General features: G+C 39.5%; 1 protein-coding gene across 3 annotated transcripts, besides 6 other annotated features; it reads left to right on the top strand.

Annotated features, from left to right (window-relative positions):
- Positions 1–1,185: part of an enhancer, noted in NCBI's record as "MED14-independent group 3 enhancer chr4:82414778-82415977 (GRCh37/hg19 assembly coordinates)", that runs on past the window's edge. NCBI's record gives its function as "activates an origin of replication core promoter dependent on BRD2, BRD4, P300/CBP and CDK7 cofactors, and independent of MED14, by STARR-seq in HCT116 cells {active_cell/tissue: HCT116}" and the evidence as "EXISTENCE:reporter gene assay evidence [ECO:0000049][PMID:35650434]".
- Positions 7,857–8,402: an enhancer, noted in NCBI's record as "OCT4-NANOG hESC enhancer chr4:82407561-82408106 (GRCh37/hg19 assembly coordinates)". NCBI's record gives its function as "activates a minimal SCP1, AML or CMV promoter by ChIP-STARR-seq in primed H9 embryonic stem cells {active_cell/tissue: H9 hESC(primed)}" and the evidence as "EXISTENCE:reporter gene assay evidence [ECO:0000049][PMID:30033119]".
- Positions 22,561–22,970: a silencer, noted in NCBI's record as "silent region_15524". NCBI's record gives its function as "represses an Ori minimal core promoter by ATAC-STARR-seq in GM12878 lymphoblastoid cells {active_cell/tissue: GM12878}" and the evidence as "EXISTENCE:reporter gene assay evidence [ECO:0000049][PMID:35858748]".
- RASGEF1B (RasGEF domain family member 1B) lies at positions 22,902–68,416 on the top strand. Of its 3 annotated transcripts, none has more exons than NM_001300735.2 (14): positions 22,902–23,039; positions 35,295–35,477; positions 37,188–37,310; positions 38,021–38,158; positions 46,528–46,740; positions 47,231–47,305; positions 48,971–49,066; positions 49,181–49,283; positions 52,433–52,512; positions 53,880–53,975; positions 60,075–60,170; positions 60,846–60,969; positions 62,438–62,510; positions 67,017–68,416. In NM_001300735.2, exons 2-14 carry the CDS (start codon positions 35,301–35,303, stop codon positions 67,039–67,041), a joined length of 1,419 nt encoding a protein of 472 aa, NP_001287664.1. In that variant the 5' UTR covers positions 22,902–23,039; positions 35,295–35,300; the 3' UTR covers positions 67,042–68,416. The 3 variants fall into 3 exon arrangements, with proteins under 3 accessions (NP_001287664.1, NP_689758.1, NP_001287665.1); NM_152545.3 differs by having other exon boundaries at positions 46,525–46,740; NM_001300736.2 differs by lacking the exon at positions 37,188–37,310.
- Positions 66,980–67,274: a silencer, noted in NCBI's record as "tiled region #8336; K562 Repressive non-DNase unmatched - State 7:EnhWF". NCBI's record gives its function as "represses a minimal TATA promoter and a strong SV40 promoter by Sharpr-MPRA in K562 cells {active_cell/tissue: K562}" and the evidence as "EXISTENCE:reporter gene assay evidence [ECO:0000049][PMID:27701403]".
- Positions 66,980–67,634: a biological region, named in NCBI's record as "Sharpr-MPRA regulatory region 8336".
- Positions 67,050–67,634: an enhancer, noted in NCBI's record as "OCT4-NANOG hESC enhancer chr4:82348329-82348913 (GRCh37/hg19 assembly coordinates)". NCBI's record gives its function as "activates a minimal SCP1, AML or CMV promoter by ChIP-STARR-seq in primed H9 embryonic stem cells {active_cell/tissue: H9 hESC(primed)}" and the evidence as "EXISTENCE:reporter gene assay evidence [ECO:0000049][PMID:30033119]".
- Positions 68,417–71,599: the final 3,183 nt, after the last annotated feature.

Below are 71,599 nucleotides of genomic sequence, written 5' to 3'. Positions count from 1 at the left end.
GAGAATGGCATGAACCTGGGAGGCGGAGCTTGCAGTGAGCTGAGATCGGGCCACTGCACTCCAGCCTGGGCGACAGAGCGAGACTCCGTCTCAAATAATAATAATAATAATAATAATAATAATAATAATAATAATAATTCCTTATTTTCTTAGATGAAATTTTCTCCATCATTGTGTGAGATAGCGTTTCCCTCTCTTGGATTCCATGGAGAGCTTGATGGGAGAAAAAGATTAATTTTACTTTGACACCATTACTTCAGTATCATGTAAGCACATGCCTTGGTTTGGATATCTTTCAACAGTGGTCTGTTTGGCTTTAAATAGTGCATGTTTAAGTGTAATCTAAAACTTTGTAATTCTGTAAAGCAACAAAAATCAATATTGAAAATTATCATGAGAAGGTTTTTTTTCTGAGTTTTTTCCCTGAGTCTATTTTTAGGACTAAGTATATGAGAAGTATGCAGAGTTTCAGTTTCATTTTTAGCGAAACTGGTAAGTAATAGAATTGATTCTGAAACTCCACAGCAAGAATAAGGGATATAAGACTGTCTGGGATACTTTCTACTTAAAAACATGCATTTCCCATGGCTTTTGATAGGGATTTTCCAAAATTTTTAGATTTTTGAATATGTGCTATATTTATGCTGTTCAAACACAATAAAATATGACAAACTGTCTTGTGAAAAGTTTCCTTCCTGTTTCTCCCACCCACTGTCTTACACCCACCAAGTTCCCATCCCCTCCCCTAAATAGCTAACTACTTACCAGTTCCTTATTTATCTGACCCCAATTTTTCATGTATAAAATATTACAGTACAAATATATATTCCTTCTTGTTTCCTTTTATAAACAAAGAAACAAACAAACAAACGAACAAAAACAGGGTCTTGTTCTGCCTCCCAGAGTAAGACCTGTGCTCAAGTGATTCTCCTACCTTAGCCTCCTGAGTAGCTGGGACTACAGGCATGCACCACCACATCCAGTTAATTTTTTAAAACATTTTTTTCTTACTATGTTGCCCAGGCTGCTCTCTAACTCCTGGTCTCAAGTGATCCTCCTGCTTCAGCCTCCCACAATGTTGGGATTACAGATGTGAGTCATCATACCTGGTCTCCCTCTTTTATATATATTGTAGGATACTCTACATAATGATTCTATATATTTTTTCACTAAACAATATATTAGCATTCCATATCAATACGTAGTGTCCCTGTGGTTTCCTATTATACTGCAAAGTGTTTGATTCTGTTATTACATTTTATTTATTAAATAAATACAATTTATTCATCGAATTCACTAATGATGGATAGTTGCTTCTAATCTTTTCTCATAATGGAATGAGTAATGTTCTTTATGTGATATTTCACATAATGAGTGGAAGGTATCTATACAATAATTTTCCTTAGTTGGTATTATTTGATCAAAACATATATGCATTCGTATTCCTCCACTATGGTAGATTTTCTTATGAGTTAAAGGAAATCTTATGAGTTAAAGGAAAAGATCTCAGAATTAGTTTTAATTTACAATTTTGCTATTGTGAGTGAGAGTGACCCTTTTTTATCAGTATAAAAGCCTTTTCAGGTACAAACTGTATGTTTATGTCTTTTTCTGATTTTCTATTGGATTATTAGTGATTTTCACTTAGTAACAGTACAGTAAATAAGTGTATATTCATCATTTCCTAAATTTGCTCTGGTTATCTTTTTTTTTTTCAAGAAGATACTCATTCTTGACTCCTTTTTATTTGAAGCTACAGGTGTAGAATTGTGGCAATCACGTATGAGTCATACACCTTTTTTCATTCTGTTCTTAGGATTTGGCCAAAGTCAAATTCAAACAAATAGAAGTATAACTATACCCTAAATCCTTCTCTTTCTATAGCATTCCTCCACATGGTTAAAATTTGCTCAGTATCTTTAAAACAACAACAGTTACAACCAAGACAAACTCCTGATCTTTCTTTCACCTTAAGTAATTTTGGAATCTTTCTACCAGTCATTAAAATAAGAACTGGAAGAACTGGTAATGTGAAAAGAAAAACAGAGAGTGAATTGTCTGCAGCATAACTAATGTAACACTATAGCTGAATGATTGTTTGCTCATTTTTCCTTTCTCAGAAGTTTGAAAATGATTCTTTTCCCATTGATATGTAGTTTTCAGAAATTTGCAAAGCAGTGGCCTATTGTGATTTCTCTAAAGATGCTATAAAATTAACCTGTTGGCTTCATAGTACGCCATGTAGTATGAAAGGAAGAAGTATGAAAGGAAGAAGATGAGGTTGACTGTAAGCTGAATGTTAATTAACTAATAATTAATTAATTCAGCATGTAATATTGAGTAGTAATTATGAGCCAAGCCATCTGCTCAACTCTGAGAATATGTAGTAGTAAATAAGGAAGGTGTACCCCTTGCTTTTCAGAGCTTATATTCTAAACCAGTTCCTTTTTACCCCAGTTAACACATGAAAATCACCTGGGGAGCTTTACAAAAATACCAATCCCTTTGTCCAAGTCAAGAATTTCTAGGGGTATAACTCAGGAACAAATATTTTTTTAAAACTCCCCAGTGATTTCTAAGTGAAGACAGAGTTGAAACCACTAGTCTAGCCAGACCTCAGAGATAGCTAGGAAACCACACAATATTTTGAAGAGGAAGTGGTCATGGAAATTTTGATGTGAAGTAATATGAACTACGTAGCATTGACTTGGAAACATTCTTGCCACAATGTTTCACTTAAAAGCAATAGGGGCATAAGACCTGCATTCCAAGGTATAGATAACAGAGAGGATAGAAGAACAAGTTAAATGACACTTTGAGGAAAAATATCAAACAAGTTCAGAAATTGGTACTAAGCCAAATGTCCTGGCTTCTTCAAAAAAGACAATGTCAAGAAAAGCAAGAAAAGGTTGGAAATGAGGTAAGAACTGATAAAAATTAAAAGAGAATAAAGAAACACCAACCAAATATAACACATGAACCTTGAGTATATCCTGGTTCAAAATGTCCTTGGGAACAATTTAGGAAATTTAAATATGTACTAGAAATTAGATCATATTAGGGATATTAGGGGATATTGTTGCTTTTTTTTAGGTGACAATTATATCATTATCTATGCACAAGAATGTCCTTATTTATATATATTTTCTCGAGATGGAGTCTTGCTCTGTCAACCAGGCTGGAGTGCAGTGGTGTGATCTCGGCTCACTGCAACCTCCACCTCCTGGGTTCAAGCGATTCTCCTGCCTCAGCCTTCTGAGTAGCTGGGATTGCAGGTGCCCGCCACCACGCCCAGCTAACTTTTGTATTTTTAGTAGAGACGGGGTTTCACCATGTTGACCAGGCTGGTCTCAAACTCCTGACCTCTTGATCCACCCGCCTCAGCCTCCGAAAGTGCTGGGATTACAGGCGTGAGCCACCGTGCCCAGCCAAGAATGTCCTTATTTTTAAAAGATTCACATTAAAGTATTTTTATGGGTGTCTGCAACTTTCAAATGGTCCTTCAACAACACAAAATGAAATCACACATATAGATAAGCAAATATAGTCACACTTTTTAAAGGTGTTTGGAAGAGGCCGAGGTATTAAAGATGAAAGAGGCTACTGAATAGTGATGATAATTATATTTAATTAGCTACAATTTCTTGAGTAAGTTCTATGTTCCAGATAAGGTGCTAATGACATTATATGCATGATTTAATTTTATTTTTAAAATAAGCTTGATTATTTTAATCTTATGAATAAGAAAACTGAAGCTTGGAATGATTGAACCACTTGTTCAAGTTCACACTGAGCTACATTTGAACCAAGCTCTTCCTGTTTCCGTTGTGGGTGATCTTGATCATTACGCAGCTTTGCTTCCACCTTAAACTGCAATATAAGCACTGAGGTAATGGAAAGCCCATTTGCTTTGGATTTACTTCAGTTACAGCACTTATTACAATGCAAATTCACCTAATTATTTATGTGTCTGCTCCATAGACTGTGTCCTCCTTGTCATACAAAGAACATAATCTTTGGTATCAGGCCCAGCTGGGTCCAAATCTTGGCTTTGTAATTTATTAGATATTTGTTCTTAAGCAATTTATAAACACTTTTTCTGAGCTTCAGGTTTCTCTTCTGTGAAGATAGAGATACTACTAGATGCTGCATAGGGATTGTTATGCAGATGACATAAATATATGTGGAAAGTACTTAGCACAATCCCTGGCATATACATATATACATACATATAGTGCTCAATAATGTTAGTCATTCCCTACCCACCCCACCTTCCCTGAAATTTAATTTGTATGGCTATAAATAATTCCTGCTTATACAGGAAAAACCCCTGATGTTCAAAGTGATTGCCAATGCTGGATCCCCCAGTCACTTGAAGCAACCATTAAGTATCAACTTGGCATCAGGGACTATGGCTTTGAATCCCTAAAAGCTACAACAGAACTTAACTAGTATTCAAAACTATGTGTTTATTAGTGTTAGGCCATCAGTATCATGGTCATTATGATTTATTTATTAAGGCTGTGCTAGGTATTAAATTTTTCCTCTAGGAACTTAAAATTAGGATATTTTCAAAGGGTTTCTAAAACTTAGGCAGAAATAGTTATTAGTAATCTATTTTGGGACTATGCAAGTTCATTCCAGGTAAGTGGAATAGTACGAAGAAAGTCATAGACATGGGAAAACTTAGGATCTTTTTCCCCCAAAGACACGCAGTCCACTCAATTGAATTACTGTGTATATAGAAGTGTAAATAAGAGAGGCCAGACACTGTGGCTCACACCTGCAATCCCAGCACTTTGGGAGGCCAAGGCAGGTAGATCACCTGAGGTCAGGAGTTCGAGACCAGCCTGACCAACATGGTGAAACCCCATGTTGAAACCCCATGGTGAAACTTTACTAAATACAAAGCAATTAGCTAGGCACGGTGGTGCATGCCTGTAATCCCAGCTACTTGGGAGGCTGAGGCAGGAGAATCACTTGAACACAAGAGGTGGATGTTACAGTGAGCTGAGATTGCACCATTGCACTCCAGCCTGGGCAACAGGAGTGAAACACCATCTCAAAAAAAAAAAAAAAAAAAAAAAAAGCCGTAAATAAGAGATAAGATTGGAAAGTTTGGTTAAGAATCTTGATTTCTTAAATATAGCAAACCCATGTCAGTTTGGGAGCCAATGAGCAATTCATGCTCTTGATATAGCACATATCAGTGGTAGTCTAGTAGAGCAGTATATTATATGTGAGTCTGTGTGTGTGGTGGGATGTGGTAATCAAGTAGGCGGTCATTTCTCTAATCTCCAAATCCAATGGGACCAGAAATGGCAAAAGAAAGTAGGAGACTTTGGGGGGTACAAAATAAGAGGATATAGCCACTAGCTAGATATAGGCAAGAAGCTTGAGAGAGGAGGTCAAGCTGACTCTGAAGTTTCATGCCTGTGTGGCCAGGAGAATAAAAATATCATGATCAAAAATGAGAAAATCATAAGGGGGACCTGGCTTGGGGGAGGTGAGAAATTTCCTAAGTAAATTATGAGTTTGTTAGACCTCACCTCTGTGCCTTTTTAAAATGAGTCACTCTAAAACCCACCTTTAGAGGTAGGTCATCATAAGGCTGAAGGCTTAAAACAGTGAGATTTATCTCTTCTTAGGTAGCAGAGCAGGGCACCTAACATCTTTAGGAGCCAATAAATGGGCACAGAACAAAGGAAAGGGCTTTCAAAGTTTATATTTGGGCCAGTAAGCACAGATTAGCCCAGAATACCCCTAGCCTGAAGCTTATGGGTGATCCATGGCCCCTGGGGTCTATAACTCAATTTTCTTTATGGATAGGCTAGTTGAAAAACAGGGGAATAAGGTCAGGTGTGGTGACTCATAGCTGTAGTCCCAGCACTTTGGTAGGCTGAGGCAGGCAGATCCCTTGAGCACAGGAGCTTGAGACCAGCCTGGGTAACATGGCCAAATCCTGTCTATACCAAAAAATACAAAAATTAGCTGGGTGTGGTGGCACATGCCTATAGTCCCAGATACTCAGGAGGCTGAGGTGGGAGGATTTCCTGAGCCCAGGGAGGTCAGACTTGTAGTGAGCCATGATGGAGTCACTGCACTATAGCCTGGGGAACAGAGTGAAACCGTGTCTCAAAAAGGAAAGAAAGAAAGAGAGAGAGAGAGAGAAGAAGCAAGGAAGGAAGGAAGGAAAAGGAAAGGAAGAGAGAAAGGAAAAAAGAAAGGGAATAATTCTGGAAAGTGAGTTTTGGGGAGGTAGGTAGTAGATTTAAAAATGCAATATATTTTGTCTCATTTATTTATTCAATTGATATTGAGCATCTACTAGATATCAAGTATTGTGGGCATTAGGGTTTAGACAAAATTTTTGTTAGTGTGTACTTTTTATTCTAATTATCCTATTATAATTTATATTCTATTTCCTTGTGGTTTTGATTTGCATTTCTCTAATGATCAGTGATGAGGAGCTTTTTTTCTTGTTTGTTGGCCGCATAAATGTCTTCTTTTGAGAAGTGTCTGTTCATATCCTTCACCCACTTTTTGATGGGTTTTTCTGTTTTTTTCTTGTATATTTGTTTTAAGTTCTTTGTAGATTCTGGATATTAGCCCTTTGTCAGATGGATAGATTGTAAAAATTTTCTCCCATTCTATAGGTTACCTGTTCATTCTGATGATAATTTCTTTTGCTGTGCAGAAGCTCTTTAGTTTAATTAGATCCCATTCATCAATTTTGGCTTTTGTTGCCATTGCTTTTGGTGTTTTAGTCATGAAGACTTTGCCCATGCCTACGTCCTGAATTGTATTGCCTAGGTTTTCTTCTAGGGTTTTTATGGTTTTAGGTCTTATGTTTAAGTCTTTAATCTATCTTGAGTTAATTTTTGTATAAGGTATAAGGAAGGGGTCCAGTTTCAGTCTTCTGCACATGGCTAGCCAGTTTTCCCAACACCATTTAGAGAAATGCAAATCAAAACCACAGTGAGATACCATCTCACTCCAGTTAGAAGGGTGATCATTAAAAAGTCAGGAAACAACAGATGCTGGAGAGGATGTGGAGAAATAGGAATGCTTTTACACTGTTGGTGGGAGTGTAAATTAGTTCAACCATTGTGGAAGACAGTGTGGAAATTCCTCAAAGATCTAGAACCAGAAATACCATTTGGCCCAGCAATCCCATTACTGGGTATATACCCAAAGGATTATAAATCACTCTACTATAAAGACACATGCACATGTATGTTTATTGCAGCACTATTCACAATAGTAAAGACTTGGAACCAACCCAAATCCCCATCAATGATAGACTGGATAAAGAAATTGTGGCACATATACACCATGGAATACTATGCAGCCATAAAGAAGGATGAGTTCATGTCCTTTGCAGGGGCATGGATGAAGCTAGAAACCATTGTTCTCAGCAAACTAACACAAGAACAGAAAACCAAACACCGCATGTTCTCACTCTTAAGTGGGAGTTGAACAATGAGAACACATGGACCCAGGGAGGGGAACATCACACACCGGGGCCTGTCATGGGGTGGGGGGCTAGGGGAGGGATAGCATTAGGAGAAGTATCTAATGTAGATGATGGGTTGATAGGTGCAGCAAACCACCATGGCACCTGCCGGATAAATTATTACTCCAGAAGTAGAACTTCCATCATTGAAGGTGAATCTCAAGTCTGCTTAAATCAGACCCAGAGTGGAGGTATTATTATGCCATAGTCCATTTAATTGCAGCCACTGTATTTAGTACAAGCCGAAGCCTTAGGGAAAAGTCAAAGCAGATTCCCAGGGGATCTTTTGGGCATCATAAAGATTAGCATAATGCAGATATTGAGCTTCAGAGAAAAGATATGACCATAATCCCTAATATCAGTGTGGTTAGGTCAAGTCTATCACTTCTGGGCCTCTGCAAGCCTCTTGGCTGTTAAGGTATCCAGATGGAACCAGCCTAATCCCCTCATTTTACAGTTGAGAACACCAAGAATCTGAAATGTTAGCTTCTCCCACAGCAAAGCCAGTATGGCAGGTTCCTGTATTTGTTCCTACACTGTCTAGAGTCTCTTTGAAATATCCGCCAAAGGCTCTTTCTCCCCAGGTGAGACAATGAGTCCCTTCCACTGTTTGCTCTCAACAGGTTGTCCTGTTTTGCATTTCCTCCCTCCTTCTGTGTGCTCTGGAATGAGTTCTGCTAGCCTTTGTGCAAATGACTCATTTCAATATGCTGGTTGTTTCTTCCTAAAAGAATTGTTTAACAGGTTCAAACATTGCCTCCTTGAAGCATGGGTTGTTACTCTTAAATTTGAAGTGAAAAATTTCTACCACAATGTAGTTTGCAGATCTTAAAAGAGCAAGGATGGAAGGAAGGAAGGAAAAAGGAATTAAGAAAGGATCCCAAAACTCCTGTATTCACATATGAAGCCTACTAGGTATCTTGTCAAGTGAGATGTGCCTCAGGTTTATCATTGTGATAAACTTGGAAGGGTTTGTTCTGGCAGGATATATGCTTTTTTTTCTCACCTATGGAAAGACACAGAACAAAATTCATGTTCATTTTGTTATTGTTGTTGTGTGTTCTGAATCAAAGGATGGCAATATATCTGTCATTAGCCTTAATGCAAGAGCAAGAACAGGACTAACCAAAACTGTATCTGTTTAGTGATGTTTTCAAAAGTATGTCTTAGTTCAACTATTTTGGAGAAAAATAAAACTTCTTAGTATTTTTGAATTTAGGAATTTGGGTTTGTGATTGCCTTTTATAAACAGCTGGTGTTTGACTTTTTAACTTAAGAAGGCAGGGCATTCAAGAGTTTGAGTTCTTAAAAAAAAACAACAAACAGACTAAAGACACGTATTTATCTATGGAATTTTATCCAGACTAAGATATTTTATTTTGCCCTTGGCTATGACTTTCTTGCTGTGAGAGATGTTAAATTCATACATTAGTCTTTCTTAGACTTCTTTCCTTACATACTTAGGAGATAATCTCTTTTAAATTATTGAGCAATAGTCTAGGTCAGAAAATGCCTCATCTCTTCAACACTTTCCAAACTCCACTTCAAGCAACAGTCATATTCTTCCACCCCGTCTCCTCTCCCAAATACATCTCCAAACACACTCCTTGACTGTCATGACAGACCTGAAGTAAATGAATCATCCCCCTAATAAGAAGACATATCCTTACATTCAACCTCCATTTCACTTTAGTTCTTGACCGCTCTTCAGAGACAGCTATTTGGAGACAATTATGTGGATACTTGTAGATTCTAAAATTATCACTGGTTAATTCCAGGCCCTGGAAACATTAATCACGTGCTAATGGTGTTAGCCTGTGGGAGAATTGACTTTAAAGCAGGTTTCAGTCACGAATCAAAGCTCATTTGTGTGTTAACTATGTGTCACAATGTACATCACTGTTTCAGAGGAGACACACACAATCACATCAAAAAACAAAAGGGGGCTAATTTGATAGGCTATGTGAGATGCATAACATTCTTTAACATACACATACACATAGAGTATATTTAACATACACATAGAGTATAATTTTGTACAGTGAAGCCAAATAAAATTCTCTGGACTATTGATTGACAGTTATACTTCATAAATGTGATTAATCAATGAGAGGAAAAAGGCAAAGCATAACATTATCAGTATATATTGCCTTAAAATGTAAGCTTTAAATATAGAAGTTTAAGGTTATGTAGTATAGGTACATGAAAATATCCAATTTTAATTATAAAATTCTTTAATTTTTTTGAAGAAACTTACAAAATAAAAAAGTATAAACACCCATCTACCTATGACGCACAAATGATAATAATGAGCATTTTGTCATATCAGCTTTATGTTGTTCTTTAGGAAAGAATTCAAACACTACACGTAAAATTGAAGTCCAATTCCCATTCCCAGAGATAGCCATCCTCTGTCTCTAGTGAAATACAATTAAATTACATAACGTTTCCTTTTATTTTTGTGTAGAAAATAGATTCAGCACTATGCTTTTCCATAACAATATCTAAATATTTTTTGCACAGAGATTCTGGCTTTACTACTGAAATCATCTGTGTGTCAAAATGAATGTTTAGACATTTTACAAATTTAAACTTCACAGAATCATTTAGAAATCACACAAAGACTTCAGGGAAATGCTCTAATAGTCTTGTGAAAATTATTTTATTATACAAAATAGAAAATATCTTAGGTACATGCTTTCATGGTGACAATAGTAAATGCTAATTAGAGAAGCTTTTTTGATTGACATAATTTCTTGAATTTACTTTTTGAAGTATAATTAATAGTTACTTTAATGTGGTTACTTTAATGATAAAGCCACTAAAGAGCTTACTATTTTACTACCTTGAACATTAAATCATAAATAGCATTAGCATCATTTAGAAAATTCTCATAAAATGTAATATCTAGAGACTTTATTTTATCAAGATATATTTAATAGAGAATAGTTGTCATCAATATTTGAAAACAAATTAAGCTTCTATAATGTCAAAGTAGCTCTATAGCTCTACCCCTGCAGGGATTATTAGGAAGTAAAATCATGTAGGATTTGAAGTCCTGGGATTATCTGTGCTCTTTGACTAGTATAACTTTGCTATTATCTTGTTGGCCTAGGAGAGATCATTTAATCTCTCTGGGACTCAGTTTCCTTGTTCAAAAATGCCTTGGTTGGTGGCACAGGGATAGGGAAAGATTAAAAGAGATGATCGTTAATACTTGCCCCAACTCTAAAATTTTATTATTGTATTACTCATTTTCTCCCTGTCCCTTCCTAGTCAATGTGCTAGATGATTAGTCTAAACCAAGGGGATCGTCTAGCAAAATAACCAGAGTTAACATTAAAGGCTACAAGAATCTGACTTAGTAAAACCTGTTCTTAATTCGTTATAAGACCAACTCATTAAGAAGAAACCAAAAACTGCTAGAGAGAGAAATTACACATAGAAAAATATAAGTATATTTACTATAAAGATTGTTTGGATGAATAATATTCATCTAAATAGATTCGTGTTAAACATATTTGAATTTCTACTCAAAACAGTAAAATGTCTAATCAAAATAATGCATGTTTAAGATTATTAAATGTTTCTTTGTCGGTACAGGGAAGGTAAGTTACTATGTGTTATATAATCAATGAAGAGGATGACTGTCTCATGACCTTGTGATCAGGCCAAGTTATATTACTTCTCATTATCAATATTCTTTCTGAGGGTGTTGCAAATAATTACTTTGTAAGAGTAAATAAGTATTGGCAAATGAGTAAAATAATGCTTATTTAAGAAAAAACAGTAAAGTTGCCTTTCAACAGTTCTTGTTTATAAATGAAGATATACTAATTTTTTACATCTTTTTAGGAGACTTGAAAACCTACCATCTGTTTTGGGATTTCCCATGTGGTTGTCACATTCTTTCCTACAACTTTAGGGTCTGGGAAGTAAAAAGTGACAGTGATGAAGAATCACTTGGATATGTTCACTAGACCTCCTGAAGTTATCTTTTTCAGCCAGTTCTCTTCTGTTTAGGAGTATCTTCTTAGCAAGTTTAAATGGATGGCTATCTATAATATTTTTAGTGATACCAGAAGAGAAAAGTATATGTCTTCTATAATGACCACTGTCAGAATTGAATGACCCTCACAGACCCCATGTTCTCCCTAAATGAGATAATGGATGTGAAAGAACACTGTAAACTATAACAAATGTTGGAAATTATTATTGAAATGACCATTCAAAGGCTGACCCCGTCATTTGTTTCATCACACAAATTCCTTCTAAGTGTCAGAATTCATTTTATAGTTATATTGGGATTGATGGCACTAGACAGGGACTCAGGATCTTGAATATGGAAGTCTTTGTGTCCTGCTGCGGTCATTCTTCCCATCAGATTTCAGGGCTATTGTATGTACAGAGGTTGATGCTAAACATATACACACACTTTTAAAAATTACTCTGAAGTTCCAGTATGGTCCCCTATTAATTTTATTATTATATTACTCATTCTCTCCCTTGTCCCTTCCTACTCCATGTGCTAGACATAGATTGGCAATTAGTCAAAACCAAAAAGATCTTCTAGTAAAATAATCAGACTTAACATTAAAGGCTACCAGAATCTGACTTAGATAAACCTGTTCTTAATTCTTAATAAGACCAACTTATTCAGAAAAAAAACAAAAAGTCTGACCCATGAACAGCCTTCCTTTCACTCAGGCTAGCGGCAGGAAGAGGGCATGAAACCAAAGCATGCCAAGCAGCTTCCTTCTCCTTTTGCTCTAGGCCCCAGACGATGAGGAAAGGGAAGTCAAGGAAAAGCATACTTAAATAGCAAGGGGAAAATAAGGGATTTCTCTAAAGTGTGGAGCTGGGTTGGTCTAATTATGGCCTAAGACCCCATAATCTTTTGTCATCATACAAGAGAGGCCGTGTACATCAGACTTATGAAAAATGGTTTGTGGGTTTTAGCTTTGAAAGTGAGAAGGCCTAGGCTGGGGTCCAGATTGACTGTTGATAGGTGGTGTGATCAATCCCGTTTTTTCCTTCCATTTACAATCTGAGGTTAAGATTACATATCCTTGAACTGTTCATCTCCATAATCCAGAGTGACACTGAGAAAATAAATGAAAGATAAAATGTGGAAGTGTTTTGGGGAGTTACATGGCCATTTCACAAGGCTCTTTAAGATATACACAGCGGGAATTTAATGCTGAAAAAGGATACCATTCTGCTACAGACATGTTTAATGTTTTTCTCACATTGAAGCCATAATCCATTCCCTTATACAATTCCCTTTTTAATCCTATCTAGTGTTCTGGTGCCTCATTCTTCTTTAAAATGATAAATTTTAAATATCTGAAGACAAACATGCTTGTGAGATTTTCATGGAAGGTTCAAGTGTTTTAAGGAAATTATAAACCACAAATACTAGTATTAAACTCGTGTCTCTGAAGAAAACTAAACTTGTGTCTTTGAGACAAATAACATCGCTTTGCAAAAAAAACTGGCTTCTAGTTTAATTTAAATACACATATCTATTAGTTTTAAACATTATTTCATAAGTCCCACAGTAATTGAATGAATTTTATGAATCGGGAAGGCAAGAGGATTAAACAGAGATATACAGATTTAATTCATGGCTTCTCCAGCTGAGTGTCCTTGGCCAGTGGCTTACTCTCCCGAGCCTCATTTCTTCCTCTCAGAAATGGAAATAATAGTACTTATCTCTCAGAGTTTTGGTGAGGATTGATAATACTGCGAATAAAAAATAGCTCCCTGCTAACAGGGAACTATTAACAGAGTTACACAGATGTGGTGAAACACTCAACAATGGATAAACAGAGTGAGCAACACCAACAAATATCAACATGGATAGATGATCAGAAGTCTAAGTTGCGGGGAAAACGAGAAACAGAATGAGACAGATTGCACAATAACATTTGTGTAAATACACTCATGTGTACTCACATAAGACAATACCATCATTGTTCATGAAAGGTGGATTGAAAAGTTCACACTAAATACTGTGTGATAAAATCTGGAATTTTAGATGGGGAATGAAAGGAACTAAAACAAAAGAAAGAGGGCTGGACATGGATTGGTCATGATGATTGCTGTAATTTTATGCATCTGAGCTACAAGAGGACTGGAAAAGAAAAAAATAATGCTTAGCACAGAGCCTGCCATATAGCAGAAATTCTAAATACAGGTGGCTGTTTTTTAATACTGGAGTGAGATACTACTTAGCAGATTTGCATCAATTTGATTGGCATTACTGAGCTTACTGACATTTACAGATAGGAGTTGAGCCAATGGAGTAAAAAGATCAGAAAGAAACTGAGGAATAGAGAAAGGAAATTTTTTTCATGATAGAAAATAATTCAGACATGATAATAACAGCAATTCGTTGTTGAGTACTTATTATGTGCTAAGCATTCATTTATTCAACCAACATATATTTACTAAGTGCTTCTTATATGTCAGACATTGTTCTAGACGTTGGAAATACAGCAGGAAAACAACGACTACAATGACTACAACAACATTCCCTGCTGTTATGGAACTTATATTCTAGTGAGAGGGGAGATGCAATAATAAGTAAAATATATAGTATGTTAAATGGCAATACGTCCTATGGAAGAAACAACAAGAAAGCAGGGAAGGGTTATACGGAGTGAGGGGTGACTGCAATTTTAAATAGGGAGTCAGGGAAGGCTTCTCTGAGGGACATTATTTCAAACTCATTTCATGTATGATCTCTTTTAGTCTTCTCAACACCCTATGAAAACGTTACTTTGATTAACCATGATGCTATTTTTCAGATGAGTAAGCTGGTCCAGAGTCCATCAGTACCTTTTCTAAGGCTTTATAGGTGGCTCTGTGAGAGAGATAGGATTAGGGGTCAGGATGCCTAGCTCCAGATCTGTCTCTTTATTTAACACTCGGCATACAGAAAGCTAGAAGGAACCCAGAGAGATCTGCCAAAATAGGGGGTGGGAATGCTGTTTGGAAAGCATTGCATTAATATTATCATGGTATCCATTGTACATCTTAAGAATCTAAAATAAACTTCTTTGTTGCGGGATACTTTAGAAAGTAAAACTGGGCAAAATCTTCTGGTCTGATGTCCACAGCCAGAGGTTACAAAGGATATGTCAGATATTCTCATTAAGAAATCCTGATTTTCTCCAACTCCTAATGTCTTTTTTATTATTATACTTTAAGTTCGGGGGTACATGTGCAGAACGTGCAGGTTTTTTACATAGGTATAAACGTGCCATGGTGGTTTGCTGCACACATTAACTTGTCATCTAAATTAGGTATTTCTCCTAATGGTATCCCTCCCCTAGCCACCCACCCCACAACAGGCCCCAGTGTGTGATGTTCCCCTCTTCATGTCCATGTGTTCTCATTGTTCAACTCCCACTTATGAGTGAGAAAATGTGGTTTTGGTTTTCTGTTCTTGCGTTAGTTAGCTGAGAACAATGGCTTCCAGCTTCATCCATGTCCTTGAAAGGACATGAATTCATCCTTTATTATGGCTGCATAGTATTCCATGGTGTATATGTGCCACATTTTCTTTATCCAGTCTAACATTGATGGGCATTTGGGTTGGTTCCAAGTCTTTGCTATTGTGAAGGATGCCGCAGTACACATACACATATATGTTTCTTTATAGTAGAATGATTTATAATCCTTTGGGTATATACCCAGTAATGGGATTGCTGGGTCAAATGGTATTTCTAGTTCTAGATCCCTGAGGAATTGCCACACTATCTTCAACAATAGTTGAACTAATTTACACTCCCACCAACAGTGTAAAAGCATTCCTATTTCTCCACATCCTCTCCAGCATCTGTTGTTTCCTAACTTTTTAATAATTGCCATTCTAACTGGCATGAGATGGTATCTCATTGTGGCTTTGATTTGCATTTCTCTAATGACCAGTGATGATGAGCATTGTTTCATATGTCTGTTGGCTGCATAAATGTCTTTTTTTGAGACGTGTCTGTTCATATTCTTTGCCCACTTTTTGATGGGGTTGTTTTTTTTCTGGTAAATTTGTTTAAGTTCTTTGTAGATTCTGGATATTATCCCTTTGTCAGATGGATAGATTGCAAAAATTTCCTCCCATTCTGTATGTTGCCTGTTTACTCTGATGATAGTTTCTTTTGCTGTGCAGAAGCTCTTTAGTTTAATTAGATCCCATTTGTCAATTTTGGCTTTTGTTGCCATTCCTTTTGGTGTTGTAGGCATGAAGTCTTTGCCCATGCCTATGTCCTGAACAGTATTGCCCAGGTTTTCTTTTAGGATTTTTATGGTCCTAGGTCTTATGTTTAAGTCTTTGATCCATCTTCAGTTGATTTTTGTGTAAGGTGTAAGGAAGGGGTCCAGTTTCAGTTTTCTGCATATGACTAGCCAGTTTTCCCAACACCATTTATTAAATAGGAAATCTTTTCCCCATTGCTTGTTTGTGTCACATTTGTCAAAGATCAGATGGTTGTAGATGTGTAGGGTTATTTCTGAGGTCTCTGTTCTGTTCCATTGCTCTATATATCTGTTTTGGTACCAGTATCATGCTGTTTTGGTTACTGTAGCCTTGTAGTATAGTTTGAAGTCAGGTAGCATGATGCCTCCAGCTTTGTTCTTCTTGCCCAGGATTGTCTTGGTTATGCGGGCTCTTTTTTGGTTCCATATGAAGATTAAAGTAGGTTTTTCCAATTCTATGAAGAAAGTCAATGGTAGCTTGATGGGGATAGCATTGAATCTATAAATTGATTTGGGCAGTATGGCCATTTTCACAATATTGATTCTTCCTATCCATAAGCACGGAATATTTTTCCATTTGTTTGTGTCCTCTCTGATTTCCTTGAGCAGTGATTTGTAGTTGTCCTTGAAGAGGTCCTTCACATCCCTTGTAAGCTGTATTCCTAGGCATTTTAATCTCCTAGTAGCAATTGTGAATGTGAATTCACTCATGATTTGGCTCTTTGTTTATCTGTCATTAGTGTATAGGAATGCTTGTGATTTTTGCACATTGATTTTGTATCCTGAGACTTTGCTGAAGTTGCTTATCAGCTTACAGAGATTTTGGGCTGAGATGATGGGGTTTTCTAAATATACAATCATACAATCATGTCATCTGTGAACAGAGACAATTTGACTCCTCTCTTCCTATTTGAATACCCTTTATTTATTCCTCTTGCCTGATTGCCCTGGCCAGAACTTCCAATACTATGTTGAATAGGAGTGGTGAGAGAGGGCATCCTTGTCTTGTGCCGATTTTCCAAGGGAATGCTTCCAGCTTTTGCCCATTCAGTATGATACTGGCTGTGGGTTTTTCATAAACAGTTCTTATTATTTTGAGATAAGTTCCATCAACACCTAGTTTATTGAGAGTTTTTAGCATGAAGGGGTGTTGAAGGTGTTGAAGGCCTTTTCTGCATCTATTGAGATAATCATTTGGTTTTTGTCATTGGTTCTATTCATGTGATGGATTATGTTTATTAATTTGCGTATGCTGAACCAGCCTTGCATCCCAGGGATTAAGCCAACTTGATCGTGGTGGATAAGCTTTTTGATGTGCTGCTGGATTTGGTTTGCCAGTATTTTACTGAGAATTTTCACATCGATGTTCATCAGGGATATTGGCCTAAAATTTTCCTTTTTTGTTGTGTCCTCCCAGGTTTTGGTATCAGGATAATGCTGGCCTCATAAAATGAGTTGGAGAGTATTCCTTCTTTTTCTATTGTTTGGAATAGCTTAAGAAGGAATGGTACCAGCTCATCTTTGTACCTCTGGTAGAATTTGGCTGTGAATCCATCTGGTCCTGGACTTTTTTTGGTTGGTAGGCTATTAATTACTGCCTCAATTTCAGAACTTGTTATTGGTCTATTCAGAGATTCGACTTCTTCCTGGTTTGGACTTGGGAGGGTGTATGTATCCAGGAATTTACCCATTTCTTCTAGATTTTCTAGTGTATTTGCGTAGAGGTATTTATATTATTCTCTGATGGTGGTTTGTATTTCTGTGGGATTGGTGGTGATATCCCCTATATCATTTTTTATTGTGTCTATTTGATTCTTCTCTGTTTTCTTCTTAATTAATCTGGCTAGCGGTTTATCTATTTTGTTGATCTTTTCAAAAAACCAGCTCCTGATTCATTGATTTTTTGAAGGGTTTTTTATGTCTCTATCTCCTTCAGTTTTGTTCTGATCTTAATTATTCCTTGTCTTCTGCTAGCTTTTGAATTTGTTTGCTGTTGCGTCTCTAGTTCTTTTAATTTTGATGTTAAGGTGTCAATTTTAGATCTTTCCTGCTTTCTCTTGTGGGCATTTACTGCTATAAATTTCCCTCTACACACTGCTTTAAGTGGGTCCCAGAGATTCCGGTACATTGTGTCTTCGTTCTCATTGGTTTTCTAATAACTTATTTATTTCTGCCTTCATTTCATTATTTACCCAGTAGTCATTCAGGAGCAGGTTGTTCAGTTTCCATGTAGTTGTGCAGTTTTGAGTGAGTTTCTTAATCCTGAGTTCTAATTTGATTGCACTGTGGTCTGAGAGACTGTTATGATTTCCGTTCTTTTGGATTTGCTGAGGAGTGTTTTACTTCCAATCATGTGGTCAATACTAGAATAAGTGCGATGAGGTGCTGAGAAGAATGTATATTCTGTTGATTCGGGGTGGAGAGTTCTATAAATTCTATTAGGTCCACTTGGTCCAAGCTGAGTTCAAGTCCTGAATATCCTTGTTAATTTTCTGTCTGGTTGATCTTTCTAATATTGACAGTGGGGTGTTAAAGTCTCCCACTATTATTGTGTGGGAGTCTAAGTCTCTTTGTAGGTCTCTAAGAACTTGCTTTATGAATCTGGGTGCTCCTGTATTGGGTGCATATATATTTAGAATAGTCAGTTCTTCTCCCTGCATTGATCCGTTTACCAATACGTTATGCCCTTCTTTGTCTCTTTTGATCTTTGTTGGTATAAAGTCTGTTTTATCAGAGATTAGGATTGCAACTCCTGCTTTTTCTTTTTGTTTTCCATTTGCTTGATAGATCTTCCTCCATCCCTTTATTTTGAGCCTGTGTGTGTCTCTGCACGTGAGATGGGTCTCCTGAATACAGTACCCTGTTGGGTCTTGACTCCTTTTCCAATTTGCCAGTCTGTGTCTTTTAATCAGGGCATGTAGCCTGTTTACATTTAAGGTTAATATTGTTATGTGTGAATTTGATCCTGTCATTATGATGCTGGCTGGTTGTTTTGCCCTTTAGTTGTTGCAGTTTCTTCACAGTATTGGTGTTCTTTACAATTTGGTATGTTTTTGCAGTGGCTGGTACTGGTTGTTCCTTTCCATGTTTAGTGCTTCCTTCAGGAGCTCTTGTAAGGCAGGCCTGGAGTGACAAAATCTCTCAGCATTTGCTTGTCTATAGAGGATTTTATTTCTCCTTCGCTTATGAAGCTTAGTTTGGCTGGATGTGAAATTCTGGGTTGAAAATTATTTTCTTTAAGAATGTTGAGGCTGGGCACGGTGGCTCACGCCTGTAATCCCAGCACTCTGGGAGGCTGAGGTGGGTGGATCACTGGAGGTCAGGAGTTCGAGACCAGCCTGGCCAACATAGTGAAACCCCATCTTTACTAAAAATACAAAAAAAAATTAGCTGGGTGTGGTGGCACAGGCCTATAATCCCAGCTACCTGGGAGGCTGAGGCAGGAGAATTGCTTGAACCTGGGAGGTGGAGGCTGCAGTGAGCTGAGATCATGCCACTGCACTCCAGCCTGGGTGACAAAGCGAGACTCCATCTAAAAAAAAAAAATGTTGAATATTGGTCCCCACTCTCTTCTGGCTTGTAGGGTTTCTGCAGAGAGATCTGCTGTTAGTCTGATGGGCTTCCCTTTGTGGGTAACCCGACCTTTCTCTCTGGTTGCCCTTAACATTTTTTCCTTTATTTCAACCTTGGTGAATCTGATAAGTATGTGTCTTGGGGTTGCTCTTCTCGAGGAGTATCTTTGTGGTGTCTCTGTATTTCCTGAATTTGAATGTTGGCCTGCCTTGCTAGGTTGAGGAAGTTCTCCTGGATAATATCCTGCAGAGTGTTTTCCAACTTGATTCCATTCTCCTAGTCACTTTCAGGTACACCAATCAAACGTAGATTTGGTCTTTTCACATAGTCCCATATTTCTTGGAGGCTTTGTGTGTTCTTTTTATTCTTTTTTCTCTAATCTTGTCTTCTCTCTTTATTTCATTAAGTTGATCTCCAGTCTCTGATATCCTTTCTTCTACTTGATGGATTTGGCTATTGATACTTGTGTATGCTTCACAAAGTTCTCATCCTGTGTTTTTCAGCTCTGTCACATCATTTATGTTTTTCTCTACACTGGTTATTCTAGTTAGCAATTCATCTAACCTTTTCTCCAGGTTCTTGGCTTTCTTGCACTGGGTCAGACCATGCTCCTTTAGCACAGAGGAGTTTATTATCCACTTTCTGAAGCCTACTTCTGTCAATTCGTCAAATTCATTCTCCATTCAGTTTTGTTCCCTTGCTGGTGAGGAGCTGTGATCCTTTGGATGAGAAGAGGTGTTCTGGATTTGGAATTTTCAGCCTTTTTTGCACTGGTTTTTCCTCATCTTTGTGGATTTATCTACCTTTGGTCCTTGACGTCGGTGATGTTCGGATGGGGTTTTTCAGTGGACGTGCTATTCCTGGTTTTTAGTTTTCCTTCTGACACGCCCCTCTGCTGCTGGTTTGCTGGAGTTTGCTGGAGGTCCACTCCCGACCCTGTTTACCTGGATATCACAGTGGAGGCTGCAGAACAGCAAAGACTGATCTTTCCTCTGGAAGCTTTGTCCCAGAGGGGCACCTGCCAGATGCCAGCCAGAGCTCTCCTGTAGGAGGTGTCTGTCAGCCCCTACTGGGAGGTGTCCCCCAGTCAGGATACACGAGGGTCAGGGACCCTCTTGAGGAGGCAGTCTGACCCTTAGCAGAGCTTGAACGCTGTGCTGGGAGATCTGCTGTTCTCTTCAGAGCTGTCAGGCAGACGTTTAAGACTACTGAAGCTGCGCCCACAACCGCCCCTTTCCCCAGGTGCTCTGTTCCAGGGAGGCGGGCGTTTTATCTATAAGTCCCTGACTGGGGCTGCTGCCTTTTTTCAGAGATGCCCTGCCCAGAGAAGGGAAATTTGGCAGTCTGGCCACAGCAGGCTTGCTGAGCTGCAGTAGGCTCTGCCCGGTTCCAACTTCCCAGAGGCTTTGTTTACACTGTGAGTGTAAAACTGCCTACTCAAGCCTCAACAATGGTGGATGCCCCTCCTCCCACCAAGCTCGAGTGTCCTGGGTTGATCTCAGACTGCTGCTGTGCTGGCAGTGAGAATTTCAAGCCAGTGGATCTTAGTTTGCTGGGCTCCATTGGGGTGGGACCGGCTGAGCCAGACCACTTGGCTCCCTGGCTTCAGCAACCCTTTCTAGGAGAGTGAACGGTTCTGTCTCGCTGGTGTTCCAGGCGCCACTGGGGTATGGAAAAAAAAAGAACTCCTGTAGCTAGTTCGGTGTCTGCCCAAATGGCCACCCAGTTTTGTGCTTGAAACCCAGGGCCCTGGTGGGGTAGGCACTGGAAGGAATCTCCTGGTTTGTGGGTTGCGAAAACTGGCACAAGCACAGTATCTGTGCTGGAGTTCCTCAGGCTCAGTCCCTCATGGTTTCCCTTGGGTAGAGGAGAAAATTCCCCAACCCCTTGCACTTCTCGGGTGAGGCGATGCCCCACCGTGCTTCAGCTCACTCCCCGTGGGCTGCACCCACTGTCCAACCAGTCCCAGTGAGATGAACTGGGTACCTCAGTTGGAAATGCAGAAGTCACATGCTTTCTGTGTGAATCTCGCTACGAGCTGCAGACTGGAGCTGTTCCTATTCAGCCATCTTGCCAGCAATCCCCTGCAACTCTTAATTTCTGGCTACAGGATCAGTAATGTCAAGGGTGTAAGTGACTGGCCCAATGTCATATGGCTCGTTTGTTACAGAATCGGGATGCAAAAACTGAGCTTGAAAAATCAACCAACCAGTACAACCACAACAGCAGGGCAGGGCCACCCAGCCTCTGTGTTTCACTCTGCATGGCTGGCCCACCAAGTTCCCTTGGCCTTATGGCTTCTCATTTAAACTGCAGAGAAGCTATGGTTAAGTCAAAGGCTCAAGTAGGTTAGAGTGAATTACTGAATCAGAGGAGTCCTATTTACACAAAGGAGGGAAGGAGTATCATAAAGAGGAAGAAAAGTAAAAGGAGGCATAAATGAAGAAAATGAAAGAGGAATCCGCTAAGAATAGACAAAGTGAGCGTCAAAATGACTCCACCCCAGGAAGGAGAGGGGGAGGGACCCATGGAGCAGGAGGGAAAAGGATTCCTCCCCCTCAGTAATCTTAATTATAACAGTATAGGACAGGTATGAATAGTGTTGTTTTATATATGAGAAAACTGAAGCTCAGAAAAGCTGTATCACTTACTCAAGGAAATACAGTTGGTAAGAGTCTCCTAATTCTGTAAATTTTTTCTTTTCATAGGTCTCTTTCTTCCCTTGTTTCCATCATTATTTCCCTCTGGCCTCCTTTTATGTGTACAAAGTGAAGTACGGAGGTTTTTACCTTTTTTCTGAAATAGTTATCAAATATCCCATGATGGAGTGAGTACGTGGTTACCATGACAACACAGCCCTCACTGAGGACTAGCCTCCCTGCTTTGCCTCCGGAATCATGTTTCACGGAACAGGTTCCTCTCCGTGCAACTTCTAGCAGCTGTAATTCTACATTTTGTTTGGGTGATTATTTGCTGAATGTCTGTCCTCCACTAGACTATGTAAGTTTCACAATGGCAGAGACCAGCCTACTTTGCCAAGTGTGCCCCCAGCGTTTTGCACAGTGCTTAGCACCAGGATCTATGTGTTATTTGCTAAGCAAATGTTCTGTGGTTCCTCTCCGCTCTCTTCTGAAAGTTACATGGACAGTAACCTTTAGCTCACAATTATGTTAATAAATACTGTGTAACGAGTCGGGCCGGTATTTACAGATAGTATACACGTGAATGAACACACACACACTCACGACTGCACAACAGCCCGGGGCAGGTGCACTCAAGAGGAAACGCGCACAGTCGGAGCCAGCCTGACCAACGCTGTTAAACACCGCTGCGCTGGGCTCCGCGGGCCTCTGCCGCGTGGGAGGGCACCCAGGCTGACGCGCTGCGGGAGTCTGGGGCCCACTGGGACTTGCCTGCCGGGCCGGGTGGCGGCGGCGTGGGCGGTGAGCTGCGCGGTGATTGGCCCGCGCCTGCCGGGGCGGGGCGGGGCTGGCAGCGGGAGGCAGGCGCCTGAGCCAAGGGGGGCGTGCGCGGCGGCGGCTGCCGTAGTTTCAGTATAAACAAGGAACCCGACTGGTTAGACAGATTTTGTTTTTCTTCTTCCCGCGCGCTTTAGCTCCCTGTCCTTTGGTCGCATTTGTGGGCGCGCGGCACGCAGCCGGGAGGCCGAGGACTCGGAGTTCACCTGCAGGTAGGTTGTTCCCTGGCTGGGTTGTTCTCCCGGCTGGGGGACCACAGCCCGGAGCGGGAACTCCGGACCCTACTGCGCGCTGCGCTCTCCCTGGAGATCCCTGGGCCGCGCGGGGAGCGAGCGGGGCTCAGAGACTTCACCGGCTGCCGGGTGCGCTCCGAGGCGGCGGGAGATCCCGAGGCGAGTGAGCGCGAACGCGGGCGCCAAGAGCCGAGTTACAGCCCGGGACCGGGGGAGGGCCCCTGCCCGGCCGCTGCGGGTACCTGGGACTGCCGCGGCCCCAACAGGTGCGAGGCCGAGCCGCTGGGACCCGGGCAGGGCCAGGCTTGGGTTGGGTTGGGTTGTGCCTTCCCTCTTTCTCCCTGATCCTGCAGCCAGGCCTTCTGTCTCGAGATAGGTGGTTTTTGAGGATTTGTCTTGAGTTGTAATCGCGTCCATCATTTTTTTCATCCCTTCTTTCCTTCGTGTGCATACCTAGGTTGATTCTTCCACTTCTTGACCAGTTTTGTGTGCGTGTGTGTGTAGGGGGAGCTGTTTATTTTTGTTGTCAGTGCCATGTAATCTAAAGTCTGACTCGTAGGAAGGGACAAGGGAACAGAAGTCACATACTCGCCACCGACAAGGTGATGTGCTGTCATCCTTCGGTGTTCACCTGGCAAACTTGGGAGACACTGAGTCGCCTTGCTTTTGCCAGAGCTCAGTTGAGTCGCCTCGGGTCACCTGCCTGGGGAATCTCAGATGAGCTAGAGGTATCTAGGAGCCTCGCGGGCAGTCAGCTTAAGGGAGGTTCTTTCTAAGGGAGCTGTGAAAACAACTTAAGTGCTGCACCAGGGAAAAGGGCGAGACGGGGGCTGGGGTGCGCGCGCCTTTGTGTGTGTGTATGGACGTACCATTTCAATACTGCTTGCTGTCTTGCCCCAACCAAATCGGCGCAGTTCAGGCAAAAGCAACGTAGCTTAATCCTCTGACACTGCCGAGGGTGGCACAAGTGTGGCAGATAACACAAGGAGATTGTCTAGACGGCGATTTTCTCTTCGGAATGTAGATGTGTCCATCCTCCCTGATGAATTCGGTGGATATGGTGTATATAGATGAATATGCACACAAATTTGTGTATGTGTTTGGGCCGAACGCGTCTCCAAGGAGTCCTTCGTCAGCACCATGTGACGACGGTCAGGAACTGCTGGTGTGTGTAGATCTATATTTAGCTCAGATGGTCTAATGGCCGAAGGGAGGGTCTCTGAACTGGGTGCATAAAGGGGAAGAGTCTAGGGATCAGGGTGGTGCACTCTTGAATGATGTCTGGCACAGTCACACTCAGATGGGGTGAATAATTGCCCTTTCCTCGTGAAAACAGTAGCTAGAGCTTGGCATGTGATGGCTATGCCTTAATTTAAAACATAGTTGGACCATGGCGATAAGCCTCTGCTAAGAAACAAGGAGGTTTACAGTTAAGCAGCGTATATACCTGGTTGGCCGTTTGGGTGAAAATAACTGGTCCCATGAGATTTAGAACAAATATAGAGTTGCTTTCTTTAATAAAAAGAAATAAAAATTATTTGCTGTTGAGGTTTTCATAACAGAAAAAAAGAAGGCAGCTTGTTAAACCCTATCATTAAAGGTAATTTTATTTTTTTAAGTGAGGGGCAGTGGTGGAGCTAGAGAGGAGGACCTTAGGGCACTTTTGACAGATATCAGGGTTTACAAACAGCGTTATATTATGCCTCTCAAGCAGATTTTCTGGTGAAGATGAGATCAGCCACTGATTAACAAGTTTCTTGTTGGCATTCTTCCACTGCATGTCGGGTCAATCCTTTGTTTTCTTGGAGGTGGGCAACATTTCTAACTACTAAGCATATTGGCCTTGTACTTTCCAGTTGTCTAACGAAGTGTTACATTCTTAGAATTTATTTCTCCTATGGTGCATTTTCAGTCTTGCTTCATTTTATGTGCTCCACTGGATATTTTATCTGATACTAACACATCTAATACCTGGGAATCATACTGTCTTTTGGAGAAGAGAATCACCAGAAAGCATTCCCATGTATTGTCTCCCGCTAACCCCCTACAGCTTAGCATCTAATAGATTATTTATATGTGTGTGTGTGTGTGTGTATATATACACATATATGTACATATATACATATGTATTTATATGTATAACTAAATCAAAGTATTATAATAACACATAGTTCTTATATAACATTTTATTCTTAGAACCTAAAATTAACTACTAGTTAATAGAGTACAATAGACTATATAAAAACAATTCAATACACCTTTCTAAGGAAAAAGACATGGTAAGAAAATTGAAGGGGAGGAGCTGGGATCCCTAGTATGACTCAGGAGTGTTGGGATCAGCTTTGTCAATATCCGCAGAGTACCTGGAAGAATTGGACTTGGGAGGAACATTGGGATAGCCCCAGGAGAGCACCTCCTTGGAAAGGAGATGGGTGAATGGAATGTCTTTTTCTTTGCTTGGGAGAAGAATCTAGAATCCTTGAAGCAGGGATTGGGAAACTTGATTCTGATGCCACACATAATAAATGAAAAAGCTGTGAAAACATTTTGTGACTTCTTAAAGAGGCCAATTGCACTGTTAAAAATGCTGTTTAAGATTTATGGGATTTTTATTAGTAGTAGTTGAATTCAGGTATTGCCAGCCCACCCCCCTCACTTTTTCAGACCTATAGTTGTCCTTTTTGATTCTCCAGTTAAAACTACAAAAAAGATCCATGCAACCTTTGCTTATCCTAAAGTGACAGATGTTATAGCCTAGTGCTGTGGCATATTTCTGCCTTGGAAATAAGGAGACTTGGGTTCTGGTTGATCTGGAGCCCTAATCAGTGATTTATTTTTTCTCTATGCCTGCAGTGTCTATAAAACGACTGTGGGGAGTTGAACAGAATGATTTATGAGTTTCTTTAGGTCTGTCATAACTGCTTTATTTTGTTGTACTATCGCTTCATGCATTTACACCCTGTCTTAGAGGTGGACTAATGAAGGGACAAGTGATTTGCAGTTAGGTGTTCACCTACTTTCTGGGTACATGGAAATGAAGAGAGGAGAGTGAAATTTCTTTTTTATTTATGAATTCATGTAGAAATTTAATATTAAACTGCTTTTTGCTTTGTTTTTCTTTAGGTATGAATATTAAAAATGATTATCAAAAAGATTGGTGTCAGATTATTTTTTGGCCTATTAAATCAATATTACTATCCACTAAATTTTTAAATTTGTCTTCAACAATCATTTTTTCTTAGGTTTATATTTATTATTTCATTTCAGGATATGCCTATGTCTGGAAATCATTCAGTTGATTCAAACTTTATTAGGAAACCCTGCTTAGAAAATTAGTTTAACCCAGAGAAAGTACAAATTAGCCTGGACTACCAATATCTTTCTATTGATCTAAAAGAGAAAAATGGGAAGGGATGAATATAGTTTTTCAAAAACTCACAGCTGGAAAATTATCCCAGTAACCATGTTATATACTAAAATATAAATAGAAAACTCTACTTTTTAATAAACATCCTCATTAGGTATCAGATCATTTTCCTGAGATGAATTAGGTGTAGAAAAATAAAACCTTTCATTAAAGAATGTTCTCCACATGCTATTATCTAATTTGGGTTGAGATCTACCTTGTATAAATGATGATTCAGCTACTCATATCTGTGCTGTTCAGTATGGTAGCCACTAGTCATATGGGAATATTTAAACTTAAGTTTATTTAAATTAAACAAAATTTAAAATTTAGTTTTTCAGTTGCAATAAGCCACATTTTAAGTGCTAAGTAAGTCACTTGTGGCTAGTGGCTGCTGTATTGGATTGTGCAAAAGAAAAACATTTTCAGTATCCCAGAAAGTTCTTTTTGACAGCACTCAATTAGGTAATGATGATTTTGATTATCCAGAAGATCATTTTTATTCTTCCAGGAAAATGAAATATTTAATTCTCATTATAGATGAGCACCTACAATGTAAGGCATTATGACCAAATGGCATTATTAGCCAGTACGTCTTCACCTGTACAGTATGAGCTGTATAGTTCAATAATATGCCAAGATCACAAATACCAGTTTCTCAATATATTTTCCCCATAACTCTAGTTATCCTTTTGCTTTTCTAAACCAGCACTGTTACTGCTACAAAGTGCCAACTCTTTGAAAGACAAGGAACGAGGAGCCATCTACTGTCCGGTTTAGGAACTGCATGGAAGATGTAGCTAAAAAGTTAATGCATAAAGAATGTATGCATTACATTCTTTACATTCAATATGTCCTGGGTTCAGTTCCCACACAGTAAAGATTTATTTCATAGAAGAGTTTTAATTGACTCTCCAGGTTATGTGCCGAAATGTCATTTGTGGTTTAATAAACTGCTAACAACACATCCCCAAGACAAAAGATGACAAATCTTAGCTTTGTTTTTCTTCCAAGGAAACCAAAGATAGTAAACTATTTGAGTCAGAATCCCCTTCCTCCAACAATTAGGAATTAGTATGAAATATTTAAGCAGCATCTAAGACAAATCAAGCAGAATGGAAATTAACTTTTTGTATGGATGCTGATAAATCAGGAAATAATATCACTGTTTCATTGCGAGAGAAATAGGATCTTCCTTCCTCAAAAATACTGATTTTTTTTTCCTCCCTTAACTGTGAAATCTACTAAGCATGTGGGACTCACTTTCAAAGAAGGTACTTATCTTGGAGTCTTGGAGTTTCTGTCTGTTCACATACCAAAGAAGTGAGTTGACTCTGAGTTGTCTTCTCTGTGTTGTTTGCCCTCTCAATACAATACCTTTTTTTTCTTTTTTTTTTTTTTTTTTAAGGAGGTAAGCAGAGGTGTAGCATTTCTGCAGTTTCCAGAGATGCTGTTAGAAATCTCTGATTTAGGACGTCTTCTGACTGAGGACAGAAATGGGAAGATAATCTGGAAATTTTCTTTCTTTCTTTCTTTCTTTCTTTCTTTCTTTCTTTCTTTCTTTCTTTCTTTTTTTTTTTTTTTGACATGGAGGCTTGCTCTGTCGCCCAGGCTGGAGTGCAGTGGCGCGTTCTCAGCTCACTGCAACCTCTGTCTTCCAGGTTCAAACAATTCTCCTGCCTCAGCCTCCCCAGTAGCTGGGACTACAGGCACCCGCCACCACGCCCAGCTAATTTTTTGTGTTTTTAGTAGAGACAGGGTTTTACCGTGTTAGCCAGGATGGTCTCGATCTGCTGACTTTGTGATCTGCCCACCTCAGCCTCCCAAAGAGCTGGGATTACAGGCGTGAGCCACCGCGCCTGGCAATCTTGACGTTTTCAAATTTAAAATAAGTCATGTTTTAAATAGTGTCAGAAACTTGACTTTTGCCTTTCACCCTGGCTCAAATCCATAGTTAGATACACCCTATGAAGGTGCAGTCAATCTTTGTATTCTAGCAGGGCGAAAGGAGACAGGCTGCAAGTACTTGAGATAACAGCTGGAGTAAAGCTGAAATACGTGAACTCTTAATTCAGATCTATGCAGCTTCAAGGGAGAAAAGGAAGAAACAAGTTGTTGAAGATGAATCTCACCAAAGGGCAAAGTTTCTCTGGCATCTAGATGGGAATTCGGGAACCAGTAATTCCGGGATATTAAATTAAACCTCTCCCCACTAAACAAATATGCTTTCAAAGTTCAGCTGTGATACGGAGGCCTTCATCTACTTAAGTGTTTTTCTTTTCTTTAATTGGGACACATGCCCAACATTTGAACAGAAGCTAAAATATTATGGTCAACATCAAGGCATTGGATTTATTAAATATTTCACCAAAGCACTGTATGTATGATGAAATAGGGATTGAAAAAAATAAACCTTTTTTTTCTCTGACTCTTACATTTTCTGTCTCTTTCCAAGTGTAGAGGAAATGCTGACTTGACATTCTAGTAGAGATTTACAAAGCACCTATTGCAGACATTGAGGGATAGCTTTTGATTCAGTTCCCATACCCATCTTTTCCTCAACCTCTTTTCCAATTTGAATTGTCACCTGAAACCACCTTATCCTGGTGCACCTGCTTCATCATAAATAACATTGTGCAAAAGCAGTCGCTAATTCAAACACAGTCTGCTGTTTAGAAAAAGGCAGCTTTTCATCTGGCACTTTAGTGGATTTGAAACCATTAGGCATGCCTTTCAAATCCATTCATATCGTAAATCACCCAGAGCTTGCTTCCTTGCTGCTGGATCAATGTCAGGCTGAACTTTTTCAGGGTCCTTGGAAGAACGTGATCTATCTTTGTGACCAAATTAGCTGCCTCTGTAAGATGTCTTGTCTGTCAACTAACTTTTCAACTTCCCAAATTAATTTTAAGAAAGAACATTCATCTTGTGTACCTGGGTTGGGTATATCTTAACTTCCTGTTGGAAGATTTTCCAGCATAACCTGTAATCTATATGCTAATTATGGTGGCTCTACACTTTCTTTTCGCCTGTTTCATTGTTTTAAAACCAGAGTCTGTTTTCCATTATCTCCCTGCATCTTCTAATATCCTAAAGTGCTGCCTCAATTTTTGCAGAAAAGAAAAGAGAAAGCCCATTTCAATAGCTGTACCCAAACCAAAATAATTATGATTATTTTATTCTCTTAACTCAGTTTGATAGGTACTACCTGAAAATACAAGAATTCCTTGATTTCTTTCTTTCTTTTTTTTTTTTTTTGAGATGGAGTTTTGCCTTTTTTGCCCAGGCTGGAATGCAATGGCACGATCTTAGCTCACAACAACCTCCGCTTCCCAGGGTCAAGCGATTCTCCCGCCTCAGCCTCCCAAGTAGCTGGGATTACAGCCATGTGCCACCATGCCCGGCTAATTTTGTATTTTTAGTAGAGACAGGGTTTCTTCATGTTGGTCAGGCTGGTCTCAAACTCCTGACCTCAAGTAATCCGCCCGCCTCAGCCTCCCGAAGTGCTGGGATTACAGGTGTGAGCCACCGCTCCTGGCCTAAGAGTTTCTTGATGTCTAAGGAGCCAGTCTTGAAAGTGTTAGACCAAGGTTACTGTCAGAGCCACCATGTTCTTCTTCCTTGGCGTAGAGAAATAATATCTAGGTTCTGTGCAGGTCAGCACATGGACTTCTTAATCTGGGGTCTGTAAACTCCCTGAAAGTATATGAAAACTGGTGTGTAAATTTCTCTGGGGGTGGTGATGGGGAGAGGTTTGTGATCTCCCTAAAGAGTTAAGAGCCACTGACTGAATTGAATATACTCTGAGTTGTAAAGAACTGGCTTACAAATGCAACTTCGTAAGGTGAGAATAGCTTTTGAGATTAACCTGCTCTCTGCTTTATGTATTATTGGTAGGATTTGAATAAAGTCAGCAGCTTTTTCTTGTGTCTCATACAAATCTCTTTTTTTCTGAAGGAATTAGCTACTTTGAAGTTGGACTTTATGGTAAATTAATGCCAGTATTTAACTTGCTGTTCCATCCATATATTCTAATTTTGGAGAAGAGTCAGTTTTTCCTAAACAAAATTTTTTGTTAGCTGGTCCCCATTGATAGGTATATTGAGTTAGGCAAAATTTTTACTAACGACAGATGGCAGGCAGTGGAGAGGCTGGTTCTGAGGCTGTGTTGCAAAGTGTAAAGAGGAGTAAGTTGAGAGTTTATAGGATCTCAGAGACAGAAAATATTAGTTGTGGAAGATGAAAGGAGAAGATTTGCTGCCAATAAGGAAGGCATGAGAACTGCCTGACTGAATGAAATAAATGGAAGTTATGGGTTACGAGCAACCTTACCCTGAGCCTTTCTTCCCCTGGAGAAATTGTTAGGAAGTGATTCCTGGAGTTAATAGTGCCCAGGGATAAATACTTGCCTGGATTCTCATGCCCAGCACTTTGAATATTGGATTTATTTTCTTAACAAGAACTAAACCAATATTTAATCTTTTGGGCCTCACTTTTCAATTCCAGAACTGAAGCAGTTAGAATAAAAGACCCAGACATCAAGTCTGAGTAATACCGAACAAACAGTAGCTCTTGGTGTGGTTAACAAGAGGGAAGATACTTTAGAGAAAACAGACTACTATGTTTGTCTTCTTAGGTATTACAATTCTGTTCCATAAACTGTACTTTCTGTACCATTCTGCTGATTTTTCCTTGTGATTATAAAACGCTTCTATTACACAGGCAGTTGATCCTTCCGAAAACAGCTAGACTGGCCACTGGTTAGACATTGTCCAGCAATGAGTGATGAATACTGTGAGCCATGATTTTTCTCTTGGTCATTTCTTTCATTAAATTTTTTTTGCCGGAAATCTATAAAGTACACACAAGCAAATATTACTATATTTCATTGAGTCTAAGAGGCTATCCCTCGTTAGATGCTCTGTCATTGCATATATCACTTTAAAAGACTGTTAAGTAAACATGTTTTCTTACCATTCAACTGTTTACATGCATCCCAGTTTTGAGGATATTATAATTTTTTTTAAAGTCCATATTGGAATCTCTGGAATCTCTATGTCTTGATGAGACCATGCTTTGATGGCAAAGGTCAGTAGCTTAAATACTGCTGTTGACAGTTGAACTTTTTAATAAGAGTAATTAATGGTACTAATACTTCTTTGGAGCAAGGATTTATGTAGAACATGTAAAATGTATGAATTATTCTAATAGCCTACAATTTGAGACAGACTGACAGGATTTTTGTTTAATGCTTAAACTTTAGAAGTTCAAAGAAGACCATTTGCAGCATATCATAATGTAGTGTAATAAATTTTGAACCTGGAGTCTGAAGACCTAACTCTGAAACCCTACCCCACCTGTCCCTTACTCCATGTCTAACCCCAAGCGAGTTATTACAGTTTTTCTGAACCTCAGCTTCTTATATAGTCAAAAAAAAGATGGGGATGCCTGCCAGATGAGGTGGTTGTAGAATCCAGGAAGGCATTTGTAGTCAGTAAACAATTACACAAATGGAGCCAATGAAATTCTCAGAGCCCTCTGCATCACGGATGTCATAAGAGAGACCTGGAATGGGGATTCAGAGAGGTAAAGGTCTGTGAAATGTGAAGACATTTTCCAGCACACAATATCCCATAGTGAGAAGAATTATGACTAATGAAGGGAGAAGGGATTAAGGAATTGAAAAGATTCTGTCTGGAGTATATGGGGAGGTAGAAAAATAAGACTATTGTGCATAATAAATAATGGGCTGAAGTGACTTGAATCTCAGTAGTTGGTTATTGCTATGTGCAAGTTCAACAATCAAGGTGGTTTCATGGGAAAATGAAATCAGCTAATTAGCAGCATAACTTTGGGCTTGTTAGAAGGCAGAAAATAGCCTGTGACATAACTCTGTTCTTACAGTTGATTTTTAAGTACAATAAGCCATAAACCTTATTCATTTACCTCAATTTGGTTTCTGTCACTATTTGCATTATATTCTTTTAGTGCCTTGTTGGAGGGAGTTTTCTAAGTATTGATATTTTGCACCTCTTCAGAGAAATACTGCAAGTGGTATAGTTCCAAAAAACAATACACAAGCCTTTTGCCATTGCTCTAATCATAATGCTCTAAGAAGAACCTTGCACTAAAGAAGATAAGTAGTTTTGTTACTATTTTGGAAGGGATAAGCAAAATTGGAAATAACAGATGGAAAACATATCTGGTGGTGCTGAGGGTTTGAAGATTTCACAGCCATTAAGTGCCAGAATTAGGACTTCATTAAATCTGAATCTTTGTCCAGATCTGAGCTCTTGTCTACTCTGCAGGAATAAATAATTAAGAAGTGCAAATACTTGGTAGCTTTTGGTGCTGATTCCTTGAAAACAAAATCTGAGTGACCCATGACCGTTTTGTGGGTTGGTGCTTACTGCTAATTAGCCTCTGGCCGGAGAGTACTTGGTGCAGGGGAGTTCCATCCAGCAAGAGTGCAGCGATGTGCCTCATTGCTGGGTCATCTTAGCCTGGTCACCTTACCCCCTTGGGTCTCAGAAGAGGAGATTGGACTAGATTGTGATGGCACATGGGCTGTGGCTCCTTCCATGACTGTCTGACAGTCATTGCTAATCACTTACAACCTACATTCTCCCACTGAGCTACAGCTTCCATATTTTCCTTGCTCATCCTCAGGCCTTTAGACCACCACTTTAATTGATTGCAGTTGGAAAGTGAAAGGAAAGTGAAATGAAATGTTTTCCAGATACTGGGCCAGGTGATTTCTGTGGTTCCTTTGAATATTTATCATTTTCTGATTTTTTGGAATTCCCAAATCCTGGCCAACCATCTCCCAAAAGCACTTTGTTAGAATGGTTGCGCTAGCAATGAGTAAGTGCTCCAATGAAGGAAAATGTGTGGTTCCTGAAAGAAAAAAATCCCAATTCCAAGGGCATGACACTCCTCATGCTGCATGTGAAGGACACTGTGGTTATAAACATCTAAAACTTTTTAAAGCCAGAGGCAACCAAATCCAGACAAAGGGTTCTCTCTCAGTTATCTGAAGGAACTTTTAGGTGCCTCTCATCTCACGTCCCTGCCTCCTCGTTTGAGGGCACTATGAGTTTCTCAGGGCAAGGACAGACTGGCTCTTATTCTTGCCGCCAAGGATGGCCAGTTTGCAACGATTATATTGCACAGGAGTAGTACTCATAGAAACCTGGCAATTTGAGGAGGAAAGAAACATACCTTGTCTATTGCCTTATAAAATGTTAACATTGAATAATTTATTTATTTAACTGCAGTTCCTACATGTGAGGTCTTGCCAACTAAGGGTGTGTGCAGACCATCTGTGTTAATGTTATATCCCATAGTGCCTGACCCTTTGGCTGCTATGACTATGTGCTACCTAAAGGAGAGACATGGGGCCAGTGACCCTAGTAGTGACAAATCTCTGTGAATAGAGTGGTTCTCAGTCATCACCTTCTTCCCATTTGTGGCTTTTTCATGGATCCCGTTAAATTGTCCCTCAACACTGGTTTGTGGAGGGGACAAAGTACTCAGAAATGAAGTTGGTTTTTATCTCCCATTTATTTTTCTTGATGCTTCTTTTATCTAATTCTGTTTTCACCTGCCAGGTTGGCTTTTATGATGGATGTTTTCTCTTAATGCCCCACCCCTGGCCGCCCCCTGCTGAGGCACATGCACAGGATGTGATGCTCTGTGTACCCATCAGCTGTAGCTGGAACAGATGCTCAAGGAGTGATGGATGTGACTTAGACAGGGCTCCACACCCCTCCCACATTGAGATGCAAATATCTTTTGGCATCTTAAAAAGAAAGATTAGTCCAGGTTATGTCCTTCTGCTGCCTCCACACACCCTGTCCCTGTCAGTCCGTAGCTTGGAGTATGGCTCCCCTTCATTGTTTGCCTTCTGAAGCCCCCAGTCTCTGCAGCTCTTCAATGCCTCCATTGTGCAGACGTGGTGCCAGAGACTGGGAGTCTGTTCTCAGGGCCGGGTGCCGTCCCTAGGAATTCAAGTAATAACTTAATAGCCTCTGGCCTCTGCAGAGCACCCTCTGACAAGGCCTTTGTGAACTGCAAAGTACACAGATGGAGAGGAGCAACTTATCTCAGGACTGTCACAGTGCTCCTTGCTCCCAAATCAGGTGTCTTCTCAGCCTGCATGTTTATTGAGAACTGAGGCTTTACAGATACCACCCCACAGCCCCAGGAGAATTTAACACAAAGGGGAGAAAATCAACAGCATCTGATCTTTCAGTGAAAACTGAAGAGTCTACATGAAATCTTGTGTGTACACATATACATATATAAACATGCACAGAGTATACTTCAACTCTAGGCCTACTTTGCAATTTAGTGTTTTCAGCTTCAATTTTGGTTGTCTTCCAGTACTTCAGATAGCTCTTCAGTGTTAGGTAACTTTTCCCAACCAAATTTTAAGGTGTACACATTTCCACCTTAGGAAAATTGTTGACTCCATGCGATAAAGCAATAGAAGTTCAGTTCCCTTGCCCCTTTCACAATCTGATGTGAAGGAGTGACATCTAAATATGACAGCCAGAGACTTGAGTTTAAGTCCAGGTTGGGCCCCTCAGTCTAAGCATTGTATGATATTTGATTGAATGAGAGTGGTACTCAAAAGCATGCATACGTGTCGTACTCAGAGAGCAATTTGGTTCCTGATGGGCTCTGATTCTGTGTCAGAACCTGAACTACTATTTTAATTGCCTATTCTCTCGTTACTATTAAATCTTAGTGCCTATTAAAGCTTACCTTTATTTTCATACTGCATATTGCTGACATTATTTTTTCTTCTTTTTTATTCCTTTTAGGAAAGTATGCCTCAGACTCCTCCCTTTTCAGCAATGTTTGACAGCAGTGGTTACAATCGAAACCTCTATCAGTCTGCAGAGGACAGCTGTGGAGGGTTGTATTACCATGACAACAACCTCCTCTCTGGATCCCTGGAAGCACTCATCCAGCACTTAGTACCTAATGTGGATTACTATCCAGATGTAGGTATTCATGTTTCTCTGAAACACATCCTTGGCAATGAGTAGAAATTGCAGTACAGTAGGCAGGGACCATAGATAATACAGAATTATATCTAGGTTGCTAAGAATTTTTCTAACAAGAAATTGCATATTGATTATCAAGTGCATTGAAATCAAATCGAGCCTGGATAAGGATCAGATTTTGGTATACTATGTGTATCAATTTCTTTTCAGGTTAGTTACAACATTGTAGATGGTCTGATACCATCTAAATGAAGTATCTGTAGAGTTGATTCATGCATATAGCTTAGTCCTTAAATAGAAATGTCAGAGAACATTGGATGCTCCCAGAATATGTAATGCCTTTTTTGTTTCCAAGACCATCACTATGCTAAGAAAAGTGAATGTAACCAAGGAAAGTATATGGAAGAGAAAACAAGATTTATGCTCAAGATGTAATTCTTTATAGATTTGACATCAGATGACATGGTTGCTTTGTTTTACCTTGGTAACCTACATTTATATAGCTAGCACTTTCTAATCTAGGGAATTTGTTGTATATTTTCTCAGTCTTTACAGTAATTCCAAGAGGGAAGAGAGGAGAAAACGATTCAGAGTGTTGAGTATTTGCTGATGGTCCCACTCCCAGCATCAGCAGTCAAACACAGGTTTTCTTTCTGGGACAAGTGACTTTTTCCCCCTTCCCTGTGCTGCAGCTACCTCTATGGAATTGAGCTTAGTAGTAGGAGATTTGCCGAGCAGCTGGTTATTGATAAAGATCTCATGAAAATATCTAGAGACTACATTCATTTGTCTTTATAAATTTAATGATAACCTTGGTGTGCAAAGGATAGTTGGTGCTTGCCGCAGTAATTCACCATAGTGTTTCTTACTGAGTTATCTCTCTGTGTATTGTTACATGGCATTTTCAGATATGTTGCCACACAGGGAAAACTTGTAGTCAAAAGTAAAAGGAATCCCTTGTTCAGCCCTGTGTTTATGAGCTAGTAAAGGCGCCTAAGGAAAAAAGAAAAATCCCATGGAATTTCTCTTTTCATTGGGAGTCTGAAATTATTATAACAAATAAGCACTACTTCATTATTGGCTTCTTAGGAGACAATGTGGTTAAAGAAAAGTATATAGTGTTATATTGTGCTTTATTAAATTGCTTTGCCTTTAAACAAATAAATAGGTTACTTGAAAGCCTGCCTTTGAATGTTCTGACACAAACACTTTACTGTGATGTGCTAGACACAGTGGAGAATTGTTGAGTGTTATGTGCATTGGGTAGGTAGGTTTTTTTGTTGTTATTTTTTATTTGGTTTCCACTGAGTTACAAAATATTTGGACACACAACCATGTTTTGTATGGGTAGTATATTCAAGTAAGATTTATCTCTCTGGGCTGAATTTCATTCTTCTTTACTAAAGTGAGTTATGTGTCTTGGTATCCTGGCTCCCTGAGGAAGGATGTGAAAATGTGCTCTGAATAATTCCAGGAGCCAAACTTATCCTGTACTTCTGTTATTTTTAGTATGGTTTCAGGGAAAACATACATCAGAAGGTAAAGGAGAAATTAACCTTACACTGTTTTACTACTAGTAGGCATTACTTTTGAAACTGCAGCATATGAACTTGATCAGGAGAACTTAATGAAATAAGACATAGTATAAAGGCAAGATATTAATTTCAGAGAGAATGTAACGATGATGACTTTTTTCTGTTGCTGCAGAGAACATACATATTTACCTTCCTACTCAGTTCTCGGTTATTTATGCATCCGTATGAGCTAATGGCCAAAGTTTGCCACTTATGTGTTGAGCACCAGAGACTAAGTGATCCTGATAGTGATAAGGTAATGGTACATTACAATTTGTTTTATTAGGAATGCTTACTTTATGGCTTAGATTTTGTGAAGTTGGTTCCTTAAGTAACCCTGGCTTATCCCCAGGCTGAAGTGCATAAATGGCATCATGGCTATACAAGGGGAATTGTGAATGGTATAAAGAATAAAGAACACAGGATAAATCAAATGCAGTTCGGGTGCACTGGCTCACGCCTGTAATCCCAGCACTTTGGGAGGCCAGGGTGGGTGGATCACCTGAGGTCAGGAGTTTTGAGACCAGCCTGGCCAACGTGTGAAACCCCACCTCTACTGAAAATACAAAAATTAGCTGGCCCTGGTGGCGCATGCCTGTAATCCCAGCTACCCAGGAGGCTGAGGCAGGAGAATCGCTTGAACCTGGGAGGCAGGTTGCAGTGAGCTGAGATTGCACCACTGCACTCCAGCCTGGGAGACAGAGTGAGACTCTGTCTCAAAAATAAAAGACATTAAAAATTTAAAAATTTTAAAAAATAAATTAATTAAATGCAATGGAGAATCCCTAGGTCCTGCCTTAAGTTGGTGGCACTTGGCATTGACATGGAGGGAGGGGGGCTGGAGCTTCTTCTTCATCCCTAAAGACTTTGCACTAGAAGTTTCTCAGTGACGCTCTTTGTAACTATTGATTTGATGTAGTCCATAGTGATAAATATCACTGAATTAGATTTGCTATTTCTCCCTAGAACCAGATGAGAAAAATTGCACCCAAAATCCTTCAACTCCTCACGGAATGGACGGAAACATTTCCCTATGATTTTCGGGATGAAAGAATGATGAGAAACTTAAAAGATCTGGCTCACCGAATAGCCAGTGGCGAAGAGGTTGGTAACCTGAATTTAGCGCGGCTGCTGGAATTCCCAGGCAGAGCCTGGGTGGGAAATGGTGCCGAATTATGCATCCTAATCTCCACTGCTTCCTCTCTGTTTTGCCTTTGGGCAAGCCCTCCACATCACATATTGGTCTATTTAGTATGTCAAGTGAGAATGATTATACCATCCCACTTCAAAGGGATATGATCTAGAGTTTTATGTGATTAATTTGGGGCTATGTTCATGTCAACTCATGCACAGGATTTATGTTGCAAGTATGTTTTAATTTTACTTTACTTTTACCTTTTTTCCTCCCAAAAAGGTTTGACACAGCTAGTTAGATGATAAATGGCATGTTAGTAGACATAAACACTAGTGGATACAAAGTAAATAACATTATTCTATTAACCGAGGATAAATAGTAGATTAATAAATCATAAATAGAAATAGACATTCTGGGCCATGGCAGAAAGAAAATAAATACGCTCCTGTTGAGAATGAGTAGAGGAGGACAGGACTGCTGTGGTATGAGTTTAAGTTCCAGGTAAAAGGGAAATACAGCTGGTCATGTAATATTCACTGTCAGAAAAGGGGAAGTATAGTAATTATTGAGGGACTTAAATGAAAAATTTAGAAACTTTCTTCTGAAGAACTTTGTATAGGGTCATAGAATGAGATCCTACAAACTGCTCTTTATGGTGTTTACAACATACCTTCCTGGATAGAAGCTGAGTTCATAGATTCATGTGTAAATTAGCAAAGATAATTCTTGGGGGAGGAGAAGACTGAGAAAATGAGGCAAGTCTTCCAGTGCTCAGAAGTTGATTTAAGGATAGACTCTAGTATAGGTAGAGATTAAAAGTAAGTCTCTTAGATAGGCTTTCATAAATATCACTTCCCTCAGTTGAGCCTTTGATAAGCACTAACTACTAGCTGTGACAAATTCAAGGTTATCCTTTTTGAAGCAGGACCAGAGGGCTGGTATTCTGTGTTGAGACTTGCTGGGCAAGGATGCCCTTGTAGTTTCCATGTTGCAGGTCAACTTCTGGGAACAAGTCATTCAGGCACAGATACACTTTCACCTGGAAAAAGTAGATGAAGCATTTGGCAATGATGTTGCATTTTATTCGTCTTAAAATGCATTTTCCATTATGAATAACCTTCCTTGAGAACTCTTTCAGTGGTGTGCTGCAACGTATAACTTGATACCCTATCCTTTTTTTCTGAGACAGAGCCTTGCTCTGTTCCTCAGGCTAGAGTGTAGAGTTGCGATCATGGCTCACTGCATCCTTGACTTCTCTGGCTTAATCAATCCTCCCACCTCAGCTTCCCTAGTAGCTGGGACTACAGGTGCATGCAACTGTGCCTGGCTCGTTTTTTCTATTTTTTGTAGAGACAAAGCCTCACTATGTTGCCCAGGCTGGTCTCCAACTTTTGGGCTCAAGCAATCCACTGGCCTTGGCCTCCCAAAGTGCTGGAATTACAGGTGTGAGTCACTGCACCCAGCCGCAATTTTTTGTGAGAAAAGGGGAAGTATATTAATTGTTGAGGGAATTAAGTGAAAAATTTAAAAACCTTCATCTGAAGAACTTTGGGGCTATGTTCATGTCAGCTCATGCACAGGATTTATGTTGCAAGTGTGTTTTAATTTTACTTTACTTATACCTTTTTACTTCCAAAAAGGTTTGACACAGCTAGTTAGATGATAATAAGTGGCATCTTAATAGATATAAACATTTTAATGCCATTTATCCCAATTTTACAAAATCAGACTAAAATTATGTAAGGCTAGCTTTTGAAAAATTTGTATGGGCTTTCCTGTATTATGTTCTCATGAAAATGGGATTAACCATTTTACTGTTACTTTTTGACATTATATTATGATGAACCCAAGTGCTCGAGACAGCCATTATTTCTGCCGGGCCGAATGAGTCATTTCCTGAGTCACTGTGCAAGTTATGACGGTTATAATCATTTTGCCAGTTTGCCTCTTACAGGTTCTAGCCAGGTATGAATTGATAGGTCCCTTGCTTACAAAGGCAAAAGTTAAGCATCATGGTGCAGTTTTGTAGTAAATCTTATGTTAGAGGGGTTAGCCGTGGAGTTCCTTGGCAGGGTCAGTGCTGGCTCAGTGACCTTGGTTTATGTATCTGAAGCTGCTCAAAAGATCAGTGACATCATAAGGGCTTTTTCTTGTATGAAGGCTGAGACCTAAGTCAAACAGTTTTCATTTCAGTTTGGTTGTCTTTAGCTACTTAACATTATATGTCAGTCATCTTATCTTCCCTCTATTGCCTTTATAACTTAGTTCTTTCCAAAAGAAACACCTTAAAAATCTTTTTCTTTTAAGATAAAATGTTGGCATTTTGAAAATACCAAATGGATGGTCCTTGTTGTTGCGGCAGTCAAAGGGGAGATCATTTTTATTTGTGTTTACCTGATGAGAATTGGTCTTTTTGTTTAACAGAATCAAGCCATTCGAGAGCTGGGTAGAACAGAGAGAAGGGCCAAACAGCCTTGTGACCCTGGCTTCTTTTCAACACTCCTGGGTTAATAACATATTCTTGATAGAAACCTTGCGAAGTTCAGATGGTTTTGAGCATGAAAAGAGGAGATAAGAAGACAAGCCAGTTCTAACTGAGGAATTGATTAAACTAAGGGTTGAGTGGAGAGATGTCACCTGCCTTGATCGGGTTGGGTTTCACAGGGAGATGTTGTTTCTTTAGCTGCTTCTATTCAGTATTCAGAATTCAAATCCACACTTGCCAGCTGGTTTATCTGAGTGTGTTTTGGCTAGTCCTCTAAATCCTTGCTCCTTTCTCATCTCTATAAATCACAGAAGTAACTGCCTTGTGTTAATGCCCTTTCAGCTCTGAAACTGTGTGATCGATGTCCTTCCTCCAGTTCTTTGGCTTCAGGCTCCTTATCAGTCACGTGCTTAGGTGGCTCTCCTCAGAGAGACCTTCCCTTGGCACCCAACTATGATCATACCCCCTCCCATTATGGGCTTTCACTGCTCTTCCCTTCATAGTCATTCTTAGCACTCTGTGATGAGTAATGATAGCTGGCCCTCTCTCTGTATTTGTGGGATCTGCATCCATGGGTTCAACCAACCTCAGATTGAAAATATTCAAAAAATATTAAGTCTGTACTGAACACATATAGACTTTTTTTCCTTGTCATTATTCCCTAAACAATACAGTATCACAGTGATTTACATAGCATTTACGTTGCGTTAGCTATTATAAGTAATGTAGAGATGATTTAAAGTATACAGGAGGATGTGCGGATGTTGTATGAAAATACTGTACCATCTTAGAGCGGAGACTTGACCATCTGCAGATTTTAGAATCCCAGGGAAGTCCTGGAACCAATCTCCCGAGGATACTGAGGGATGACTGTACTTGCATTTTTATTGCTTGTTTTCCCCTCTAGACCCCATGCTGTGCCCTCTTTGTTCACCACGGCATCCTTAACTCCTAGCTCAGTACCTGGCACCTAGTATTCTCTCAGTAGTGTTTGAATGAATGAGTCAATCAATGAATGAATGAACAAATGAATTACTGGAATAGGGAAAAATTATTTCCCTCTATTGGAAGGAATATGGGTCTGGGTTGGGATTTGTTGCTTCTTGCCTGGGACTTTTTTTTTTTTTTTTCTCCTTTTGGCAGTCAGTGAATCCAGGTGTGCCGTATATATAATTTAGTCAGGTTCTTCTGAATCTACCAGGACAGTTCTACATAATTTGGCATAATATGTTTCTCCCCTGGGGATTTGCCCAAAATGAAGTGGTTTATTAGGACTTGCCTGCAAGAAACATGAAATGAAACTAATGATTGAATTACATGACAAATGACTGTAGTGAGTAGAATGCAATTTTCTCTTCCTTAAGGGGCTGGTCTTTATAATAAGAGCTTCTATCTTTATTTGCCAGGTAATTACTGTCACTGGCATTTGAAGTTATAAAAAAGAATAAGTACATATTTAGTAATTCATGACTCAGTGAGGAACCATGCTTAACAACACAAAGCTTGATTTCTCAAATGGAATCAACTGGCAGCAGGAAACTTTTAAAAGAGGTCATATACATACACTCTCTCACATGCTCACACACTAGTTGTTGTTGAATAGCTTTCCCCCATACTCTATTGCATACATTTTTCCCTTATATTTTGATGCAGTTTTTTGCTAACAACCTGATTATACATTCCTCTGCCTCTTCCCCCAGTAAATTTTTCTAAAATTGCGGAATAGGCTGGGTGCGGTGGCTCATGCCTGTAATCCCAGCACTTTGGGAGGCTGAAGCAGGCAGATCACCTGAAGTCGGGAGTTCAAGACCAGCCTGACCACCATGGAGAAACCCCATTTCTACCAAAGATACACAATTAGCCAGGTGTGGTGGTGCATGCCTATAATCCCAGCTACTTGGGAGGCTGAGGCAGGAGAATTGCTTGAACCCGGGAGGCAGAAATTGTGGTGAGCCAAGATCGTGCCATTGCACTCCAGCCTGGGCAACAAGAGTGAAACTCCGCCTCAAGAAAAAAGAATTGCAAAATAAAAATCTTTCAGCAGATATGCTGGTAAAGCATTGCTTCTCACACTTGGCTTATACAAGGATCAGCTGAGGAGCATCCAGAGCATGTGACACAAGTGCACTGCAGACCAAGTCGATCAGAATCTCTGGGGTGGAACCCAGGCTGCCCCCATTCAGCGGTTCTGCTCATTGCTTCCCAGCAGGTACCCTTGTGTGGTACCCTGAATAGAAGTGGTAATTTCTTACTAAAGTATTTTCTGCAGGGATCCCGGGAAGGGGTGAGGAGAAGGTGCATGATGTAGGAATGATAACATGCATGGAATAGCAGCTGAGGCATAGAATAATAAATATTTTTAAATGAGTTGTTGGCTTTTTTAAGTGAAAAGAACTTTCTTGTGCATGTCTCATGCCTGTGTTATCCAAAAAATCCCATTCTGTGGGAAAATTTTAAAACATTTTATTTTTAATATATCAAGTAATATAGGAATATATTCACTTAGATTTTGTTTAAAAAGAATTCATACAAAGCAAAAGAGGCCAAAAAACTCCATTCAATCCAGCTTCTCTCTTAAAGGTAACAAGTGTTGTCAATTTTGTGTGTATCCTTCCGGCGCTGCTCCTATGTATACAGGTGTTCACAGAAAGTAGTGTGTATGGCTTTTGTTTCCATGTATGTTTACCTAGTATTCATCACCCTGCTTGTTTTCTCTGTGTTATGTCTTGGAAACCCTTCCATGTCAATGTAGGTAGCTGTATCTTCTTTCAGCTGCTATACAGTAGTCCAGTATGTGATTGGGCCATGTTTCTTTTTCTTTTTAAAAACTATTCTATTGGACACAAACAAGTTAAATTTGTTTATACTGAAAACTCAGGCGTTTTCTGAGAAAGACTTAGCAAAGAAGATTAAGTCCCTTCTTCATATCAAACTCTGTTTAGTAAAGTAGTAACATATAGTTGTGGGTTGCTCTTGTAAACAGGCTTTACTGACTGTGAAACTTCAACTTTGTAACATGTATTTTCTACTCTGCACTTGATCTTAGCCAAAAGGGTGAGAAGCGATTCTACCCTGGATAGTATATGCTGTAATTAAGTATCTCCAAGAAGGTGTTTATTAGCCATTCTGAGTAATACACTGGGAAATATTTGCATAATTATTAGAAGTAGTATCTAACTCTCATGTAGTCATTTGTTATGACATTTTGGACAAAGGACTGAATAAAACATTTTAAGTTGGTAGATTTTGTTTGTTTGTTTGCTTTGTTTTTTGAGACAGATTCTCACTTTGTTACCCAGGCTGGAGTGCTGTGGCATGATCAGGGCTTACCATAGCGTCAACCTCCCTGGCTCAAGCAATCCTCCCACCTCTGTTCCCCCCAACTAACTGGGACTGCAGGTGTCCGGCTAATTTTTAAATTTTTGTAGAGGCTGGGTACGGTGGCTCATACTTAATAATCCCAGCATCTTGGGAGGCTGAGGTGGGCAGATCACTTGAGGTCAGGAGTTCGAGACCATCCTTGCTAACATGGCAAAACCCCATCTCTACTAAAACAAAAACAAAAACAAACAAAAGGCATCAACAACAACAACAACAACAAATTAGCTGGGTATGGTGGCACACACTTGTAATCCCAGCTATTCAGGAGGCTGAGGCACGAGAATCGCTTGAACCTGGGAGGTGGAGGTGGCAGTGAGCTGAGATCACACCACTACACTCCAGCCTGGGCAACAGAGTGAGACTCTGTCTCAGTCAGTCAATCAGTCAATCAATATATAAATAAGTTTTTGTAGAGACAGGGTCTCACTATGTTGTCTCGATCTCCTGGGCTCAAGGGATCCTCTTGCCTCAGCCTCCCAAAGTGCTGGGATTACAGATGTGAGCCACTATGCCTGGCCATAGATTTTTACTGTAACTCAAGTTTATAAAATTAAAAGAGGAGGGGGAAATAGGAATGAGAGATTTAAAATAACCCTCAACTCATCCTTGAACAGCTTTGAATTCCAAAAAAAAGACATTTCCCTTGAGTGACAAACATATTACCAAATAGCATTTTCTAAACTGATAACCTTAGTGCTGTATGGAAGGTGGGATTTTTGTCTGTTCAATTTTTAAATACATAGATGTTTCATTAGTGATTTTAGGGTGATCCATGACTATAGAGAAAAATAGGGGTCATCTAATGGACCAGTTTAAAGAACTCAGCAGAATATACACTAACAAATAGAGAAGAAAAGGAAAAGAAGGCTGTGTATGCTTTTTACACCTTGACTATGCAAGAGTTAACCATTTCTAGATATGTTGTCATTCTCCTCATAAGCAAATATCTCTTCGTTTGGGTTTTTGTAATATACTCTAATAAACAAAATTGCCTCTATAAAAAAACTATGGGTCTTATACTTGTAGGTAAATGCCACTTAATTTTCAGATAATTAATCTCAGCAAATGATATTGTGGTATTTTTTTAAAAGCCAATGGAGCCATAAACATAGGCCTTTCTACATCTGTAGGTTTACTGGGGATATCCTCCTTTGGAGATTTAACCTAAGGACCATGTTAGCATTGAATCAGCCTGTGTGCCTTTCTCTGATACAGGCATCATAATTTACCTAGAAGAATATTATTTTGGAAATTTTTGGCTAGAAAAGGAAGACTGAATGGACTCTGCAACTTATATCATAGCTGTGCCCTGGGATTGATGGATTATGAAGTCATTTCTTGATTTAACAAATGTTTTAAAAGTCAGGAGGTTGACAGTTATCTAAACTACATGCAGTGCTTTTTTAAACTAGTTTCTCTTAAGCATGAGGCTGTAGCATAATGAAGTAGCAAACAAAGTGGCACCTGGGAGTAGTGTTGCAGGGAGAATTGCCATGTGGAAGAGTTTGGTCGTGAACATTAATAGTGAGTCATGAATGCAAAAGAAATGATTATGAGCCCAGTGGAGGTCAGATGCCAGAAATGAATATCCACTGCTTCCTCATGGTAATGCACATTTTATGTGTAAGTCAAGAAGGTGGTAGGCCAGACGCGGTGGCTTATGCCTGTAATCCCCGCACTTTGGGAGGCTGAGGCAGGCGGATCACAAGGTCAGGAGTTCGAGACCAGCCTGGCCAACATAGTGAAACCCCATCTCTACAAAAATACAAAAATTAGCCAGGCATGGTGGCACATGCCTGTAATCCCAGCTACTCGGGAGGCTGAGGCAGGTGAATCGCTTGAACCTGGGAGGCGGAGGTTATAGTGAGACAAGATCACGTCACTGCACTCCAGCCTAGGCAACAGAATGAGACTCCATCTCAAAGAAAACAAAACAAAACAAAACAAAAGAAGGTGGTTCGAGGGGGTGAGTTGGAAGCAATGGTATATTTCTGTTAGGTAGCCAGACTGATGAGATTGATAGGACTAGAGAAATCAAGAAGGTGGCCCTAAAGAAAAAGCCTTAGGAAAAGGATGCATTGACTTGCGATCAATGTATTTCAACCCACCAGAAGTAAACTGGTAGGTATATTTCTTTGCTGGAACAGAGGACATTCAGTTATACTTAGTACTCATTATACTGGATTCCCTCAAGATGTAATCTAAATTGTCACGGGAGTGTTTTCATGGCCCAACCTGAACTGTACTCTCAGTCGCAACCCCAAAGAAGAACTAAACCTTACAGGTTTGAAAATGCCTTATGCATGTGTCTCAAACTGTTAGAGCTAGCTGAATCTTCCCGTAACTGCCCTTAACCAAGTTTATTCTCCAATGTCCAGGTAAAATCATTTGAGGACACAGTCTCTGAGTTTGCCTAGTGGCAAAACCAGACACGCAGAGTACGGATGTAATTCTTCGCTTATTCCCTAGCAGACATACAGAAAGAATGTCCAGCAAATGATGCAGTGTCTGATCCGCAAGCTTGCTGCGCTCAGCCAGTACGAAGAAGTCCTGGCAAAAATCAGCTCCACATCCACAGATCGGCTCACAGTTCTCAAGACCAAGCCACAGTCTATACAAAGGGATATCATTACTGTCTGCAACGACCCTTACACGTTGGCCCAGCAGCTGACTCATATAGAGCTGGTAAGGCCGTTATCATCATTGCCCTTTACAACCACAGATTTGCTTTGCTTTGGCAACCAGACGATATATTTGTCAGCGGTAATGTCACAGGAGAGGTCAGAATAATCCAAGTGGGAAATCATCTGAGATAGCTGAAACATACTTTGTTTATGGATTTGAATATGAATGCTTCTGATATTCTGGGGATTCACTTGTAAATAAATACTAAACAAGGCTGAAGAGCAAAGAGTTTATTGACTTTCCTCACCTTCCGCCTCTAATCAGTTTTTCCAAAACCTGCTCAGCCTTTCACTATCTTGTGGAACATTGACCCAAGCAGAAAATTGCCTCCGCACAGACCTTGAAGATGATGAAATTATTTAGGGCTAAAGGTTTATTTTATAATCTTCATTAAAAAATGGGGGGTGGTGCCAATAGTCATAGAGGGAGTTGACAGTCCATTTCTTTTCATTTTCTTTAATACTGTTGACCTTCTGGGTTTGTGTTTCAGGAGAGGCTCAATTATATTGGGCCAGAAGAATTTGTTCAGGCGTTCGTGCAGAAGGACCCTTTGGATAATGACAAGGTAATCAGTCTACCCAAAGGTCAGCACTGAAACCAAAAATGGGATTTATCAGTCTATGATAGTGGGTATAAAGGACGGAAGTTAGAACTATATTCTGTTGTAGATTTTAAAATCAGAATTTTTTTTTTCCATCAGCCACGTCTGATTCATGGCAGTTTTCTTGAGCGAGGTCTCCAAGCTCCTTTATAATATTGCCCCATCACTAACTTGTAGCCTTTTCTTCCTCCTTATTGGGAAATTTAGTAAGACCTTTACAGCAAGTAGATGCAGGCATTTGTGGTGATGAAAATAGGAGACGAAAGCATAATGGTTTTAGCAGATTAAGAATCTGCTAAGAGAGAAGGTTCTGCCCATAATTCAACAATAGCAGGGGCAGGAAAGACAGGATGCACATCCAGCTTGCTGAGCAAGGGGCTTGACTACTTTGCCTCTTGTTTTAAGGTGAATCTCTCATGAGAGGTTTATTGCCTAGGTGCAGCCCACTATTAAAGAAAATAATGCTGGGCAGGGACTGTCAAATCAGTGTACACATATAAGAAAATTTTTTATCTCCCAGTGACCTGGAAGCATTTTGAATTGTTAGGCAAAGACTACAACACACACTGCTGAAAGCCCCCTTCTGAGAGTGGGGGCAACAGCTGCTTTCCGGCCTTAGAATAGTGTCTCCTAATACAGGAAGTGAAGAATTTGTTTTGCAGTAGAAGGCTAGTGGACTCTTTGTTTGTCTCTTTCTTTTGGAAGGAAGGAAAGAGGGGTGTAATTAGCCTCTTCAAGCTGGCCTTGAACTTCAAGATGAGATTAACTTTTTTGCCTTTGAACAATGTGTTACTCACCCTACTAAAGACCATGATGGTGTAGACTTCTGTTTATCTACTTGGGAGATACTTAGTTTGTTGCAACATTATGTTCTAAAATTTTGTCCTATGCTTAATTTTAAGAGAAAATGTTCTACTCCTCTGTACTCTTAGCCATTTTTTGCTGTATCGATTATAGCAGTTGGTATTTGCACTCTATCTGAGTCGGGATTGTTTTGGAATGCAGCCAGAATTCTTCCTCTGAATTGTGTTTCTGAAGATACAATCCAGACTAACTTAGTATCTTGGGAAGAGGGGTAGGGACACTTTTTCTTTGGAGGCCGAATCTCACTCTGCCACCCACGCTAGAGTGCAGTGGCACGATCCCGGTTCACTACAACCTCCTCCCGGGTTCAAGCGATTTTCCTGCTTCAGCCTCCCAAGTAGCTGGGATTACAGGCACCTGCCACCATGCCCAGCTAATTTTTTGTATATTTAGTAGAGACGGGGTTTCACCATGTTAGCCAGGCTGATCTCGAACTCCTGACCTCTGGTGATCCACCCACCTCAGCCTCCCAAAGTGTTGGGATTACAGGCGTGAGCCACCACGCCCGGCCTAAGGACACTTTTATAAATGCATCAGAGTACATTTCTAGGCCTCAAGTGTTTCACTGGACTATCCTAAAGGACTTTGATATTTCTGTAAGGATAATCAAGAATGCCAGTGGTTGTCTTTCTCTCTCTCTTTCTGTTGTTCTCAAAAGCTTTCCTAATCCATAAACTGAGACTAAAGGCTCGTATTTCACAAAATGAGAGTCCACTACATTGTTTTTTTCCTCTAACTCATCTGTTTACTTTGTTTTCTCTAAAGAGTTGCTACAGTGAACGGAAGAAAACACGAAACTTAGAAGCTTACGTGGAATGGTTTAATCGCCTCAGCTACTTGGTTGCTACAGAAATCTGTATGGTGAGGAAATGAATTTTCTGTCTCCTAGTTCTCAACATTATTTTTTCATACTTATTTTAGAACTGTTGGGCCTTCATACTGGATAACTGCCCTCTATTGTCTTTTACTGTGTAGCCTGTTAAGAAAAAACACCGAGCAAGAATGATTGAGTATTTCATTGACGTAGCTCGGGAGTGTTTTAACATTGGCAACTTCAACTCCTTGATGGCGATAATCTGTGAGTATTTTGTGGAGGATACATGTCGTTTATCTTTACGAATCCTGTAAAATGACCCACAGAAAATGTGCAAATAGTATGGTTTTGTTAGTACAGACTGTATTTTTTAATCCAGAGTTATTTGAGAATGCCCAAAATGCTTTAAATAGCCAAATGAGTGCAAGTATGTGTGTAATCTTTCTTAAGTATGCAAGAATTGTTGGAATGTTTTAAGTTAACCTTAGCTAAATATTCATCTACAAAGGCTTATACATAAGATATTTGTCTACATAAAGAGTTTTAAAAAGTATTTTGGCAGCTTGCATATCAAGTATTATAGAAATAATGATCCAAGACTAAGTTATCTGATTCCTTGGACAAGAGAGTGGCCTAAGAAACTGGTACATTTTCTAACTGTTCAGGCTTCTAGTACTTATCACCCACAGACCTTATTACTCTAGTATACAAACTCACTCCTCTATATCATGGAGGTTTTAACATCAGAGACCATGTTTCTTTCCTTTCATTCTATAAATATGTATGGTAACAATATGTCTTGGTTGTTCCAATTTATACTTGTTGTCTTGCCTTAATTATTGATAATAGCTTTTGATAGTAGCTCTTTCATTAAAAAGTGTCCTAGTTTGTATGATCAATTATATGGCCATCTTATAAATTTGTAGGTGCTCAATAAACATTTGAATAGAAGAATAGGCTGGGCACAGTGGCTCACGCCTGTAATCCCAGCACTTTGGGAGGCAAGGCGGGTGGATCACAAAGTCAGGAGATCGAGACCACCCTGGCCAACATGGTGAAACCCTGTATCTACTAAAAATACAAAAATTAGCTGGGCATGGTGGCACATGCCTGTAATCCCAGCCACTCAGGAGGCTGAGGCAAGAGAATCGCTTGAACCAAGGAGTCGGAGGTTGCAGCGAGCTGAAATCATGCCACTGCATTCTAGCCTGGCGACAGAGGGAGACTCCGTCTAAAAAAAAAGGAAGAAGAAGAAGAGAGTTGAGGTCTTTTCGAAGGATCAGTTTGAAGCTAGAGAGTCTACCAAATTTAGTTCAAGAATCTTAATCTAATAAATTCTCCCTTCCACCAATTTATTTTTCCATTTTGTTTACATATCATTTCCTCTTTCTCTCCCCCCATAAAAAATACTGGCCAAGTCTCAGCTTATTATTTTTCTGACTAACTCTGTGAAAATAGCAAACAGAAAGATTATCTGAATCAGGGACTGAAAGGCCCACAGTCTAGATAATAGATTACTTAATTTGCCTCTTCTACTAGTAAGAAAATGTCAAGGCAAGCCATAGCATCGGAGAAAATGTATGTAATACATAGAGCTGACAAATAACTTGTATCCAGAATCTACAAAGAACCCTACAAATCAATGAAAAGACAAATAACCCAGTAAAAAAAAAGGCCAAAAGACTGAAACAGATTTGTCATGCGAGAGGATACTGTATATTAATGGCTAACGAGTATCTGAAATGGTGTTCCACATCATTAGTCATCAGAGAAATACAAATTAAATTGCAGCAAAATATTAATACCATTGCATACACTAGAATGACTGGAATTTTAAAAACTGGTTACACCAAATAGTGTTGAAGATGTGGAACAAGTGGGGCTCTTATTGTACATTATTGGCAGGAGTATAAAATGGTACTACTACTTTGGAAAACTGTTCAGCAATTTCTTATAAGGTTAAACATATTTCTACCCTGCAATGCAGAGATTGCACACACCTACATATTTACTCCATGAAAATGCCAACACATGTCCACAGAAAGATTTGTAAAAGAACACAGCTTTATTCATAATTGCCCAAGACTGGAAACAATCCAAATGCCCATTTACAAATGAATGGCTAAATAAATTGTGGCATGTTAATACAATGAAATACTGTTTGGCAATAAAAATGAACAATTGATACATATAAGTAACATGGATTAATTTTAGAATCATTATGTTGTGCAAAATAAGACAGACACAAGAGTGGATACAGTATGATTTCATTGATACGAAGTTCTAGGACAGACAAAACGAATCTCTGGTTTTAGGCAGCCACTGTTCTGATTTCTGTGGTGGTGGGGAGGTGACCAAAGAGGGTCCAAAGGAGCTTTCTGGGGTCATGAAATGTGCTACTATATCTTGATTGGAGTGGTAATACATGGACTTACACATTAGTCAAAATTCATCTAATTATGTGTTTAAGATCTGTGTATTTTTTGTATGTAAATTGTACCTCAGTTAGGAAGCAATCTCCCACTTCTGGTCCTTAAAATATGAATGTTGGTGGCATGGAATTAATATACGTACTCATTTAGGCTGGCATGGGTTCCTTTTCTGTACAACAGCCACTGTAATATTTTTCTGAATAGTTATAGTACGTAAAGTATCATTCAGGAGAGGCAGCATGGCTTGTTGGAATGAGTGTGGGTTATGGTGTTAGCTCCATGTGAGCTTCCATCTCTGTTACTTGTTAACTGGATATCCTTGGGAAAATTTCTTACTCCCTGGAACTTTAGCATATTCTTTTAAGAATGTTGAGGGGATGTATGAGATAGTACACGCAAAGCGTGTTTGACACATTAGTTTCTAGGTCAAAGGTCAGCAAACTATGACCCGTGGGTCAAATATGGTCCGTCACTGGTTTCTTTATGACCAGTGAGCTAAGAATGGTTTTTATCTTTTTAAATGATTGAAAAAAATGAAAATAATAATACTAACATTTCTAACATGTGACTGTAATATAAATTCAGATTTCAGTGTACATAAACAAAGTTTTACTGGAACACAACCATAACCATTTGTTTATGTAGTTATCTACATAACTGGATGGTGGCTGTTTTTGCATGACAGTGATAGTGTCTTGTAGTGATGACACAGACCATATGGGCTGAAAGCCTAAAATGCTTACTCTCTTTCCCTTCATAGAGAAAATGTATTCACCTCTGCACAGAGTCAGTGATAGCATTTATGCTGTTTCTCAACTCAGAATTTGCAAACAAAAAAAGTTATAAAATTGGAGTTTGTTACTTACTAATTTTAGAATTCTCACTTAGTAATGAAAGTATTTTAGAAGTATGTGTTTATCGTTTTTCTTATTTCTCTCTTTCAATTTTCCTTTTTTCTCCCCCTCCATTTCAAATGGGAAGCTGGTATGAATATGAGCCCAGTCTCTCGACTAAAAAAAACTTGGGCCAAAGTGAAGACTGCAAAATTTGACATTCTTGAGGTATGTGAAGCTGATGTTTTGCTGTTAAGTAACACTTTACACCTGGAAAGTGGAATTCCTTTATGTGGTCTTGCCTCTCCATCAGACTACGACAGAGGAAAAAGCCCATCTATCTTTACAGACCCAGGGAAAGGAAAGTGGGTAGAATTGGAGGGGAAAATAAATCAGGTTATGTACTGGTTGCTTTATAGGTAGAGATGTCCATTCTGGGGTTAATTGACTGGGGAAATAGTGACCTGTCAGTCACATCACCTTATATGTCAGAATGGAATTTTGGTCCTGAGCAGTTGAGAGTTTTACTTCACTGTGAGCCTATTAGCTTCATTTATCTTCAGTGTCTCAGGGGAAGGGTTCCCCATCCCTACAGTAACATTTGTTCATCATCCTTTCAACAAATTTAGCTGACCTGTGAAAAAGCCCTTCCCATACAATTCTGAGGATAGTAAGAATTGTGGGCCAGGCGCAGTGGCTCACGCCTGTAATCCTAACACTTTGGGAGGCTGAGGCAGGAGGATCACCTGAACCCAGGAGTTCAGGACCAGCCTGGGCAACATGGCGAAACCCCACCTCTATAAAAAATACAAAAAATTAGCCAGGTGTGGTGGCATGTGCCTGTAGTCCCAGCTACTTGCAGGGCTGAGGCAGGAGGATTGATTGAGCCTGGAAGGTGGGAGCTGTAGTGAGCCAAGATCACACCACTGCACTACAGCCTGGGTGGCAAAGTGAGACCCTGTCTCAAAAAAAAAAAAAAAAAAATCGCGTGCAAGAGTATGTGTATTTGAATCATATTCATCTCAGTACTACCTTGGTATATCAGTGCTTCGAATTACTATCTTTGGAGACAATAAGAAAGTGTTCTCTCCCAAGTTTTCTCCCAAATTGGAAATTACCATTATATATATAATGTTATGATCTATTCATACAACCTAATACATTTATTTTCCTTCTTGCAAAATGATATGCTTCAATTATTTGTGCATGATTTGTCACTACAAAGTGTTGGATCACTATGCATGGCTAACCATCAACGGGCCCGTTGACCTTCAGATGCAAACAGGAAATTTTTCTGATGCTGGTGTTTGACTCTTATTTGTTTTACATCTAAGCTCAACAATTAGCCTAGAAAGAATGCGGTTTAGGTTTAACATTATTGAAGCTGACATCAGCTCGCATAATTACACCAAATCTCAGGAAAGAAAACACTTGTGTCATGTGCATTTGTGTGTATGAGAAGGATAAATCATATTCCTACTGAGTTTCCTAACTTATTTTGAATTTTGTATATAGCTAAATATGTGATCTTATAAACTTCCTACAGAAGTTTACAATAAATAAATAGTTAATATTCTTCTCTCTTTTATCTATAGCATCAGATGGACCCTTCAAGCAATTTCTATAATTATCGAACAGCTCTTCGTGGGGCAGCACAAAGGTCTTTAACTGCTCATAGTAGTAGAGAAAAGGTATGCACTTAAAGAAGTATCTTTCTTATGGTAGAGTTGCTGTGTTTTATGCTGAAATGCTATGTGAACTACGACACTGAAGTTTTTTTACTTGTTAAGATTTAAGAGAGAGACATGTGTACTCTAGAAATGATACCACTTGACACACAGAGAAGGAGAATGCTACCAGAAAGTTTGTTAGACTGGATATTGCTGTGTTACTATTACATTACTTAAATAATTACTCTGTAGTGCCTCTTAATTGTGTTTCAAGCAATACATTAAGTCATATGTTAAGATGACTCATAGCATTAGAGAGTAATTTAGTTTAATGGTTTAATGGAAAATAGACATTTAAGCTCTGCACAAGGTAGCCGACTTAATATAACCTTTTCTCTTAAAAGAATTAGCTTACCTCCCATGGTTAAGTCATTTATTTTCAGAAAGTGGGTTAGTTGCTATAGCATTAGGTGTGCTGTTACTAATTGGATTATGGGGGTAGCAGAAAAAGTACAGGGGTCATGTCTGAGAAATTAATGGTCCTTTCTCACTCTACCCTACTCTTAAAACAAGTTAGTACCATCCTGCATCTACCATATTCTTGATTCTGAGGGTCCTTTCTTGGCACATTTTGGTGTCATATTTCTTTACAGAGGAAGGATAGGCTGTTTCAACATTTGGCAGTCATGTTATTTGAGAGGTGAATACTTAGTTATGGTAACTGGGTTAATGAAGGTTGCTTGATGGAGGTTATTTTCGGTTTAGATTCCATCTGTCTTTTAACTTAAACTATATCTTCCACAAATAAAAGAAAATGAGGTAAAAAACATTTCATGGCTTCCCAATCACGTCCCCTGAAAAAGGTTCGGCCTCAATGATCTGAAATAAAAATAAACACAAAACCCCACCTTTAATAAATGCGAACTTGGTTCTCAATCAGATCTGAAATATCAGTTCTAACAATGTTTGAAGGATATTGTAAATACTTCAAATTTTTTATTTAAATAAAGAAACTTATAAGATCAGAGGGGGTATGAAGCAGAGATGACAGTCTTACTGTAGCCTGACAGAGTTTGCCAGCTTTTAAGTTTTACTTGCTCAATCCCAGTACTCTTGTGATTAGATTGAGAAAAAAATCTAATATGAGGTCTTTTAAGCTTCAAACAGTGAGCACATGTGGGAGGATTGCAGTACACTGAAGAGTAAGTAAGCCCACTGAAGGGGCTGTATGTGGCCTCATTCACCTTCTCTGTGTTGCAGGGCAGGCAAGGTTCTCTCTGCATGGGCTTCAGTGAGGGCTTGGTGGGCTCTGCCCCAGGGAGGAGGCTGTGGAGTCATATCTGTGAGTAGGGAGCTGCATTGTTGGCCAAAGAAATTCTGAAGTGCAATCCCTCCAAAATATCTCAGTTGTGGAATTCTAAGTTTTTTTCTACAAAAAGTCCCAAGTATTTACCCTTCACATCATTTAATAAATTATGTCTGCTTTAGTTTTGTTTTGCTTTAAACAGGTTCTATGTGAACATATAAATTGTACTCTGTAGTTCATAAAACAAATGAAATCACAGCCATTCAATTATTAAAAAGTCAAGAAACAATAGATGCTGGCGAGGCTGTGGAGAAATAGGAACACATTTACACTGTTGTTGGGAAAGTAAATTAGTTCAACATAATTTACATAATTATGGAAGACAGTGTGGCAATTCGTCAAGGATCTAGAACCAGAAATACCATTTGACCCAGCAATCCCATTCCTGGGTATATACTCAAAGGAATATAAATCATTCTGCTGTAAAGACACATGCACACATATGTTTACTGCAGCAGTATTTACAATAGCAAAGACATGGAACATTTGGGTTGGTTCCAACCCAAATGCCCATCAATGATAGACTGGATAAAGAAAATATGGTACATATACACCATGGAATACTATGCAGCCATAAAAAGGAATGAGATCATGTCCTTTGTGGGGACATAGATGAAGCTAGAAGCCATCATCCTCAGCAAACTAACACAGGAACAGAAAACCAAACACTGCATGTTCTCACTCGTAAGTGGGAGTTGAACAATGAGAACACATGGACACAGGGAGGGGACAACACATAACTTGGGCCAGTAGGGGGCTGGGGGGGCAAGGGGAGGGAGAGCATTAGGACAAATACCTAATGCATGTGGGGCTTAAAACCTAGATGACGGGTTGATAGGTGCAGCAAACCACCATGACACATGTATACCTATGTAAGAAACCTGCACGTTGTGCACACGTATCCCAGAACTTAAAATTTAAACAAAAAAATCACAGCCATTTAAAAAAATGCCATCTCTTTTTACAGTTGGGCTCAAAGGCTAGGAGTGAAAGCATTTCTAGTTAAATCTACCTTTTATTCAAGAAAATTGGGATTCTTGGCCGGGCGTGGTGGCCCACGCCTGTAATCCCAGCACTTTGGGAGGCTGAGGCGGGTGGATCACCTGAGGTCAGGAGTTCGAGACCAGCCTGACCAATATGGTGAATCTTTTGTATCCTTTTAAATCTCAAGTTTGTGTGGTCAGAGTGGCACATCTCTAGGTACCTAATAGAGAACAAACCAAATGTGTCTTCCACACAGCAGCCCTTAAATATTCTTTAAATAGCTGTTTGTTTTTTTTGTTTCTGTAGGTACCTGTGTCTCCAGGTTTTTAACCATTTCTCATATGATTACATGGCTTTAAATCCTCTTGCCATTCCAATTCTGCTCCTGTGAACTTACTTGGTCCTATTTATCAGCATTCATTTCTAGGTGTGGAACTGGCAAAACCCTTATGGTGCAGTTGCTGGGTCTCTGAATTAAGAATATTTTGAAAGGAAATTCGAAAATATTATTACCTGAGAAGTTCTCCTGCTAAAAACATCATTGACAAGACCTTCAGGAAAATGAACTTTTGCTTTCTCCTACTAATAATGTGTACATTCACTTAGCTCATGGAAATCTGAAGTCCTTATAATCTGATTTTCACTATATTAGATTTGTGTAGGGGCTACAGATCTGAAGGGAATTATCCATGAATAAATGAGAAGTTGAAGCCTGCAAGGCTTCTTTCTTGCATGCAGGCATAAGGAACAGAGCAGTAAAATATCCTAAGTAAGATTATTTCTATTTCTATGAAAGAGTGATTGAGATAGTCAATAGTGGAGCATCTTGCAGGCACCCCTGAATGCAAAAATCATGTAAGGTAATAGCCTCTGCCATCTAGAATTTATAATCCAGCTATAGGCACCTGGCGTGAATTTATGAGAAGTTTAAATATCAATAAGAAACAGTAAATGATCAGCACTGCATGAATCTCACAGCTCAGCACCAAAGAATAGAGCACAAAAATAAAGTTATTTTTTTAAAAGCTGCTACAATATACAAATATTACATCTTGATTATAATTTTATTCTTATTTCCCTGGGGCTGTCTTATGATGATGTATCCTTATTATCCTCTAAGTGCATATTCACCTTAGACACAGTAGCACAGAAGACAGTATGAAGATGAATGAATATGGCTGTCTTCCAGTAAAACTCAATGGCCACTGTCATTTGAATTTCATATAATTTTCATGCATCTTGAAATATTATTATTTTTTTATTTTTTAGCTACTTAACAAATGTAAAATGTGTGACTCCTAGGCAATAAAAAAGAGGCCTGAGGGCCACAGTTTGCCAACTCCTAGCTTATAGCACCAGGAAATTCTGAAGCGAAATTTTTTGCTGTTGTCTGGCAGCATCCAAAGTCCAGCATTCCCATTCACAAATAGTCTTTCAGAGAAGCAAGGTTCAGTTGTACTTTTACTATTGTTACTATGCTGTTTAGTTCTAACATAATGGAAAATAGCTAATCACGTTAGAAGGAAAGGTAATGAGATCTTTACTAATTTGGCTTTAGAGACTGTCCGAGATAATAACAAATGATTAAAAGTATATTTAGGTGAGATGTCAAAAGAGATCAAAACAGAAGATTCATTTTGGTTATTTTCAGAAATCAATGAAACAAAAATAATCAAAACTTGTTTTTTAAATGACTTTGGTGAAAATCTGAATTTTTCCTTAGAAGGGAATTGATACTTAATATTTTTGTGTGTGAGCCCAAAAGTATGTTTTCTGTTCACTCAATATAGAAGTACCACCTGAGTCATAAGCTTAGGGAACTTAAAAGATCTGACTTTGGGGAAACAAGATAGGCCCACGATCGGTGTTTAGTGGATTTTTTACATTGTAGGAAATTTAGGATCTTTAAAAATATGTTGACATTTGAGAGAAAATGGAAATTACTGTATGTGAGCCTTTTTCTCTGTTTCTTGTAGGTTTAGTATGATTTGGGGTACTTACTGAGAGATTATTGCTTTAGGTTAATTAATTAAATACCACCTCATCAAGCCAAAGAATTCAGATGGGAAAGTATTTTTAAAGGTTTATTGTTTTTAAACAGCTATTAATTTTAATTTATACATTCATATTTCCTCCTTCACCTGGGGCATATTTGTCTCAAAACATATTATGCAAGGTACTTCTTAGGTGATTTCCTATGAGAGCAGGTGCTAACTTGTTCATCATACACAGGCTAGGTTTACAATAGAAAGTTTGTAGCAACTATTCTAAACTGAACTCTCACATTATCTTGAGGAATGTCTTCAAGAAGAAATAAAATGTTTATCTAAAAAAAAAGTTTATCTTAAATGTAGAAGTCTAAATAATAAGCAGTACAGCTTCTAGCAGGGAGATGGGTCATGCATCTTAAAATCTTGGTACATGGCTGGGCTTGGTGGCTCATGCCTGTAATCTGGGCACTTTGGGAGGCTGAGATAAGAGGATTGCTTGACCCCCATGAGTTAGAGACTAGCCTGGGCAACATAGTGAGACTCCATCTCTACACAAAATTTTTAAAAATTAACTGGGTGTGGTGGCACGTGCCTGTAGTCCCAGGTATAGGAGGGTGAGGCTAGAGGATTGCTTGAGCCTAGGAGTTCAAGGCTGCAGTAAGCCATGATTGCACCACCGTACTCCAGCCAGGGTGACAGAGAAAGACCTGTCTCTTAAAAAAAAAAAAAAAAAAAAAAAGGCCAGGCGCGTTGGCTCACGCCTGTAATCCCAGCACTTTGGGAGGCCAAGGCGGGCGGATCACAAGGTCAGGAGATCGAGACCATCCTGGCTAACACGGTGAAACCCTGTCTCTACTAAAAAATACAAAAAAAAAAAATTAGCCGGGCATGATGGTGGGTTCCTGTAGTCCCAGCTACTCGGGAGGCTGAGGCAGGAGAATGGCATGAACTGGGGAGGTGGAGCTTGCAGTGAGCAGAGATCGCACTACTGCACTCCAGCCTGGGTGACAGAGCGAGACTCCATCTCAAAAAAAAAAAAAAAAAAAAAAATCGGTGCCTGCAATGATAGGTATTCTTTTTTTTTTTTTTTTTTTTTGAGAGGGAGTCTCGCTCTGTCGCCCAGGCCGGACTGCGGACTGCAGTGGCGCAATCTCGGCTCACTGCAAGCTCCGCTTCCCGGGTTCACGCCATTCTCCTGCCTCAGCCTCCCGAGTAGCTGGGACTACAGGCGCCCGCCACCACACCTGGCTAATTTTTTGTATTTTTAGTAGAGACGGGGTTTCACCTTGTTAGCCAGGATGGTCTTGATCTCCTGACCTCATGATCCACCCGCCTTGGCCTCCCAAAGTGCTGGGATTACAGGCGTGAGCCACCGTGCCCGGCCCAATGATAGGTATTCTATTAACATTTTGCTAAGGGGTTGCTAAGTGAAAGGCAAGAGTTCTTTTAGGTATTTTTTCTTTCATAATAGCTAGAGTTTTCAGATTTTATTGCATACTACTGCAATGAGAAAAATAGGAAAAATTGTAATAAAAGTACTAACCTATTCACTTCCCATTGCTACTTGTCCTTGCTGTGCTTTGGTTATAGCAGTTGTAGTATAAGCAAAATTATGTAAGGGAAGAAATTGCTGTTGTGTAAGAAACAAAACACTGTACCTTAATTCTTTGTGGCCTTTCATATAATCAAAAGTTAATGTTGTTCATTAATCTTGTGTATTTTTATGAAAGGCTAAATATTTGTTTGCCCAGACCAACCAGAATCTTTTGTTTCCTCTAGATTGTGATACCATTCTTCAGTCTCTTAATCAAAGATATTTATTTCCTCAATGAGGGTTGTGCCAACCGCCTTCCCAATGGCCATGTCAATTTTGAGGTGAGTGTGATAAAGTAGGATACAAAAATCCAAGCACAAGGAGAGGGGCAGCTTCTCCAGCACCGCATTCCTGGCCAGGCAGCCAAAGCCAATTCTGCAGTTTCAGAACAAATTATCTCTTTCCATATTATTTTGTTAGAAATTAACAATACCAAGTAGAAGAGAATAGCTGAGCCATTATGATGATGATTATTACTATCTGAGGGAACTTGAGAACATTTTTTTACCTCACAAATAGAGTTTTATTAAATGAAGAAAACTATTTAATTCAGAAGATTAAATACCAGAAAGTAGCTGCAGTAGCTCACGCCTGTAATACCAGTGCGTTAGGAGGCCAAGATGGGAGGATTGCTTGAGGCTAGGAGTTTGAAACCAGCGTGGGCAACAGTGAGACCCTGTCTCTGCAAAAAATTAAAATATTAGCTAGTCGTGGTGGTTCGCACCTGTAGTCCCTGCTAGTAGCAGGGAGGCTGAGGCTGAAGGATTGCTCGAGCCCAGGAGTTTGATGTTGCAGTGAGCTATGATTGCACCACTGCACTCTAGCTTTGGTGACAGAGTGAAACCCTGTCTCCTTAATAAAATAAGAAGGAATCATTTCAAATGGTATTGCCTCTCCCAAACTCATAATTATTTTTTTATGATCACCTTTATATTCTTTTTTTACTTATCTTCCAGAAATTTTGGGAACTGGCCAAACAAGTGAGTGAATTTATGACATGGAAACAAGTGGAGTGTCCATTTGAGAGGGACCGGAAGATCTTGCAGTATCTGCTCACAGTACCAGTCTTCAGTGAAGATGGTAAGGCCATTCAATAGGAGCTACCACTAGCATCCCCAAATCCTTCATTTAGGAAATTAGTATAGAAATGCTTGGTTACTCATATAGTAATGAGGCCTGTCCTCTGATCTGTTCCATGTTAAGAGTTTTCTGTTTCACAGAAAATGTATGATTTGTCCCTAAAATATTTGCACTTAATATTCACCTATAAACAGTAGGTTTCTGTGTTTAAGTATTCTTTATAATACCAGATTTGCACAGCTATGGGCACAAATGGGGTTATTGAAGAATTTTTTTTTTCTTGCTTGAGCTTACTTGAATAGACAAAAGGTGTTTTGTGGTATGTTGATAGTCAGTGTAATTTGGAGAAAAATAACAAAAACAGTAAATTGCTACCCCCTGCCGTTTAAAAAAGTACTGGAACATTTTGACCTGTTAAAACATTAGGGAATTTGAAGCAGAAAAAGAGATTAGATACAGAAAAAAATCATCAGAAGTGAGCTCATAAAATACTTAGAGATTTATTTTATTGATTTGTTATATCCTAATATTACAGGAATTAATAGCACCTATTAACAGTTTCTCATAGTAGATTGATAGTATTTACAATAATGACTTTTTTTTTTTTTTTTAAGACAGCAACTCACTCTGTCACCCAGGCTGGAGCGCAGTGGCACGATCACAGCTCACTGCAGCCTCAACCTCCTGGGCTCAAGCAATCCTCTCACCTTAGCCTTCCAGATAGCTGGGAGTACGGGCGTGCACCACCATGCCTGATTAATTTTTTTCTTTCTTTTTTTTTTTTTTTCTTGTAGAGACAGGGTTTTTCTGTGTTGCCCAGGCTGGTCTCCAACTATTGGGTCACATGATCTGCCCACAGCCTCTCAAACTGCTGAGATTATGCCACCACACCCAGCCAGGAGAACATTTTTAATTAATATCACCTATGCCAGAGGGGATTTGTTTTTAATCTCTATAAAGAGGACTAATAACAAACTTTTGAATTTTTAAATGAAGAGTCTTTCTGATTTAAAAAGGAAGAAAAATATTAGTAGAATGGAAAATTGGTCTAGAAAATTTTTACCTAGGCTTTTTACCTAGTAAAGAGTTTTAAAAAAAAGAAAAAAGGAAAAAACAACTCAGACTACCAGGAAAGAACTCCCACCCCTTTCTTTGTAAAGAACATTAAGTCTGAGTATACGACAGCATCATATGGCTTACATTTTATAAGCTTTTTTTTGCCTTATACATTCTTAGGTAATTAAGTGCATTTTTGGCTTAGAAGCCCTTGGGTTTTCATTGAGATGGTCAGTCAGAGGCAAAGTGATATTCTGTGTTCTTCATGAAACAGTGAAGCTTCTTGGTCATGACTTGATATTTTGAAGAGTATTTTGCTATGGAGTTTGGCTCAAGTCGAACAAGGGTGGTGGTAGATAATATATCAGGAGAAGGCTTTAATGTTAATGCACTTTCTTTTGTTTGATTGTAGCTCTCTACTTGGCTTCTTATGAGAGTGAAGGACCTGAAAATCATATAGAGAAAGACAGATGGAAGTCTTTAAGGTGGGTCTCATTCTTCTCATTGCTGCACAAGTCTGAAGGAAATTGGCTTTCCTTGAAGAAAGCCACATGCGTTCTATAGGAAGCTGCTGTCTATCTGTTCCAAGTCCTCTGCACTTTATCTCTTGTACACCAAATCTTTGTGGCTCAGAATTCTCACTACCATCATTCTGCTTTATTGTCTTTCATTTTTTTTATATTGGCAGATATACAGTGACTGTTCTTTTTCTCTCCCATTATTTAATAGAATGAGGAACTGAGCCATAGTATGTTAAAAAAAATGCATTGACTTTGTCTAAAATATCAGAAGTTCAGACTTTATTTCTGAAGAGTTCTTCTGACACTAAAATTTTATTTAACCTGAGATAAAGAAAGAAGTACTAGTAGGCTTTATAAAGTTGGGTTTGCCACTTTCCAAGTGGATCTCAGTCCCCTCTTTGTTTGAGAGAGTTGGGACTTTAAACATAATCTGGAGATTTTTCAGATTTACAACTTTTGATATCCTATGAGTATGTTTGAAGAAAACTAGAATAGGGTTAAATTTGTATTTTAAGCATTTGAGATACTTTAATAGGCAAAAGCAGCCCAGGGTATAATATAATCAAACTTGTTATCATTATAGTCCTACTGAGAAACTCAGAATGTATACCTTTTTGTACTAGGGTTTACAAGCACATTTTCTCTTATTTTTGTGGTCCCATAATCATTTGAGAGCCTTCATTATACTTGATATTAGGCTAGATTTCATGAACCAGGATATCTAAGATATACTTGGTTTTGTGTGGTTGTGTTTGTTTCAAAGGAAAGCTTAGGCCTTCTTTGTACCTCCCAGTGATGAGGGATAAGGTATGAAGGCATTGGAATTCTTATCCTTAGGATATCATAGTAATTGGTGAAGGATTGGAGATGTTCCTTGTATGCCCAGACACAAACATAAAGAAGGTTTGGCTAATGCCTAAAGCCATGGGATATAACAGGCTTGTTGGGCTGATGCCTATATATATATGTACAGAACTAATAATGCATTGACTAATTATATATATATATATATTATATAAAATATATATAATTTTGTGCCTGGCAGTGGCACATTTCAATTAAAATTTTGTATTACTCTGTGTTTGTATTAAAATATTTCACTGTGCTATTTAGTATTATTCATGTGCAAAACATGAGCCTCAGAGTGCATATCTTGCTGGATAAAAGATTTGAGAATTACTCCTTTTAGTTATCCTTTTTTGATACATTTTGCCTTCCATATGTCTCCTTTTTAATCCCTCCTTTCTGTATTTTTAAAAACAGTAAGTTTGGTGGGGTCTCTGGGTATAGCTTAGCTTTTGTTACTTTTCTTGTAGATTATTTTAAAAATTGGTAAGCAGATTGGCTACACATAAATGATATCTGGTATCTGCATTACCTGTGGTCTCCAGACATTTTAAATTAATCCAGACCTACCTACAAAATTATTTTATAGTTCTTTTTATTTTATGACATATTAACTAATGGTTAGATTGGAAAGGTTCATAAGTCAAAGGTTTGACTTTAAAAGCTAAAGATTGAACTGTATAATGTCTTCCCACGTCTGTACTGTTCACATAATATATGACATCTAACATTTGATTGTGAAATGGGAAAAGTTCCCTTGTGCCCCTCCCAGGGCATGCGATGGGGGTGTGGTGTGGCTCCCTTCTTCAGTGCCCTGCTGCTCAAACCTCTAGAGGAGCATACCAGTGGGCAGGCTGTGGGGCTCCGACCCCACGGCAGTGTCTAGGGGTGAATGTTTATAGCTCTTGAAGCCCCAGTGGGCCTGTATTACAAGGCGCTCCCTTATTTTGCCATCTATAGGTGGCTTGCGTTAACCGGCTCAATTAGACCCTCTACCTTATGGCAAGGACAGAGGGCTTTCTGTATCTCAGCATTCTTGCCTCGGTGTACTGGAAGAATCGGGTCGCACATAGGCTTGGAAAATGAGTGCAAAGCTTTTTGTTTGTTTGTTTGTTTGAGACGAAGTCTCTCTCTGTCGCCCAGGCTGGAGTGCAGTGGGAGGATCTCGGCTCACTGCAGGCTCCGCCTCCCGGGTTCACGCCATTCTCCTGCTTCAGCCTCCCAAGCAGCTGGGACTACAGGCGCCCGCCACCACGCCCGGCTAATTTTTTGTATCTTTAGTACAGACGGGGTTTCACCATGTTAGCCAGGATAGTCTCGATCTCCTGACCTCGTGATCCGCCCGCCTCAGCCTCTCAAAGTGCTGGGATTACAGGCGTGAGAGTGCAAAGTTTTATTGAGTGGAAGTAGCTCTCCGCCTATGGGGGAGCCCAAAGGGAGATGTTTTTACACTGGAGTGGGGCCACTCAGTGGCCCAGGCTCTCCTCCGACTGCGCCTGCCAAACTTCGCCTCGTCCCGCCAGTAAGTGGCCTGCCAGTGTGCTGGCGTATGTCGGTGTGCCCATCTGCCAGCGTGCTCCCCTCAGTGTCCTCTCGACGACCAGCCGCTCCTCAGACTGCCCCTGCCAAACTCCGCCTCATCCCGCCAGTCTGTCCTGCGTGCTGGCATCTTTCGGTGTGCCCTGCCGGCGTGCCCTTCTACCAGTGTGCTCCCCTCAATGTCCTCTCGACGACTCGCCACTTGCGTCTTCTTCAGCAGATGTGTTCCTCACCACGTCCAGCTACTTGTGTGTCTGTCTGCCGGCGGTCTCGGGTTTTTATAGGCCCAAGATGGGGGCGTGGTGGGCCAGGGTGGTCTTGGGAAATGCAACATTTGGGCAGGAAATGTCTGTCCTCACCTAGGTCCGTGGGGGTTGAGCCCTAGCCAGGGACCTGCCTTTCTCTACCCAGCACTTCCCTTCCCCATTCCGTATCATTTAAAGGGACCGTGCTCTTCCCCTCCCAGCACTCCCGTATCAATTGGTTGAAATGAAAATTATATTCTTTGGTATAAAAGACAGTTTCCACGTTAAAATTGTTTTTTAAGGAGCTTTGAAGAACAGCTCTCATCTGTGTTGGTGTTCAAGCCACACACTCTGCCTTTTCCATATCCTGTCTGTTCTCATGGCCCAGCTCCAATGCCTCCCCCGTCCCTGGCCCGTTTTTCCCTAGAAAGAATTTCTCCAGAACTCATACACTCAGGAGGCACTCTTCCTCTCTCGTTACCAGCCATGTGGTTTTGTGTAGTGTTTGTGGTTTTCTCTATTGCTATGTAAGCCCCTTGAGGGCAAGCACAGGGTCTTCCCCTAATGTCTGCCCCAGCTCTGGACACAGTGTCTTGCTCTCTATTACTCGTCAGCCCATGCTCCTGTAGTGTCATTGAATGGTACTGGGTTATCGCAGGTGTTGGCCAAGGCATAGCAACCACGAAGAAGTTAAAACAAAATAAAACAGGCTATTATAATTTACAAAATACATACGTTAAGTGGATACTAAGATTAAGCATAATCATCCCTTGGTATTTATGGGGGATTGGTTCCAGGACCTCCTGCAGATACCAAAATCTGAGGATGCTCTAGTCCCTGGTATAATAAAATGAAACTTTCTGTTGCTGTTGTTTTCAGAAATATTCTTTTCTTGTGGCCATCAGTCTTACTGATTCAATAACACATAACCTGTTAGGGTAAACTCAAAATAATAAATAGATAATACTTGAATATAGCCATATGCATCCTCTCTTATACTTTAAGTCATCTCTAGATTACTTATAATACCTAATATAATGTAAATGCTATGTAAATAGTTGTTGTACCATAAATCATCTCTAGATTAATTTCAATATCTAATATAATGTAAATGCTATATACATAGTTGTTATACCATATTACTTAGGGAACAATGGCAAGAAAAAGAGTCTGTATATATTCAGTACAGACCCATATTTTTTGTTTCAAATATTTTTGATCTGCAGTTGATTGAATCCACAGGTGCAAAACCCACAGATAGAGAGGGCTGACTATATTCTGGAATCATTGTACCTACCTGAAAACTTTTATACATTAGCTTTGAAGGCAGTAAGATATTTTTACATAGATGCTTTTCTTGGTGGCCCTAGAGCCATTCATTGCAGACACGTAGATTCATCAGTGGCAGATACACCTCTGACGGCAGACACCCTTATTGTCAACTATTGTTTAAACTCTCCCAGTGTTCATGGAATGTGTTGTGAAGATGCTTATATCTACCAAGTAAATCTATCTGTGATAACCTGTACCTAAAAGCTCTTTATCATTAATGATCTTTGCTTTTTTTGTTTTTGTTATAATATAAACCTACGCAAGATATAGATTTATCTGTTTAAGCTTTTGCCATCTCCATTAATAAATGTTTGTTTTTTAAGTGACTGGCAGTTTTCCCAGAGAGCCAATAGGACTTAAAAGCTTGATTTTTTTTTTCCTGGTTTAACTTTGTAAAATCAAACTTAAAACACAGGAAAGATAAAATTAGTATTACACAAGGCATTTTCATCCTAGTTCAAGTAGTCTGTTACATTCTGTCTTAGGTTGTGTTGTTTTTATTACTCAGGTCGAGCCTCTTAGGCAGAGTTTAACACATGGGAGCTGCCTGCCTGCTGCTGCTGCTGCTTCCTGCAGATCATGGAGGGGCTGGCCTTTGTTTTCTGGCATCTCGTACCACGAACACTCATGAAGACCCTGCAGTCATTGGAGCACCCGGGTCAGCAAAGCACACAAGCTCACTCAAGACCAGATGGAGAACTTATTTCCTGCAGCTGACAGATAGACTCAGATTTTGTGAGACTGAAATGTTCACTGAAGACACTTGAGAAAGAATCCTCTAAAAATCCCGGCTCTGCACATTATTCATCTCCTGGAATTTCCATGTGAATCACAGCTCTGCACCTGGATGGAGTTTTCTTTTGTGTGTGTGTGTTTTTTTTAATTTGGTTGAACATTTGCTGCTAATGGGACTTGCCCAGCTGAGTGCTGGCTCTGAGGAAGCCCACGTTTCTTTTGTTAACTTAAATGAAGAAAGGAGTGGAGGGAGGGGATCTAAAACCCCCCCGTTTAGATCCCAAACCTTAGCTCAATCAGTATTGCCAGAGAGGGGTAAGACTGGTTGGAAGCTGACTGCAGACTTTGTTTCCCCTTAGTATGTGCTGTGTTGTAAATTTTTCTCCTCCCTCCTCCTACAAGGTTTTGAGTTGGCTGCTGGTTAGCAAACTCCTTTTTACCCATATAAGTTATTTAATATAATAATGAAGCTCAACACTGTGGTAGGAAAATAGCCACTAGAAAGAAAATAAAAAGCAGAGTTTGTCATTGGACTGCTTAACATGCTAGAAGGACTTTTTTTTTTTTTTTTTTTTTTTTTTTTTGCTCTTCTGAGCTGTTTACAACTGACCACTGTGTTCCACAGATGTATTTTTCAATAGCTTTTTGTTACTTAGTTTTCCATGATGCCTGTTATTTTTCTCTTGTAAATTTAAATGAGCTGACTTTAAGGATCTTGGGAAAACCCATGGCATAATTACAATTTTCTTTTTAATCGACTTTTCATTACTTTTGGGAGTCTGTTGGTAACTAAAGATGTCAACAAAGAATAAATTGGAGAAGTTACCTGTCCCCACTATAGCAGTAAACAAAACAGATGAAAAACACCTTGCTGTTAACTCAATGGTTGATCTAATTGTGAAATCGTTCACCTTGTTAAACATCTAAGTAAGTCTGTAGTCGCTCTGCAAACAGCCATTATATTTATTTACTCTAGAAGAAACTGTAGAGTAGTAATTCGTGCTAATGAGAAAAACAAAATACCATGTTCAAAACAGATGTATTTGAAAACTTAATGACATGGTTCCAAAAACTAGAGCATGTATGTATGCTGTGCATCATCTCAGCAGACCTAAAATATCCCCAAGTTGTCCCTTTACAGCCATCAATATATTTTACACTCTGCGGCCAGGAGTTGTGGCGTCTTTCTTTTCTTTTATGGGTGGAATTGTTGGGGGCGGGCATGGGCTATAATCACAGTGGATCAGTTCAAGAGACTGGCTAAGAATGTATCTGAGGAAGTTATCTTAACAGTTTGTGCATGGGCATTTATTTTTTAAAAAAGAATGATAGTATTATTTGCCAGGCATTTTCTAAGTGTTTAGCATAGATTCATCTCTACCTATTAGGGGTGGAAATAATAATAACTTGTACAAGGCCACATAGCTAATGAGAGGCACAGATACTTGAAATGGGCCTTCTAATTCCAGACCTCAAGCTTTAAACCACACCACCACAGCATCTCAAACTTCAATATCCTTGCAAATTACCCGGGAATCTTTTTTACATGCAGATGCAGATTCTGTCGGTCTGGGATGAGGCTCAGGGAATGCTGATGCTGCTGGTCCTGGGATCCCGCTCAGAGTAGGAAGACACTTCTGCCTCATGATACCTGTTGAGATTTTAATTTATGGGGGTAGCTGAGTGATGACACACAGAGGCCAGTGCCACTGAAAGCTTTATATTATTCAATTTCCCCAGAGAAAGGGCACATGCCATGCCATGCAGGGCCACAGGGGAAGCACCGGTGTCGGTCGGGGGCAGAAGCAGGAGCAAGAAGAAAGCATAGGCTTTGACTGAGGTTTCTGCAGGGAGGCAAGGCAGAGCAAGGCCAACAGTTTCCAATTGGCAAGTCTGAATAATTCCAGCAGGCTCTGGGCTGGAGGGGCGGTCTCCATTTGCTTGGTACCTAGCCCCTGGGGTGAGTTAGGGCAATTTCTATATTGGCTTGGTGTGTGAAAGTTAGATAAAGGGGAAGGTTGCGGCTATGTTCTTGACAATAGTTAGATATGCTCAGGGCTCAGTCCTTTGCTGTCTCCAAGAATTAGCTAGTCCTGGGAGTCTCTTCCCTGCCAGCAAAATTTATAAGATACCAGAACATCATAAGATACAGAAAAAAAACCGTGATGAATGCAACTTCACAATATTGCCTCCTTTTTCCTTGCACTGCCTTTCCCTGATCCCTCTACCACTTTGGTTATTGTGACAGCAACAAGATTCATCTTTCAACCATCTACACCAGGGGTCAGCAAACTATGGGCTGATGGCCAGATCTAGCCAGCTGCTTGTTTTGTATGGCCCACAAGGTAACAATGCTAGAAAAAAAAAAAGAAGATCTCATGATGTGAAAATTATCTGAAATTCAAATTTCAGTGTCCTTAAGTAAAGTTCTATTGGAACATGGCCACACATTTATTTATATATCTTCTTGTGGCTGTTTTCTGCTACAGCTGCAGCGTCTTATACTAAACAGACTGTATGGCCCATAAAGCCTCAAATATTTACTTTATGGGACTCGATGGAAACTTTACTGACCCCTGATCTCAGTGTTTCTTTTAAGCATTGCAAAGATAGTTTGCAAAAATGCTATGAGAGCTCTATGATGGCATTAGATACCTAAATGTAGCAGCTGAAAAAAATTTCCTAAAGTGGTATTAGGCCTAAAAAAAAGTGATTCTAGGGCTACTTAAACAAGAAGTTTTTACAGCAAGAGTTACATCCTCTACTCATTTTAATGTCTAGGTAAGCCAGAGCTTTAAATCCTGTATTAATTTACCTGTGAAAATATTTCATATTCTCCCTTTTGTGCCGTGTGTGCGTTGGATTCCCCAGTGGGTGTATAGATGAATTTATAATTTATGTGGCTGGATGGAAGCCTGGGTAAATACAAGCATAAACAACATCAGGCAATGCCAGTCGATAGACTGCGATTCCAGGATGTGTTCTGTCCAGGCCTGCCGTTCATTCCAAAGGCCTGCATTTCAAAGCTGCAGGCTTGGAGCTGGGACTGCTGGGAAGGTGGGGGGCAGGGTTCAGAACTGGTTGGGCTTAGGAAGGTACCAGGAGAGTGCACCTTCTAGTACTTGAAATGTCCCTCCATTTTGAGGACACAGGAGTGGCCTACCTTTCATCTAACAAAGACAAGAGAATTGAACGCTGATTGTCTTTGTCTTTGAAGGGTTTATTGCTTTACCTCTTCACTTCACCTGGCTTTGGCACCTCTGTCATTTCTTCATTTACTGTTTTTTCTAGCATACTTTTAACTTCTTTCTGTACTTTCTCTTTCCAACTGCTGTCCACATGCCACCTGTGTATAGAATCCCAAGAAAACATAACCCACCATTAGAATTTTAGTTGCTAAACTATATAAGAACTTTGAGCTGTAGATTAACATCCTCTACCTTCCTTTGGTGCCATTTGTTTACCCCTTTTTCCGAACAAAAAACAATACCTGCCCCTGTTCCAAAGGTGTCTTACTATTCCAATAAAGAATGCATGCCTGGGAATAAAAAGAAGCTTAGACTACTGTTCCAATGGAGCTAAGTGTTCAAAGAAATTCCTGAATTCATTTCCTGGGGGAAAAAATGTGGTTAGTGACCTGGAAACTACTAACAACTTATAAAACTCAATACTCTGATGGCGACTCTGTTCGCTTTACCCCTAAGACATCTTGAAAGGAAAGACTTTTGTCAGAGTTGGGCTTCTAAAGTTTTAATAGGAAATTGAGGCACTTTCTGTATAATTCAAGCCAAAGATTTTTTTTTTTCTGGGTTTGAATGATTGGATAATTGCCTCAATTCTCTGTTCCATGTAATTGAGATCACTTGACTCTTCTTAGTGCTAATAAAGAGATGTTGGGATTCACGGTTTATTAACCAAACTTTTCAGTTTGTGGACCTGTCATTCAAAACTGCAAACAAGGCTGATCCCATGCAAAATAGACTACTGCCTTTATGCTGTACTAAGAATCAGTCCCTCTTAAAGGATGCATTTATAACCTTTATGCAATGAGGAAATTTCCAGGTAGCCAATTTTCTTTATAGTGCTACCAGCCTTCAGCAAGCTTAAACTCTGCCCTGCAAGCCTGAAACCCTGCTTCTCTAAGATTCTACATAACAGGAGATTAAACATCCAAATGTGTATAATCGCATTCTGGACAGTATGAAGAAGCTGTCTTGGAATATTGTTAACTATTAGAATACTTAAAGTGTGCACATCACCCAATTTAGGATTTCTTGGTAATAGTAGCCTATACTTTAGAAAATTAAAGAGGAGGAAGGGGCCGGGCACAGCGGCTCACACCTATAATCCCAGCAC

The sequence above is a fragment of the Homo sapiens genome, chromosome 4 (assembly GCF_000001405.40).
Source record: "Homo sapiens chromosome 4, GRCh38.p14 Primary Assembly".
Classification (NCBI taxonomy): Eukaryota; Metazoa; Chordata; class Mammalia; order Primates; family Hominidae; genus Homo; species Homo sapiens.
This window is presented reverse-complemented; position numbering and strand designations above follow the sequence as displayed.

Bases quoted from the DNA above. Each gene is read 5' to 3' on its own strand.
- RASGEF1B (NM_152545.3), top strand. From the start codon at position 35,301: ATGCCTCAGACTCCTCCCTTTTCAGCAATGTTTGACAGCAGTGGTTAC. The intron at 49,284-52,432 runs GTGAGTATTTTG...TCAAATGGGAAG, and splicing joins CTCCTTGATGGCGATAATCT to CTGGTATGAATATGAGCCCA. The intron at 52,513-53,879 runs GTATGTGAAGCT...TTTTATCTATAG, and splicing joins CAAAATTTGACATTCTTGAG to CATCAGATGGACCCTTCAAG.